At 39.8% G+C, this 72,089-nt stretch overlaps 1 non-coding gene across 1 annotated transcript; it reads left to right on the top strand.

Annotated features, from left to right (window-relative positions):
- The first annotated feature begins 35,255 nt into the window (after nucleotides 1-35,255).
- Nucleotides 35,256-35,326, top strand: TRNAC-GCA (transfer RNA cysteine (anticodon GCA)). Its single transcript has one exon. It is a non-coding gene; the product is annotated as a tRNA-Cys (tRNA).
- The last annotated feature ends 36,763 nt before the right edge of the window (nucleotides 35,327-72,089 follow it).

Here is a 72,089-nt window from a genome sequence, read left to right on the forward strand (position 1 = left end):
CATCCTTCTTGTGCACTAATACTACTGGTGCAGAGAAATAACTTTGACTCGGTTGAATTATACCAGCCTCTAGCATTTTTGCAACCATACGTTCAATTTCACTCTTTTGGGCATAGGGATATCTGTACGGCCTGATGTTTGGAGGAACACTTCCTGGAATCAAATGAATAGCATGATCATGATCACAAATAGGTGGGAGACCTTTGGGAGTCTCAATTACCTTGGAATGATTGTCCAAGATTTTTTGGAGATCTGGAGAAATAGATGATTGCAAGGTGGAAACATCTAGCGAACATAATTGTGCAATTACACCCCTTTGTTCCTTTTTCAGAAGCTTTGTCATACCGTTAGAGCTAATTATCTTTCCCGGTTTCCCTGCAATACCCCTTAATTCAACTTCCTTTCCTTCCACAGAAAATTTCATGAAAAGTTCTTGAAAATTAAAAGCTATTGTACCCAAGGATTGTAGCCATTGGACTCCTAGTACAACATTAGCACCTCCCATTGGAATGGAAAGCATTGGGCTAGTAAATACATATTCTCCCATCGATAGCTTGATATTATGGCACTTTCCAGAGCGATTTGTTGTTCCTCCATTTGCAACCACCACTTGACACTCTGGTGCTGGATATAAGAAGCAATTCAATTCTTTTTCTACCTTACAATGAATAAAATTGTGGGTACTTCCTGAATCAATCAACACTATTACTTTTTTCTTCTTGATTTGTCCTTCTATCTTGATGGTTTGAGGAGTTGTAATTCCCGCCAATGCATTACAAGATATGGTTGGATTCATTTCTTCTTTATCTAGGCTTTGTTCCTGGAGTATATCCTCTTCTTTTGACCTTTCTTGCTCCTTTTCTTCTTCCTCTTCGCAATCTATGTAGAATAATTTCTTCTCAGCACACTTATGACCTTTAGTGTATTTGCTATCAACTGTAACAAAGCCCTTTTGCTCTTTTTTCTTCCAATTGTTGTGGTGTCAACCTTATATGTTGTGGAAGACTAGGGGCAACAACACTTCCATCTTTATAGTTGTGAGTGGTATGCTTCTTGGTTGCCATAAATTTTCTTTCCATTTTTCTTGCTAACATGAATGCCTTCTCTAATGAATCAGGTTCCCAAAGGTGAACATCATGTTGGATATTATCCTTTAAAGTCCCTATGAACACATCAATCCTATGCTCCTCTGGAATATTTTTTACCCTTATGTTCAATTTTTGGAACTCCTCAATGTGCTCCATTATTGAACCCTTTTGTTTGATACTTATCAATTGGCTAAAAAAAGTGTTGCTTTTTATCCTCATAATGTGCTATCAATTCTTCTGTAAAAATTTCCCAAGTGATAATTTGTTTACGAGAGAAAAGCCATTGATACCATACAAACTGATTTGGTTCCAAATATAAAGTTGCAATACGTACCTTTTGTGTGTTTTGCACATTATTGAGATCGAAAAATTGCTCCATCTGTAATATCCATGTTGCGGGATCCTTGCCATCAAACTTCCTCATATCGATTTTTGGAATATGGTGGGTCTTAGATCCCACATTAGATTCTAAGAAATCATGATTAACATTTCTTTTGTTCGCATCATGAGTTTCCTTTACTACCTTTCCACCATTAGTAAGTATTTCTTGTAGAAAATTTGTCAAATCTGTCTTCAAATCTGCCATGTCTGTCTTCAAATCTGCCATGTCTCTCTCGAAATTTGTCTTCAAATCTATCTTCAAATCATCCATATTAGCTTCCACACCCTTTATCTTAGATTCCATGCCATTTATCTTAGCTTCTGTTAGCTTTTGTGAGAGTGACATTTGTTGCACTTGTTCTTGTAATTTTGATATATCATGTAGCATTTCTTCCTCTTCCTCATGAGTCATGCTAGGGCTTTCAGGTTGCTTACTAGATGTTTGAATTTTCTTTCCTCGAGGCATCAGTTACTGATAATAATGCTCTACTATGCCCTTTGAATTTCTTCAAAATAAATTTTCAAACCAAGCTTAAGCAAAAATTTAAAAATATCTACACACCCTTTTTCACTTGTAGGAGCTTGATATTGCCTCTGATGTATCTCTGTACTTTATAATCATCCAGTTCTAAAATTTTGACCTACAATAGCCCTCTATGTCCTCTTTCCAATGCCACCAGTATGACCCAAATTGGATTCTCCAAGGAAGAGTTATGCGAAATCTCCCACAATGACTTGATTATAGACTAGTTCAGTAGAGTGAACTTGTACAAGGTGCCACGAGTCACTGTTTCGACCTTTGGCTCTGAAAAATATCTACAAGAAACTACATTCTGTCCTCTTTCTGTAACTTCTTATGAAATTTCAATCTGATGGTCAGAGAGAAAGTTATGACGATTTTCCCCAGGTCACCTGTTGGGAATGTAATTCAGGAGTCTGCGAAAAGACCAACTTCCTCAGCTCATATCTCCATAAATATAGCGCTAAAAGCTCTGAAATTCGGACCCAAGTTTCGACGCAATGTCTTCTCAAATGGGTGTTTTTTTAGCTTCTGAAACATCACAGAAAAAAAATTTATAGCGAAAATGCCACGATGACCTATTTGGAGCAGCGAAACCCTAGAATCCAAAGCTCTGATACCAAATGTTATGAAACCAGCTCAAGAAAATATAGAAAAGATATATCAATGCCTTAGAATTCAGCCTCTTCGATGGGACAACCTCATTTACATTACATAAATGAACAATTCTTGGATGATTTAAATGACAAAACCTCCTTTTTGTATATAGGAGTCTAAGGAGTCACAATATAACCCATCCGACCTAACAATAATAATATAAAGCCACAAAAATAACAATAGAGGGATTCTATGGGGCACAGTAATAACAATATGGGGATAATAGGGGCACAACAATATTAATAAGGGATGCAACTACAATAGTAATGGGGTAATCACTAGTATTATAGGGACCCAACAGAATATAACACACACACAACGCCAGGGTTCAAAATATTTTGGATTTGGCCATAAGCCCATAAAATATCCAACCAATTATTTTTATAAGAGGGATAAGGCTCTCTTTTTGGATATGACGAAGAGAGCTCGACATTGAGAATCTCAGCTAATTTCCTCACATTTTTTTGTTTGTTTTTATTTTTATTCTTTTTATTTTTTTTTCGGGGGCAGGCAGGGGGTGAGAAGAAGGCCCCTACGGTTTCTGCACCTAAAACATTGCCTTGAATGAAGCCACGTCCTCCATAATGATTAGAGGAAAAACAATCTGCAAGTTCAGATGTGTGATGCCTCCTACTGTATGTCTGTCAAATGCAAGATGAAGCTTATTAGAGTCACAACTAGAGTTGCCATGTTCTCTTTTTGCAAAAACTAATCCTCAGTGGTCAAATCTCAAAATTGAGTCCAATATTGGAGTGCTAGAGGCTTATTCATATCATATTTGAGCTAGCAGATGAAACGGCTAGGGAAACCCTAAATTCCAAGAGCTAGGAGTTGCAGAGCTCATTTTCTAGTATCACACATATTCTAGATCACCCACTGGTCCATTAACCATCAATGATTTTTAATGTGTAATAATATCAATGATAATAATATTATTAAAATAATTATATTGTCATTATTCTTATTATTATTAATAGTATGTATGATACACATCTATTTTTTTTTAAGGCAACCATGGTTTGCTGTCACTACGTGGGTGCTACATCCATAGGTAGTAATTCACACAGATCCACCAAAGGCGGCCTAATATAATGGGCCTAACCCCAAGGGAATCAAGGATATTTGACCTCGTGACCTCCCAATATGCAAGGTACTTAGCAATGAGGGCTCGACTAATTGAGTTATCCCTTGGGACTTATGATACACATCTATTATTAATAATAAAAATGATATTAATCATATCCAAAATATGAATATCATTAATATTTATTATTAATAATAATATCAAAATGTAGATGATAAGAATTAGGATTAGAGTTAACATAAATTACTACCAAAGAATTAGGACCAGGGTTAGCATAGAATTACAAAGAACAAGGGTTAGGGTTAGCACATTAATTAATATCTAAGAAAACAAAGTAAAGATACAGAGGAGAGTCATACCTGAGGTATAATGAAACTAGTCCTTGGTATCAAAGGAAGCCACTTACCACTAATATCAATACCACCATTCTTATTCAGATTATAGGGATGTTTAATAATATCAAGAGCTTCCTCAATTCATCTTCTCTAATAATGATTTTCTCTAGTGATGATCCTAGCATCCTATAGGAAAATATGGTGTTTAGTCTTCCCAGAATGTTCAGCAAGGGCTGGAGTGCGTGATCTCTCATTTTTAATGTCAGCTCCATTATCTTTAAGTTTTCTTTGTAAGGAGCACCTAGTTTCTCCAATTTAACTTTTACCACAAGAAACATCTTTTTTGTTTACTTCTTAAAGTTGATGATGATCAATAATGCCTTTGACAGATTTCATTATTTACTGAATTTTCCTAACATTGTGAACCCGATAACAATATGTTTCTTACTTAGGATTTTTGCAATCCTATCAACAACTCCATGGATTTAAGGAAGGTAGGCATTATTTCTATGTGTATGAGGGTTGTTGGAGTTCATATTCTTATTTTCCATTTTTATGGCCTTCTTAATTTCCAAGTCCTTATATCATATATTTTAAAAAATTGTAGTTAGGCACTTCTTCTCTTCCATGAGGTTATCAACATTAGAGATTCTAAGGGCTCTAATAAAATGTTGGAAACCAAGTCACTACTGAGAGGGCAGGGGAGGGGGGTGAATTAGTAGGGATTCCTTTTTTAATTTTTTACCAATTTAAACATATTTAAACATTCATCAAAAATTATGAAGACAATAACATAAATAAGAATAAACACACATTAACATATCACATAAGCATCAACATAATCATGCATAAGAGACCACATTATTTTTGGTGGAAACCCTCAAGGGGAGAAAAACCACCATTCTACTTGATTTTTTCTTCTTGTACTATTCTTCATTCTCTTTTACATATTTTAGTTGGCCTTTACTAGATAGGAAGCCCCAAATCCATTTGAAACTATCTTCTACCCATTACCAACTAGGAATCCCCAACTCCTTATACATCTATTTGTTGCCCACTGCCAACTAGGAAGCCCCAACTCCCTGCACATCTGTTTTCTATCTACTACCAACTACGAATCCCCAACTCCTTATCTTGGCAATACACCACTTGCCAGAATCCCTAACCTCCTCAATCACTATAGGCCACCCTTTCATTCATTTCCATAATGGACCCAATACATCAAACTCAAATATCTCTTTGCAGCTCAAACACTCTCAACAACTTAGCTCAAAAAATACAAACAAAATTAACCCCAAAAAACTCTCTCATCACAACACATCATGCAAACATCAACAATCTCAGGACTTTGGTAGTATATAGCCATAGCCCATAACTTCAATACTTTGTCCACCAACCTTTGAATCTAATTTTGGCACATTAACACATCGATCAAGCCATTAATCCTTACCCATTAACATCATTATCTACTACAATTGTTTATTATTTCATCCATGCATACTGATCTGAAATGATCATACATTAAACTGAAGTAGAATTGATTAATGCCATTAGTGAACTGAATATTAACTTAAGGTGCATTCATTGTGAGAACTGATTGAAAAAGAATGACTTTACGACATAATTGAAACATAAGAAACATGCAAACAGAAATAATAAGCAGCAAGAAAACAACGATACCAGATAGTAAGATTGATTACGGAGTTCGTCCCTGATGGACTACGTCTCTTGGTCCACTTTCAAGATGGGCGTCCGCTTTATTAGGATTGACTCTAAGGAGGTCAATTACACATAAAATTAACCAGAATAATTGAGCATGCAAGAAATTTTTGTCAATGTCACAAGAAATCTCTATAAATTAGCTTTCTAACGCCTGTCACAGTTCCCAATTCTGACTCCGGATGCTCCCGTAACACTGAAAAAAAAACTGCTTATATCCTCTAGAATCTGCATACAAACTCTAAAACAACTCTCCCACTCTTCAACGATCCAAACTATCTTTATAACCCTCCAGATGCAATCTAACTCCTTTATGCTGAGTTTAGGAGTGAATCAGCTCAAAATAATGTTGGTTTAGGGTTTTAGTTAGTGTCACTTAATGGCATTAGGTCTCGCTGTAATTAAATAACAAAATTTGAACCAAAAATAACACACAAAACCCACTCTGCACCATATTTTAGCTCGAAACTGTTAGTGGCTAGCTAACCGAGTGGAGGTGCACTGACAATGCACGTGCACAGGCGAGTACCTAGTGGTTAAGGCTCCGACGGTTCTGCTGACTGCCTCACTGACTGCGCGGTCTACCACCGTGTGTTCATACGACCACAGTTAGGGCTTTGACGGTTCCGGTCCTGTGGTTAACTGTAAACTCCGATAACCTGCTATCTGTAGCTACTAGATATTCACAGGTACATGGTTTTATCCCCTGATGGTTACAATTGATATCTCCGCTATGGTCTAAACTGCGGTGACTACTTGATGTTCACACGCTGCGGTCCTGTTGTAGTTATGACCAGCGGTTAATTGTTTTATGTGTTGTTTATTACAAAGGTTTGTAATGTATTGATTTAACATGACCCGAATGGGTTTTTAAACTTTGGAAAATGCATTTTAATGCATGGTTTTAGGTCTAGGTTAGGGTTTAGGTGCTAGGTGTAGTTTTAAGTGTCAAGACTTATACTTTGACATCAAAAAATCCCATATACACATCTTTGTCACAAAGCATCATTTGTCAACATCACATGACGACAGTTGTTCACTCTTTGACAACCAAACCTCGGCGGAACTGACGACACCCACATGTTGACAACTAGGTACAAAACCATATCCTTTCAACACCATGAAAACCATATTAACCACTAACATCTTTGTTGAAGCTGAAGATACTAGACACTGAATGCTGACGACGAATACTAGCAAAGTTGATAAATCTCAAGACCTCATCAACCATGATCATTTGAAGACCATTTCGACTTTGAACCATTAAAGACTCCGTTCATTCTAGACTGACAAGATCCTCCTGGATCAATCGTCTCCACTTGAAAGCTTTTGGACCACAAAAGTTTGACTAGACAGATAGTAGGTGAGGGTAGAGCTCCCTCACTCTCCATCTTGCCTTGATGATGTACCAATACATTCGATCAACAACCTAAAAGTGATGAACCTGATAATGTTGATCATGGCGCATTTTGAATCTGTGAACTTTTCCATCCATCTGCAGTATGCACAACTTGCGGAGATGGTTAAACAACCTATCATGAACATGGCAATTGACTTATTTACACAAAATACCATGAATTAGTGGTTCAAAAACATCTTTGAAAACAGTCTTTGAAGAATATTGTTCAATACTATTGACATGTACTAACAATCTATGTTGCGGAATGACATAAACATTCAAAGACATTCTTGACCTCATATGAGCTACTTGGATTGATATACTTTCCTAATTCTTGATTACTAAGTGAACTTGCTGCAATAAACCAATCAAACTGTAGTGCGAAAAATACTGCAACTTAGTTTGATTTTGAAAGTATTGAAGTGGCTATTGATTTGTTTAAATCATTGTTTCCTCATTCATTAAATGATGTCTCCATTGATTGACACTTTCCCTTAATGCATAAGTTTCCCTTTTATGTACTGGATACTTTGACAATACTTTAGAAAAGGCTCTGATATGAAAAAAAACAGGTTTCCTCTCCACTTGCAAGGAGGCTTCAAAACTGTTTGAGACATGAAATGGTGATACAATAGAAGAGAAATGTAACACTGACTTTCCCCAATACCGACCTGCATCCCTGTAACTTGTAACTCCCAAACTTGGACTGAAATGATACATTGTGACATTAGGAAGAGTAGCTTTGGACATCAACTATAACTCATGTTGTATTCCCTGCTTATGAGTAAGATTTGTTGGTTCTTTAAATAGAACTGAAAAGGTTTCTACCTTCTTGACCAAACTATCCTTAAACTGAGACTCACAACCTGAATAGGTATCCTTTAGATCCTTATGTTTTTATTTTACTCTCATGAGTACAAAACTCTTATTTGAACTTATTAATTGCTTCATCTGATTAGCAACAACTAAATTTAAGTGAGTTTTAGTTTTATGTTCCCTGACAATAATTTTAACCCCATCTTTCTGTTGAAGCCCCGAAAATTGGGTCGACAACAAGGGGGATACCCATCCAGTCCGGACCTTGGTTGGCAGCTCCTTATCCGTTTGGTATAGCGGGTCCGACTAGGGATAATGGGACCAGTTTCCCAATCTAAGGGTGTGTGTGTGTGTGCAGAGTTGGATGTTTGCTGATCTAAGAATACTTAAAGCTAATCTAATTCAAACTTTTAAACTAACTCTATGCTATTGTAATCTAATGAGAAACAGCACATCTAATCTATGCTAACCCGGGGTGTATTTCTTCTATTATGCGATCTAAAAATATTTCAGACAATAACTGGTAATAAAGATCATTCAGCTATCATAAGAATGGAAATCAATTTAAGATGAACCACTTTGCATAAAAAGTTAGGCAAAAGAGTTGTGAACAGCATATCGCATAATAAGTTATTCATATATCAAACATAAATAAATGACTCCACTGTACAAAAGTGCCAAATGGTAACTCAGACATTCATGAAACAACATATAAACAACTAAAATTGTATATCACTTTAAGAATATAAGCAGAAATGGCCAAGAGATAAAAGTACCATTTATGACTGGTCCTGCTCATAAGCTTCAAGAAAAAATGATTTATCTCTACTTGTTCTAACATCTACTAAGAGTACAGAAGTGCAACATCAGTAGCAGATATCAAATGCAAACATTAATAAACCTCGATCCATCCATTCATCAAAACCTCCTCTGAGGGTGCAGAAGTGCATGTTCTGAGGACAAGTTTTTGACAAATTTCTGGACCCTTCTCTAAATGCATGAGAAGGGTTAAAATACTACTTCCTAATTCTAATAATAGTTTATTTACAAAATTTTAGGATGTGGTTTTCAAATGACCGTCCTTTTCCTAATCTAAGCTTTTAAGAAAAAACAACATTCTAAATAAGGCTATTTCTGAATCTGATCTTTAAAGCTGCAAGTGTTCATCATGGGCTTGAGGAGAGTCGGCTGGCTGACTTTTGCTTTGAGCTGGGCTGAGAAAACAGAATCTATGAGAGCTGGCACTACTTTCTCGGCCGTATTTATGATACATTTCACAGTCATCTGCTGACTATGTGGCTTCACTAAGTATGCCCAGTAACACTCCCAATCTAACCTGTTTAGTGCTTGGATTGCTTTTCCCTTTTCCCGCGCCTTCTGCTTCCATTCTGCTTCCAGTCATAGTTTATTTGGCAGATACCCCGGGGTGGTCTCTTCGATTAAATTTTCTCTGTGAAAATTTTCATTTACACAGTTGATAAGAATGCTTGCTTGCGTGGCCGCTGCCTCTGCTGCTTGTTCCGCCTCTCTGATCTGATCGTCCCACTTGTTGAAGAGCAGCTCTTTATGACTCTCGTTTATTCTGGGTGCGCTTGCTCTTTTTCCCTCGTCTTCATCCTGCCAAGCCAAGTACTCCATCACTCGTTTGTCAATCTGATCATAGTCAGCTCGCAAGTCTACCACTTGATTGGTGATTTTATCACTCAGCTCGCAATAATGACTCCACTGTGATATCATCCGTCCCAACTCTTCCTGTTGCTGCAGTAGTTGTTCATTTAAGCTAATAGACTTTGAAATAAATTCTGTAAGCTTAGGCTCATCTTTGTGCATTTCTTATAAAATTTGTAATTGTTTTCCTTTCTCGTCTAGACTTCTTTGATAGCCTATCTACATCTGCTGAAAGTCTTCCTGCAACTTCTCGAGCTGTTTGTGAACTTCAATATTAGCATTGGCTTGTTGCAATTGTCATTGTAGTAGGTGTATTTGATCTTCTTGTTCTTTCAACAGTTGCTAAACTTCCGATGCCTTGTCAATAGTTGCAGAAGCATATGCTCCTGCGATCTGAGACAATTTAGTGAGATTTTCAGTTGGGTTATTGTTGGGGTCTTTCCATAAGACGTCCAATTGTTCAGCATCTTGTGACAGCATATTTTCTAGTTTTCTTTTCTTTCTCTATCTTCTTACAACTGCTTTATGTTGGGGACTATAGAATACGTCCAGTGGGGGAATTTCTTCTACATTAAGTAGAAGCTCAGAAGGTGGAGCGATAGGAATGTGCTCCGTTTCTGTGACACTGCTGACTATGGTCGAAACGACTTCTTGTGCTACCTGTGTATTACTCATAGGCATTCTTGGGACTTGCCCTTCAAGATTGATCAGCTTGTTGAAGGTTTCCCATTCTTTTTCTAATTCTGTCATGACGGGTGGTGCTTTAATGATGAGAGGGGGGACATCTCATGGCGGGGAGGCGATAAACTGTTGTTACGACATTGCACTTGACTGAGCCGTGTCCTTAGCTGTTTCTTCGTTCTTTACTTGGTCGCTTCCAGACCCTTTAGAATGTTCAGGTACTCCTTGCAAAGTGTTAGATTTAGATCTGGAAGTGCTTGAGTTCCCACTGAGGCTATCGCTTGGAGTTGGTTCTCTGTCAGGCAGTCGCAGCTTTTCTAGAGGAACACTGGCTAGTCTTCTTTCCCTGTATAACATGAAACTTTGGAGGTCATCTGGAGACAACTTCGACTGAGCTTCCCGCAAAATTTCCTGCAGTGAGATTTTATTCTGAAATAAATCATCAAATAAATCTTTCTTTCCAACGAATACTTTTATTTTGACGTTCTTTGTGAAATCTTGGGCAACTTCATTTGGGTCAAATGGCCTTGCCGGGAATTTAAATAATTGCAGACATGTCACGTTCTCCACTTCGGTGAATGCGTGACCTACATCGAACAATGAAAAGGCCCCACAAGCTACAGGAAATTGAGGCCATATGGCATTCTTTTTGTCTTTTAGGTCTTTAGTTAGGCCGCCTTCTGAACAGGTTTGGTATGCAATTTCTCGCGCCAATAGTTTGTCAGGAATATACAAAGGCAGGACATGAGGAGGGACGGTGCTTCCAAATACTCTAATATAGGTGAACCATTCTTCCCTGAACCATCTTGTGATGGGGATGATATCTATCTATGCCTCAGGTGAGCACCTCGGGGGTTCTTCATCATACATCATTCTATACAAGGGTAAGATAAGCCTGTGACAAATCTGGTAGAAATGTGGGATGAACTGAGAATCCCATAATATCTTATGATAAACATGGATAGGTAATGGGTCCTGGGTAGTCCATTTCCAACCCATAATGGGAAATTTAGACAGATAACAAATAGAATCCATAACATATGCGGATAGATAAAAAGGAGGATAGATCCTTTGAGAAAAGGATCTCTTACACCGGTAATTGATAATAGCCGTGTATAGATTATCAGAAAAGATCTTGGCCCAATCCATAATATCGGCATTTGTGGCAGCATCTATTAATGGTAACCATTCAGACGAAAACTTATTGATATCTGGCATCCCAAATAATCTACAAAGCATGCCGCAGCAAAACAATACGGAGAGGTGAGGGAACCAGTGTTGTACATACTGTTTTTGTCTTTCTTGAGTGGTTCCTCTTTTCTGGACCAATCTTTGGTGGTCTCTGATAAGTTTGGGTTCTCCGCCACAAATTTCTTAACGAATTGTGCATTGTAAGTCGCCTGCGGTTCAGGAAGATGATACATAAGCTTTAAGTCTTGTGCAGCGAATGATCCGATGAGCCTATGTCCTTGAATCTTGAATTGTCTATTGTTCATCTCTGCATTGTGAAGTATCGACTTGATCATATTTGTATATGGTAGAATTTTGGGCCTTGCTGCTATCCAATGAAGAAATGAGCATGCTATCTCTTCTAAGGACGCTTCGGAAGAGCGCTGTGAGCCCGCGACAACAGTAACCTTCATTATTCTGGGATTCTCTTCTTCAAGTAGTCTGTACATGCTTTCCCACGTCGATATCCCTGCGTCTCTGTTGCATGCTGTGTCTGTATACAAAGGCGCCATTTCCTTTGCCTTCTCCTTTGCCTCAGAGCCCTGAGCTTTATTTTTCTTTCCCATTTCTTCCCGCGTTTGGCTTTGAATCGTCCTTCGTTCTTCGTTCCTGCAGCTCACAAGTGAAATGGAAATGACTGATCAAGAAAGGTGATGGGAGAGTTTTAAATGCAACAGATATATCAAATATGCCACCTTACGTGAAGTAATTCTTTATAGAAGCACGTGTCTACATTTCATTTAATAGCTGACAACTAATTCCTTTACTATCATTAAAAGTGCATGATCTTGAGTCAGATTATGGTAAGTGGCTTTTCTTGAATAGCGTGCCCGAAGGATTCGTGATGAAGTGATTTTACGATTTGCTTACGTGACATCGCAGATCGCGCCATCGCAAATTGCACCATTACAGATCGCGCAAACACACGAATATAACATCGCAAAGTTGGTCTGGCTTAATATCGCAACCATCATTTTATCGCGATATCGCAACATTGCAGATCGCAGAAGTTTTATGCTTGCCAAATCTTGTCAGCTCATTTTCTGTGATATGCGATCTTGCGATCGGTGTTATCGCAGATCGGTAAATCTTGAAGTTTTTCTCATTGGCATTACCTTAGTGCGATGCAATATATTGCTTAGCACGAGAATCTTGCGCCTACCGATATTATAGCGAAATGGAGGCAACTTCCTATCTTTTTTGCAACGCGGTTTTAAAGATTTTTCCCTTATCATAGACTTAGGTTTTAAAGTATTCAAAAGGTCTTCCTAAGTTTATGATGGTAACCTTATTCTGAAGAAAGGAAATTCATTCTTTTCCTGAATTTTAACTAAGGGTCCCCATTCATTTAGTATTTTGGATAACATTTAAATGAAAAAGGGGGGGGGGGGGGGTTGTTGCTGGCCACAACAATTGGCGATTCACTTGGGAGAACCAGTTATCTCTGCATTTTCTATTGAATTTTTCAAACTTCCGAAACAAAAAAAAAATTCTCAGAAAATTTAAACTTTATTATAAAAAGATAAAGTATATTATACTCCAAACGGTCAATGATATTTTGTTTCAACTTTTTTCTATTTTAATTGTTTGTTTCCTCAGCTTGTCCTTGCATTTACATCAGCCATTACTTGGTCTTGTAAAGATAAAATAAAGTCTTCCCCTGTGTAGCATCTTTTTAAATATGCTCCTTTGTCGCAGGTAGAGTCTCTGCTGCCAGCAGGCGTCCATATCCTCGACAGGGTTACCTATTACCCAGTAATGATCCTTTATCCTGCTTAAGGTGATCTACAACTTTTCAAAGAAAAACCCATATTGACACTTTTTCCCTTTTTTTTTATTCTCAAAGAACAATGTCTTGGTTTGGTAGCCAAATTATGACATAGTCATTCACTTGATTTACACTTTTGCTGAACAAGCTGGCTCGTGATGAGACCCCTTGTCTTTTGATTTCAATAATCTTGAGTCATTGCCCTGTTTTGATGGACAGTGTTTGGCAAAGTCAGCAAAGTTTATAATATCTGTGATCATGATAAGCCGGTGCGTGATGAGACCTCTTATTCTTTGAGATATAGTGTTTCTTGGATTGTCTCTCTGAATGCTGCGATTTTCTCTTATCAGGGAGGATATCATCGCTTTCCTTAAGAAAGCTCTGGACGACAATAATAGAGTTTTTTGGAAATGGCTGTTTCTACAGGGAATCCTTATTTTGTTATTGATACCTTTCATTGTACTGATATAAAACAATTTCTTCACTAAGATTGCTTTCATCAAATTTCTTGAAGTTGAAACTAGTATCATATCATGGTTAAAGTTTTTTTTTTTAAAACTGTATCTATTAATAATAAAGATCAAGTTTCCAAGAGATTTTCTATTTATAGAAGCAGAAGTTCAAAATCTTGATAGAGAAAAGGTGTCTTTAGTAAATGTCAAATGCTGTTAACCACAGCAAATTTTATTAGGAAACAAAAACATTTAAAGAAATGAGAGGTAGACATTCCCTAGGTGTCGCACGGAATGAGTCGATCTTGCGGACAAGATAGACCTTCCTAGAATCTAAAGAAGACCTAACGAAAAGCAAACCAACCAGACACTATCTTTCTCTAAATATGCTTCAATAAACAATAGAAAACAAGTGTTTTTAGGGCCTACCTTTGGTCCAACGCAAGCTTGTGGATGCCCTCGCTCTTTTGATCCAAATGAGCTCCTTTTTGCGAATCTACAAACACAAACAAGGCAAACAAATTAAATAGCACCTGAAAAACCAATTGCATAAAACATATTTAACATGAAAGTCAAGGAGTCCATGAAACAAATAACATAAAATACTTGTTGAGAAAAATGAGTTTGATTGTATTAATTCAAAAGAAGAAGAACTTTACAACCTTTGCCTTGACGCTGTACAAGCTCCTCCCAGGGTCCAACAAGATTTCTCCTCTACTTTGACAAGCTTCACTCACTCTCCAATGGAACCAAGAGGTATGTGATCTCTCCTCCAAAGCTCAACCAAAGAGTCTTAATTTCACCAGCATTTACCCTCAAAATGTTCAGCTTCTAACCTCCCTAGTCCTCACCCCAATGCCTGTATTTATAGTGCAATGGAGGGAAGTTACTAGGTCCTCCTTCAAAGGGATAGCTCCTTTAGTCAAGGGATTACCTCCTTCTCTTTTGGGATGCATGAACCACCTCAGAGCGAACAATCCACGTCAAAATTCCTTCTAGAAAACTCTAGAATTAACCCAAAGTGAGTTTTTTAAGATAAAACTTGCACCTTTTGACTTTCACAGGGGTCTGCACCTACACCATTAGAGACAGAGCGGGTAGGTACGCAACTTTTGTACACAGAAGGTGCGGGACCGCAGGTGACCGTGAGAGAAAGTGCGAAACCAGAGTTACATTGATTTTTAATGTCTTTCTCCCACTTCCAAAGCTTGATTTGAAGAGCTGAGGTCTTAGACTTGCTTAGGAGGACAATAAAAGTGATGATAGACCCATACTGACTGCAAATAATCATGGTGACGATATTTTAGTGTAACAGATTGCCCCCTAAAGTGCGAAGTCTGTAGTAGATGAGGATTTCATTTATCATATAGGAAGAGTGAAGTACTTTATCATTTCGAGGATCATCTTGTGGAGAGCCTGGTCGGAACCTATAAAAACATTCAATGCAAGATATATATATGAGATCATATCATTGCTGAGGTAGGCATTCCCATACTCAGATCAAAACTAACTAGAAAACTATCTACCGCTCTGATATAGGAATGATCTTGTAAAACATCACAAGTATGGACTCATGTGAACACAGTATGGACGCAACCATCTGTTTATAAATAGTCCACAATACAATGAATACAAAATTCCTTGCAGCCTAGATGGTAGAAACTAGATCCAGGGTCTTCATTTCTACTTCCCAAAAAAGTACGATTCTATCCATGCGAATAAATGTGTTGATGTCGAACATGGTAGAAACCACTTGATTACCAGTCAATGATGTAAACTGTTAACAAGTGTGAGAGAAACCAACAGTGATGTCAATGGCTCTCAAAGTACCCAGTACAATCCATGAGATGTGAGTAAATGTGTTGATGTCGAACATATCACGAAATCCTTTGATCGAAAGTCAATGATGTAAACTGTCATCAAAGGGAGAAACCTGCCATTGAGGCATGTAGATCTCAAGGTACTGACGATTTCTAGATCATCTTTCTAGATAATGAGCTGATGTCGATAGAAAGCGATCCGTCGTAGGCAAGCCCACAACACGAAATCATAGATCAAGTTGAAGAAATTTAGTTGCAAGGATTGACTCAGGGATGGTCAAGATGGATGACAGATATTTTTACATATGAATGGCTTATTGGCAGTGACCTCTTGAACACATAACGACACGACAGATGGCTTGGTGACAATTGACCCAAAGTTAATACCCAGAAACTGGTTGAAGACTTTCAATGTGGTTTGATCAACTGTTAGGCAAAGGATTTCCCAACCCAGGTGAATAAAAGTGTCGTGTTCAAGAGTGGTTATAAAGTATGACAAACAGGCTCATTTTCCTCTCTTTCCCCCACCATTTCTGGCAAGTACCTCTTTATTTTTGACAAGCTTGAGGAGGATAACATTTGCTTGATTATAAGCTCATCCTTCAGATGAGTCCAACATAGTTTAAATTCGAACCCTAAGAAGGAGTGGTTTGTTCATGTTTGTAATTGAACAAGTCCTTTATTGTGAAATTTTAACGACTCCAGTATAGGAGAAACTCGGCATTTTTCAATTTTAGAGAGTCTGAAAAAACTTAAGAAGACTCTAGGGTTGACCTTTTTCGTAAATTTGTGTCTCCCAATCCTGAAAAAGTATAAAATAATACTTGAGAGAACCGCTTGAGTTTTTACGACCAAGGAGTACTTTTCGCTATTAGTGTTACTGATCCGAAAAAGTAAAAAAGCGATCAATGACACGTCGTTTTATAACCAATATCGAATTTGAAACGACAAAAATCCGGCAATCTTTTCATGTTTTTACGGTCGGAAAAGAGCTGTAAGTGGACCGTCTTTTAATTCTGTTTTAACGAGTGTAAAAGAAACGCTCGGCAATCTTTTCATATTTTAGGAGTCAGAAAAGGGCTTAAAGATGACTCTACTTGTTTTTTTGTTTAAAATGATAAATTTTGCCTGAATAATCCTTTATTCTGCACAAAAACACAAACATTACTCATACCTGTTTGAAATGGATAAAAGCATTGCAAAATACCTTTTCAAAGTGAAACGTAAACAAATTTGCGATTTATTTACTCAAAAAACTTATAAAAAGGGCCTTTGTCAATTCATTTTTACCGTTCGAGTTTGGGTGAGAAAATAGTGCTTTTGCTTAGAAAACTTCCCGTGAAGATTGTGGAAAATCCAACCGTCGGAATCGAGTGCCGTCTTCTCTAGGTAATCCACATTATCCTACTCTTCATTTTCAACCATTTAGTTTTTTGATTTAGTCCTTCATTTCATTTTTTGGGAGGGTTTTTAGGCGCAAAACCTGCGCGCGGGGGTCCGCAGGTTTACCATTGCGGACTCGCGGACCCCAAATTTTTCTCCATTAGGAAAAAGCTCGGGGTCCGCACCTTCCATGTAGACAAAGTGTGGACCCACACACTGTGTCTAACGTGGAGGGTGCGTACCCCACCGCAAGGGTTTTGAACCCAAAATTTCTCAAAAATGGACCAATCAAAATGTTTTCTAGCAATTTAGTTAATCTTTATACTTGATGCAGAGAGTATATCATGCTAGATTGGCGTGAACGAGAGCATAAGGACGTGGATACTGCTGCATGGAATCATCAGCCTTCACTTGATGCTTTGAGGGCATGCGGACTGTACAAATTCTGGACCATTCCTGGCATGAGGGCTCAGGTACATTTCTTATAGTGGCTAGTTGACAGATGGAGCATACAGGACCAGTGTTTTTTCATCGGCGAGCACCGGCTCGAAATCGAGCCGGAGGACATTTATTTCTTGACTGGTTTGCCTAAGAGAGGCGAAGACTTGACTCTATACGGGACTAGGCCAGGTGGCCAGTCTGTCGATAGCCTCCGACTAGAGTACTGCAACAGCCAGGCTAAAGACAAAGGGATAGACATAAAGACCATATCCCGTCCTGAGCTCATGGTGATTGCGTTTACTGTCACCAGACTTTGTGGAGCTACCGCATTACATATTGCCACCGGATCCCAGATGCGTATGGTAGTTGATTGCTTTCGAGGCACCATCTTCAACTGGTGCAATGCTGTGCTGGCCAATGTGAAAGACCAACTGACCAGGGCCAAGAGCGGACGAATAAAGACCTTTGGTTATGGGGCTTTGGTCATGAGTTTTGGCATGGAGAGGGTTCCTATGCTGATCCCACAGCACCTTACTGTAGGAGCTGGTCTTCCTCGAGAGCCCAAACTGATGCGATGGGTCGCAGTCATGGCCCGTCACCCGGACGAGAGGACAGAAGTTGCTCGGTTCAAACCTGAGTATTTCCAATGGTTGGAAAGTCAAGTTTTTTCCATTTAGGACTTCCCTTATGCTGGGATGGATTTCCGTGGTGACCCAGACATGGCTCTTCAACCAGGAGAGTAGTGGGACGAGTCAGGTAAAATCCTTTTCAACTTTTCCTATAATTTTTTTTTATTTTTCCATCGTCTCAAAACTGATAGTAAAAATTTCAAATGCAGATGTGGGTCCATAGCGACCAGCCGCTCTCCGGCCTTTCGAGAGGAGGCAACCAGTTGCACCCGCGCCAGCCCCACAGGATGAATCAGCAGAGGTTTTGGCCGAGTTGGAGAGTCATCTTGAGCGCTTGACAGGGGATATTCCTGAGACCACTATAGATGACATTCCTCGTCGACTTCAGCGCTATGTGATTGGAGTCCCGGGACCTTTTAGGAGGTTCCTTTGCAAGGTGGCCTGGGCAGTGGTTTCTTATAGAGATCATCACCAGTGATAGGATGATCGCCTTTTGTGGGCACATGTGGCATTTTTGTTTTTTGTACTTATCATTTTTGCCGATCATAAGGTGTTTTTCAACCTATGATCGAAGACGATGTATTTTTTGACACACTCCTATATATATCACTATTACCGGCTTATCTTGTAAATCATATTATGGAATGGTTTTAAATTTACATGTATGATTATTGCAAATGTCTATTTAACATTCGAGAAGCAATTGCATCTGCTAATGTATTTAAAGACCTTGGAATACACTGATATTCAATATAATCAAACTCACGTTCCAAGAGACGCACTCTCAAAAATAATCTTAATAACACTGGATTTCTAATGGCATACACTCTATTAAGCTATAACACAACGAGTTCAGAATCTAACCTCACTATCAAACTCCGAATCCCAAATGAAATAGATTCAGACAATAACTCAATCACTGCACTGTACTCTGCAATGTTGTTTGTTGTTTGACCGAGGCTTACCCCATGCATAGAAACTAACTCGTCAGAGGGCGAATAGATAACCCAAGCTGCGGAAGAGATGTTCCGTGTATTACGACAAGCACCATCAGCAAACCCAATGTATGTTTGGAGAGGCATCGACATCTGCAATATCAAGAGTAAAACCAAGATAAGCAGGAAAAATGACGGAAAAACACTCTCTAAGCTAAGCACACTTTTATTTTTAAACTAAAACACACCAGCTAGAAAGAAAAACTATCCTAACTAAAAATCTCCATACCCCATTCTTTTAAGCATAGTACCTCTTCAAGTAAAGCCCATTTCTGGGTTTACCCAAAGAGTCCCCATCAAAGTTTACTAATTCATAGGCCCCTTTTGCTAGCTTTCGCTTAACAATATAGGGGCCATGCCACATAGGAACAAATTTCCCAGCGCCTAATTTATCATTAGCTTGATCATACAATAACACTAGGTCTCCTTCCGAAAAATTTTGAGGGGTCACATTCCGATCATACTGAGCTTTCATACGTTTTGCGTGAGTCTCGATCGCCAATGTAGCATCACGTCGATTCTCATCTAATTGAGCTAAGTATAACAAACTCTTTTCCTCTTCGAAAGTAGTTGGAAGTAACTCGATGGCCATTTGCAGTGACGGGATTTCGCACTCAATGCGTAACACATCTTCCAAACCATAGACTAGTTGGAAAGGAGTGAACCCTGTTGATGTTTTTACTGAAGTTTGGTATGCCCAAAGCGCTGAAAATAGCATGTTGTGCCAATTTGACCGATGAATCCCAATGATTCGTCGGATCATGATAACTAAAACTTTGTTGATGGATTCAACCAGACCATTTGCTTGTGGATAATAAGGAGTTGAACTATCGTGACGTAAACCAAGCTGGCCTGTAAGTTCGGTCATCATAACATTTCAAAAATGACGCCCATGATCAGTGATTATCACTTGTGGGACACCAAACCTAGCAATTATATGATTGAACACGAAAATTGCAGCTGTCTTGCCGTCTGCCTCGAATGTAGGCATCGCCTCGGCCCACTTAGTAAAATAATCTACCGCAAGGATGATATATGCATGCCCCCCGGCCGAGTGAGGGTTACATGTAATAAAATCGATACCCCATTTGGCAAAAGGACCAACAGAAATTATAGGGTGGAGAGGAGCAGGTGGAGCGCGCATCTTACGATAAAAAATCTAGTAGTTGTGGCATTTTCGGACCGCCGTAATGCAATCTTTAAACAAAGACGGCCAGAAATAGCCAGCACGCAATATCTTTTGGGCTGTGGCATACCTAGACATATGACCGCCACAAGCTCCAAAGTGACAGTCATTTAGAACCCTTTCAGCCTCTTCGTGAGTTAAGCAAAGTCGAAAAATAGGGTCCGCCCCACGGCGATAAAGAGTATCTCCAATAATTTTGAATTGTTGGGACTAGAATCGAATTTTCCGACGTTCCGACCTTGAAATTTTTGGCCGAAAGGATTGGGTCTCAAGATAGATGATGATATCCCCATACCACGGATCTAAAGTGCTGATTAGAAGCAAAGATTCGTCCGCAATGGGCTCCTCTACCACAGTTTCCGTGTCAGCACGCGGGAAGTCACACATTAATTCTGCAAAAACTAAAGATTTCTTAGACTTAGATTTCTCAAACTCCAAGTCGAACTCTTGCAGGATAGCAATCCATTTAGAGTACTTGCCCCCTAGCAATTGTTTGGTCAAAATGTAGATCATAGGGTTGCAATCCGAAATTACCGTAGTTTTACGTAGTAAAATGTAGTGACGAAAACGTTGGACAACTTGAATGGCTGCCAATGCCAATTTCTCCACATGTGAGTATTTTAGCTCAGTTGGATTTAACGTTCGACTAAGGTAATATATCACATGTTCCATTCCGAATTCATCTTCCTGAACTAAGACCATTCCAATGGTGGAATGGGAGGCGGCGAGATACAAGAAGTAATCCTGGTTGTAGTTGGGAGGATGCAACAACGGTGCATGGGTCAACGCGTGTTTGAGTGCATCAAAAGATTTCTTAGCTATCTCATCCCAAGAAAATTGAGTATTTTTTTTCAACAACCGTGTAAAACCCTTTGTAACCTTGGCATAGTTAGGAATAAATCGTCGTAAAAAATTTGCTTTCCCCTGTAAACTTTGGATTTGGCGAAGACTCGAAGGAGGAGGCAAATTGATAATAGCTTCGACCTTCGAGGGATCAACGCGAATGCGGCTTACGAAACTACAAATCCGAGCAATCAACCCGTTTCTATACAGAAGACACATTTGTGTGGGTTCAACCGAATACGATAATGCCTACACCTCATAAAGATTGCTCGTAAATGGACGAGGTGATCAGCTCGATGTAATTAATGAGCTGGAAAGTCATCGAGGTAGGGTTGCACAATGTGCTTGATGTCATGAAATGCATAAGACATCGCCCTCTGAAAAGTTGCTCCAGCATTCTTAAGCCCAAAAGGTAATTTGCAATAAGAAAATGTCCCCCATGGACAAATGAAAGCCGTTTTTGGTTGATCGGCAGGTAGAATATTGATTTGATTGTATCCGGAAAAACTGTCCATAAAGGAAAATATTTCGCTGCTGGCACAATCATCAATGATTTGATCGATATAGGGAGTTGGGTAGTTGTCCTTTGGATAGGCTCGATTAATATTCCTATAGTCGATGCATATTCTTATTGTCCCCTGTTTTTTGTTAACCAGAACAATATTCGATACCAAATCCATTAACGGGATCGGATAAATGAAACCTGCTTTCAACAGTTTCTCAACTTCTGCTTTAATTGCAGCAGCTTTTCGTGGGTGAATGTGACGCAAACGTTGTCGGACGGGTTTAGCGTCTGGGTAAGTCTTGATCTCATGAACAACAATTGCGGGATCAATTCCTGGCATTTCCTCATAGGACCAGGCAAACACGTCGCGAAATTCTTGAAATAGGGCCTTATATAATTGAATTTCGTCATCTGTACACGAGGCACCTATATGAATGTTCTCAACAATTCCGAGCTTAACCGAAATGTCAATGGGGATAGTTCGAGAGATGTTTCCCAAATTTAACTCCGAATCGGGATGTTTCATTGGATTCTGAGGTTCCTTGACATATTCAGTAGTAAAGATTGATGAGAAATCATTTTCAAAATGGTCATCCTTAGGTAAAAACGAAGATCTGTGATGGAGATATTCCCATGGTAAATTATCTACACATAGGATTTCACGAATTTGCTTTTCAGAGTGAACAAGTTCAGAAAACGTAGTTAAATCCGAGGTTGATGTGAAAAGTGATTCCTCACGGACCACATTCATTAAGTCATTTACGGTTGAACACGTGTTGGCAAAAGACTGCACAACTTCATAGGCATTTTCATATGGACTCAAAGGCATGGAATTACCAAATGAGTTTATTTCAGATTCAGAAGGAACGATCCAAGGATCGTCATAAGAAATGGTGTCTGATGTAATCATATGAATGGTTGCAAATGAAGATGACGCGTTGATTGGAGGAAAAGGAAAAGTTCCCAATAAACTGGAATCTTTAACTAATCCTACTCCAACATCCTTATATGGGATAGTCGATTTACCGACATGCTGAATACTCTCCAAAGAGGCTGGGTCGGATGAAAAGTAAGCCAGCTGGTCTATTGTTACGATCTTTCCATTATGTGGAAACTTTATTACTCTAAAGACCGATGAAACGACCGTTGTCATAGCGTAAGACTAACTTCGACCCAAGAGAAGGTTGTAGTCTAGAGGGGCGTCAACCACCTCCACATCTAGACTAACGGTTTTTCCTTCAACCCCTATAGGAAAATCCTATAGAATGCCAAAAGGATGAAACCCACGGCCATCAAAGGCCTTAAGAATTGTCGGGGATTGATTTAGTGAAGGAGAACCAAGCGATCTCCAACACTGTATCGACATAATACACGTTGAAGCTCCTTCATCAATTACAGTCCGATGAATAGGCCTGTTTTTTACTATCACTGGGATCTGGAAAGCCATTTGATGAGGAAAACGTGGTGTACTATTTTCTAGATCAAAGATTATTAGGTTTGGGTCCTGAACATCAACAACTCCTATAGCCAACAAAAGTAATTTACACTGTGCTGGGCATGATTGCAGCACTTCCAAAGCCGACATTGCTGAGGGTGAAACAGCTAAATCCTCAACAATGTTATAATTCTGAGCCGCTCTCGCATGTGAATTGAAAGCTGACTTTCGAAGTATACCCTTGGTGGGCGGTTTGATTACTAAGTCTGGATTAGGTTTCTCGATTTGTAGTGGATCGGAACCGGGAATTGAGGTTGATGTATTAGAATGAGAAGATTCTACTTCTTTACCATCAACAGGACTTTTACTGCCATAATCTTGCGATAGAGTCGCAATCCTTACATGGGACATCATCAATATGGGTTCTTCATTGGCACTCGAGGAAGAACCTATCATCTTGCTATCTTGACTTGGAAATGGATCCTTCAAAACAGCAGGAGTTTGGGAACCTTTGACGATCTTCGCAACCTTTGCTCGATGAGGGCAGTCTCTTGTAAAATGTTCTTCATCACAAATGAGACATGGATAACGAGGTTTGCGCTTTTCATCATTGGATTTCGCCTTTTCAGATTTCTCTTTTGAACTTTTGTCCGTTTTATTCTTCTTCTTCCCTTTCTTCTTCCCACCAGATTTTGATTTAGCTGTAGATGACTCTACAACGTGAATATCGGAGGAAACCTCTGCAGAAGAATCTCCTATCGGGGAATCAGGCAAGGTTATGATAGGAGAAGAATTCTTGGAAGACTTCTTCTTACTTTTAGTGTTAACCGTACCAATCATACCGTCAGCGGTATGAGATCCCGAAGGAGCTGCAGTGATTTGATTTGACTTGGGAAGATCAGGGATCTTTTCGTGTAACGTACCTGACTGAGTATAGACCAAGTCAAGGTACTGTGCTTGAGCAATCACTTGCTGCTCAGTAACAACTCCGGCTTTAGCAACATCTTCAGTGATTCTTGGCAACAAAGATTTTACAAACCAATCAGCCAAGATTTGATCCGGAATAAATACCTTCACTAAACGTCGTCGACGTCTCCACTCATGAATATGATCTGAAATGTACGTGGATGTCGATTGTTTTAGTGAAGTTAACAATTCCATGCCATTTTCATATTTGACTGGAAACTGAAAATGAGTTAAAAACGAGGTAGCTAACTGACTAAAATTATAAAAAGTGCCTCGTGGTAACTAAATGTACCACTTGGCCGCGAGACCAATTAGAGTGCGCTGGAAAAGTCTAAGACGGATTGAATCATCTGTGATGGAGTTAGACACACACCAGAGGTGGTAAGTCATCACATGGTTCGAGAGGTCCTCTCCAGATTTACCTTCGAACTTGGGAATGTCACTGGGCAACTTATTCGGCATTGGCAGCCAAAACGGAAGATAATTAATCGGATCGTTCGTTAGGCGCGACAAATCAGGTAAGTCCAAAGTTGCGATAAATGGTAGCTGCCGATTAGGATCCCTAAAACTCTGCGTCATGATACCATCGCCAGGACGAGGATATCCGGGAAAACTAGGAATAGGAATCGCATTCGGGATATTGTATCCTCCCGGAAAACCGGGATTAACCGGACCGTACTGGGGTTGTTGAGGTTGTTGATAAGTGTACCCAGGATACGGTTGATACTGATAAACTGGCTGCTGGACAGCAGGACCGAATTGGTACTATCCCTGGTACGGTTGATAGGTGAATTGATGTTGACTTGTGACAACCGTACTTAAAGTAGGTTGTCCTACAGGCATCTGAACCGTAGTTTGAATCGTAGATCCAGACGGTGGTAAATATGTCTGAGGAGTAGATACAGGAACAGTAGAAACCGGAGCTGTCGATACTCTAGAAGTAGGTGGGGTAGATTGAACAGATGTTGCGGCAGTTGCAGCAGTCGTTTGAGATGGAGTACGAGGCGCAGTAGGCCAGACTGAGAAACTACCAAAGGTACAGAAGTTTGGATGTTAGACTGGACTGGTTGCTGGAGTGAACCAGAAACTAAGGGTTGTCCAGTTTGAGATGACAACTGTACACTTGGCTGCAACACCTGTTGAGTTTGCGATGGATCCCACACTATGTTCATTCCGGGGTACTGACCCATAACAGGTTGAGAATATTGAGGACCATAACCGGGTTTAGGGTAGGATTGATAATTGAAAGGTACATTTCCCATTCCTTGAACATAAGATTGACCTTGGGGTGGTTGGAAACCTTGGTTCGAGTACTGACCTTGGGGTAGATACCCCTGAGGCATGTACTAATACTGGGGTTGACCTTGAGGTATAAATTGATACTGGGGTTGACCTTGGGGTACATATTGAGTCTGGGGTTGACCTTGAGGAACGTATTGTACCGTAGGTACGTACTGTCTTGAGGTTGCCCCCCAGATGCAAATTGTGTACCTTGAGGTTGCCCCCCTGGCGTTAATTGAGGCTGCCCCCCAGGTGGTAACTGGCCACCTTGAGGTTGAGAATTGGGAATATAACCTGACATCATAAGAATGTCTTCTACTCTCAACAGCTTTTCACCATTGCTTCCAGTGAATAACCCTTGTTCAGTAGGTTGAGGAGATGCTCCCGAAAAAGTACCAGAAAGTGATTGATACCCAGAGGGAACAGAAGGACCGTCGTACAAAAAAGATTCAGGCGATTGAGTAAACATGGACGACTGACCTGACATATTTACGGAAGTATAAAAACCTCTAGGATGATAAGGAGCACGAGGTGGTGAAAAAATTAACACTGGGTTTTCCAAATAATTAGTCAAAGAAAGATACCAAGTAGTACTTCTAGGTGGATTGTAAAAAATTGATTCACACTCCTTTAGATCAATAACAGGTTGATTTTCAGGGATAGGGATGCCTACTTCTTCTTCCGGAGCAAGTTCTTCAATAGCTATCAAACCAGAAGGAAGATTTTCGGTGATTACTCTTTCTACCCTAGGTGAATTAGGACCACTAGAAGTTGGAGAGACAAACCCTGATGTTGGAGTAACAGGTTCAGATATCTCAGGTTCTTCACCTATATCACTAGTAGATGAAAAGCTACCAGCAAGTTCGAAAACCGAAATAGATTCAAGATTATAACCTGTTACTAGAGTTTGGTAATTAGGATGTACAACCAACGAAGACTCTCCTTCTTCAGGTGACCCAACTTTATTGCCACTAGGAGTTACAAGGACTTTCAAGCCTTCAAGATGGCTCGGGACTTCTTCAGGAGGTTGGCGTTGAAGTCTACGGGACTTCCTCAATAAATCAGCCACGGTTACAAACTCAGGAGACTGGCCCCGAAGTTTACGGGACTGTCTTGGTAATTCAGCCACAGTTAAAAACTTTTAACTACTTCACACGCAAACAAAGTAAAATCTCAATGAAAAAACACGTAGAGCCTCTAAAGAACCAAACAAATTCGAATCACACGCCTAAAGAATCTAGAGATCAAACACACACAAATAGTAACTTTCCGGACCGAAAACACTAGTTGGTGATGAAATCCAACATCGCAGAATTCAGTACAGAAATGGCGGTTGGAACAGTTACCCCAACAACCTGCTTAATGAATAGACTGGATCAAGTTCCTCCACTTAACCGTCTTGAGTGAAGTGAACCCCCCAGAAAATCCAAGTGAGTCTAGCCCATGTCTGCTCCAGGTACAGTGGGATCTTCCCACCACTGTCACCTTAGGAAGAATCCTAAAGAATATGGCCACTAAGGTTACCAACTGAGACAAATACACCTAGGGGAACAGTCTATGATCCAATATGCACGCAAGGGCAGAGTAGCAAGCTCAATCCCCTTGAAGGCTCCTTGACATAATCCAAGGTTTACCAACAAGTGACCCCAAGCTCCTCGACAATGGTTAATTCGAGGTTTACCGTTTTTAATACGTGAATATCTGGCGTCGTTCCCAATGAGGAAGGATTGATTCCCACATTGGTTCAGACACGATCTCGTGCTTTTCCTTTAAGAGGAGCTTTCCCAGAGCATAAATGCAACAATTGGATTTCTTCCTACCACAAGATACAGCTACTTGTTTGTTTTTACTGTCTTGGAGAGTTAATTACTCTCCTACTCCAAGACACTAGCCTAAGCTAAGTTGGTGTATCAGAGCCCTAGAAATAAAATGTTACTAGGTGAATTTTACTTTAAGCATTAATTTTAGTGGTTGTTGTTTAAGTCAAGAGATGGCGGAGATGAAACTCGTGGTGTAAAGACTCGACTCGAAATCACTAAAAAGATGCACCTAAGATGATTTAAACAATCTTTTCTCTTCGATGAACTTCTAAACTAAGAAAGAGTTTGAGAATGCAAATACTTTGTAAACACAAATCTTTCTCAATTAAACAAATTAAAAGAAGAGCTTTGCCTTTCCAAAGCACTCAAAACGAGACAACTAGCTATTTCACACAATTTTCCCTTTTCTTTTCAAAGTGCTCAATCACTACAAAAAACAAACTTTTCCAAAAGAAATTTTGTTTTTTATATTTTGTAAATAAAACACTCAAAACTAATGAAAATGACTAACTTTTAGAGCTACAAACTATATAAAAATCTACTTGAAGTCAAAGCCTACTAAAAGTCTTTTTGAGGATGTTTTACTTAGCTAAATGTGAGCTAAGGACTAATTTATGCAGAATCACAATTAGTCAAAAAACAACCAATCTTTCCTTTTCTTTTTTTAAAAATGAAAATTCCAAACTTTCAACTACAAGCTTTTCGAAATTTTGAAATGAGAAATATCAAAGCAGATTCCTCAACAAGGGGAGATTTCATAAATGGTCAGACTCATAAGAAGACTGGTAGACACCAAGGTAATCTGAGGTCCTTACGGCTTCTAAGCTCAGAGCCACTACACAACCAAAAATGAAAAACAAACCCAACAAGCAAAATTCCTAGGAATTCCACCTAAAAACCTAATGCTAATGAAATTAAACCAAGGAAAGTTTTTGACAGGGAACAAGCAGGTCTGGGCAATGGCTAAAACCTATAAACAAATTCTAAACTAATAAAAAAGAGAAAAATTTAAATTTTTTCAAATTTTTGACAGGGTACACAGGCAACCTGTTTACACAGGTGCGTCCACGCTCTGTGCACAAAGCAAAAGTGCATACAAGTACGCACTGTGCTTAAATTAGAGGGTGCGTACCTCTCCCAAAACTATGTAAATTGAAAACTAACTCAAAATTAACTAAATTCACCCAATCCCACAATCATCAAGTCAAAAACAGAAACAGAAACTACAGTTTCTCAGGTCAAAGTATAGACAAGCAAAACAATCAAGCTCCCCAGCGGAGTTGCCATTTTGTCGCACGGAATGAGTCGATCTTGCGGACAAGATAGACCTTCCTAGAATCTAAAGAAGACCTAACGACAAGCAAACCAACTAGACACTATCTTTCTCTAAATATGCTTCAATAAACAATAGCAAACAAGTGTTTTTAGGGCCTACCTTTGGTCCAACGCAAGCTTGTGTATGCCCTCGCTCTTTTGATCCAAATGAGCTCCTTTTTGCGAATCTGCAAACACAAACAAGGCAAACAAATTAAATAGCACCTGAAAAACCAATTGCATAAAACATATTTAACATGAAAGTGAAGGAGTCCATGAAACAAATAACATAAGATACTTGTTGAGAAAAATGAGTTTGATTGTATTAATTCAAAAGAAGAAGAACTTTACAACCTTTGCCTTGACGCTGTACAAGCTCCTCCCAGGGTCCAACAAGATGTCTCCTCCACTTTGACAAGCTTCACTCACTCTCCAATGGAACCAAGAGGTATGTGATCTCTCCTCCCAAGCTCAACCAAAGAGTCTTAATTTCACCAGCATTTACCCTCAAAATGTTCAGCTTCTAACCTGCCTAGTCCTCACCCCAATGCATGTATTTATAGTGCAATGGAGGGAAGTTACTAGGTCCTCCTTCAAAGGGATAAAGCCCTCCTTCAAAGGGATAGCTCCTTTAGTCAAGGGATTACCTCCTTCTCTTTTGGGATGCATGAACCACCTCAGAGCAAACAATCCACGTCAAAATTCCTTCTAGAAAACTCTAGAATTAACCCAGAGTGAGTTTTTTAAGATAAAACTTGCGCCTTTTGACTTTCACAGGGGTCCGCACCTACACCGTTAGAGACAGAGTGGGTAGGTACGCAGCTTTTGTACACAGAAGGTGCGGGACCACAGGTGACCATGAGAGAAAGTGCGGAACCAGAGTTACATTGATTTTTAATGACTTTCTCCCACTTCCAAAGCTTGATTTGAAGAGTTGAGGTCTTAGACTTGCTTAGGAGGACAGTACAAGTGATGATAGACCCATACTGACTGCAAATAATCGTGGTGATGATATTTTAGTGTAACACTAGGATTATGTACATGATAGGGATAAGTTCTTCTCTTATTTTGCCTATCAGTATTTAAAAGCTAAATTATCCACTTAACATCCTAGCTAAACTACTCCTACTCCTATTCTAACTATAAACAGAAAAATGAACTAGGTAAAATGATATTTCCAGTGGAACCATATTTTCATTTTTATTCCTACACGTATGTGACTTTCAAACATCAGTGTTAAGAACAAAACTTTTCTTGGACTATTAACGTTGGATGTGGAATAAGAATGTATAACTTCAGTTGGAATTCTGTCTGAAATTTCTTTCTTATGAAAACTTTTTTCCAACTGGATACCTATTGGATCATAAAAATTAGGATGAATCTTCGTTATGTATTGGTGATCGTGCAATAGGAAAGATGACAAGCCAGTTTGCGAATAAGATTTTTTGGTTTTAATGGCCTGTAATCTACCATGCGTTAAGGTCAAGCTTTTAGCAATTTCTCGTAAAAGGAAAGTTTCCACATATAAATCGCTAAATAAATCAATGAAGAATAGATGGAAATTTCTGGAAAGAGATTTATCAATTAGCGCGAATTGCTGGCAAGTTTCCAAAAGTACTTTCTTTCGTTGATGATGCTTTGGATGCCAAAGGAGTTTTTTAAGGAAGTCTGATATCGATTGATCTTGGAATTGAAAAAGTTCTATACTTCCTTGACACAATCTAGTTTTCCAAAATGGTAGCACATCTTTCGAATGTTCTTTGATAAGGTGCTCAATATACCATAGTAATCTATCAAAAGTCTGAAAATTTAAAACACAATCCGATTTTGTATAAAATGAGTGCAAGTGAGAAAGAATGAAATGATTATCTATACAAATAATGTTATAGCACAACTGGGATTGGCTTAAAATATCTTCTTTTTCACAAGAACTGGCCAGAATTATGGGATCCGAGCAATTTCGAATTCCATCTTGTGAATCAGAAAACAAGTTATGGTTGGGAACAGGCATGGGGGTTTGCTCATGATATGAATCATAGATCGGAATATTGTCTTGGATAGTAAAATCATGTAAATGATCCGTCACTCTGGAATGAGGATTGACTGATATGATTCTTGAATTAGAATATCTCTCATTATCTGAGCTTTGTTGAGTTACTTGAGATAAATCAACAACATGATCGTCATCAAAGTAGCTATCATAAATGATTTTACAGGTTTCCCTAGATTTCTCTTTTTCATCGAATATTTTCAGACAAGGAAGGTCAAGTGGTTCTTGTTTGAAAATGATCAAAGGATGTTCTATAGCTGTCTTTTTATCTTGAAAACCTAATGATGACTCATTTGAATAACCCTCTGTACTTTTTGAGATATCTTTAATATTGAGAGGGGAAAAATTATCATCACTAAAAACATCAGGATAAAGAGAAAAATGCGATTCTGGAACAATGCATTTGAAAATATCATCGTGGAAAAATCTTTGTTCATCAGATTCATCATAGACATCGGGCTTTAGATCATACCTTTGTGTACTGATACTTTTCGAAAGAGAATTAGTTTGTTGTTCTAACCTTGGCATCTGCATTTGTTGACTTGCAACGATATTATCTGACCTTGTATCAAAGTCATCTCCTGGTTCCAAGGCAGGCTTTCCTCCAACATTCTCGCTTTTGTCTTCTTGCATTAGAGCATGCATGTCTCCTAGGCTTTGGGAACCTTCTTCATCATGGCTGATTTGTATATTCAAATTGGAATTTTCATTCATATTAGAAGAAAATGAGACAAAGCTTGGACTAATTTTTGCTGGATCAGACATAGGAGGTAGCGAGTGCTCAGCATAAACTGAAGATTCTTCATCCATGAGTTCACTTTCAAGATCATACTTTAGACAATTAAGATGAAATCACATGTTAAAATCCCTAACAGATTCATCTTGTTTCCGTAGATAATCAATTTCATCATATACCTGGTCATAGTCATAACAATCAAATTTACAAATGAAAGCCCTGACGAATTGGTCCCAGCTGTGAATCGAGGCAACTGGGAGGGTTCTACACCATTTTCTAGCTTCCTCCGTGAATGTAAGAGTAAAAATTCTACATAAAACGCCTTCATCAATTCTTTGAACGTTCGAACTTGAAACTCTTTGAATAAATTGAAGAGCGTTCTTAAAAGCAGAAGAATTATTCTTACCATTGAATTTTACCTCAGACAAGAGTCTTACCACTTCAGGTGGAGTGTTGGAATAGGCACGAACATGGATGCAACTCCAAATGGGAAGTTTGTGAGCAGCCATCCTAATTCAAATGTTATGATTTCAAACCATTCCAACATACAATATGCTTCAGGCCCTCCTTCTAGCGCCAAATCTGTTGAAGCCCCGAAAATCGGGTCAACAACAAGGGGGATACCCACCCGGTCCGGACCTTGGTTGGCAGCTCCTTATCCGTTTGGTATAGCGGGTCTAACTGGGGATAATGGGACCAGTTTCCCAATCTAAGGGTGTGTGTGTGTGTGTGTGTAGAGTTGGATGTTTGCTGATCTAAGAATACTTAAAGCTAATCTAATTCAAACTTTTAAACTAACTCTATGCTATTGTAATCTAATGAGAAACAACACATCTAATCTATGCTAACCCGGGGTGTATTTCTTCTATTATGCGATCTAAAAATATTTCAGACAATAACTGGTAATAAAGATCATTCAGTTATCATAAGAATGGAAATCAATTTAAGATGAACCACTTTGCATAAAAAGTTAGGCAAAAGAGTTGTGAACAGCATATCGCATAATAAGTTATTCATATATCAAACATAAATAAATGACTCCACCGTACAAAAGTGCCAAATGGTAACTCAGACATTCATGCAACAACATATAAACAACTAAAACTGTATATCACTTTAAGAATATAAGCAGAAATGGCCAAGAGATAAAAGTACCATTCTTGACTGGTCCTACTCATAAGCTTCAAGCAAAAATGATTTATCTCTACTTGTTCTAACATCTACTAAGAGTACAAAAGTGCAACATCAGTAGCAGATATCAAATGCAAACATTAATAAACCTCGATCCATCCATTCATCAAAACCTCCTCTGAGGGTGCAGAAGTGCATGTTCTGAGGACAAGTTTTTGACAAATTTCTGGACCCTTCTCTAAATGCATGAGAAGGGTTAAAATACTACTTCCTAATTCTAATAATAGTTTATTTACAAAATTTTTAGGATGTGGTTTTCAAATGACCGTCCTTTTTCTAATCTAACCTTTTAAGAAAAAACAACATTCTAAATAAGGCTATTTCTGAATCTGATCTTTAAAGCTGCAAGTGTTCATCATGGGCTTGAGGAGAGTCGGCTGGCTGACTTCTGCTTTGAGCTGGGTTGAGAAAACAGAATCTATGAGAGCTGGCACTACTTTCTCGGCCGCATTTATGATACATTTCACAGTCATCTGCTGACTATGCGGCTTCACTAAGTATGCCTAGTAACACTCCCAATCTAACCTGTTTAGTGCTTGGATCGCTTCTCCCTTTTCCCACGCCTTCTGCTTCCATTCTGCTTCCAGTAGTAGTTTATTTGGTAGATACCCCGGGGTGGTCTCTTCAATTAAATTTTCTCTGTGCAAATTTTCATTTACACAGTCGATAAGAATGCTTGCTTGCGTGGCCGCTGTCTCCGCTGCTTGTTCCGCCTCTCTGATCTGATCGTCCCACTTGTTGAAGAGCAGCTCTTTATGACTCTCATTTATTCTGGGTGCGCTTTCTCTTTTTCCCTCGTCTTCATCCTGCCAAGCCAAGTACTCCGTCACTTGTTTGTCAATCTGATCATAGTTAGCTCGCAAGTCTACCACTTGATTGGTGATTTTATCACTCAGCTCGCAATAATGACTCCACTGTGATATCTTCCATCCAAACTCTTCCTGTTGCTGTAGTAGTTGTTCATTTAAGCTAATAGACTCTGAAATAAATTCTGTAACCTTAGGCTCATCTTTGTGCATTTCTTGTAAAATTTGTAATTGTTTTCCTTTCTCGTCTAGACTTCTTTGATAGCCTATCTGCATCTGCTGAAAGTCTTCCTGCAACTTCTCGAGCTATTTGTGAACTTCAATATTAGCATCGACTTGTTGCAATTGTCGTTGTAGTAGCTGTATTTGATCTTCTTGTTCTTTCAACAGTTGTTGAACTTCCCATGCCTTGTCAATAGTTGCAGAAGCATATGCTCCTGCGATCTGAGACAATTTAGTGAGATTTTCAGTTGGGTTATTGTTGGGGTCTTTCCATAAGACGTCCAATTGTTCAGCATCTTGTGACAGTGTATTTTCTAGTTTTCTTTTCTTTCTCTGTCTTCTTACAACTGCTTTATGTTGGGGACTATAGAATACGTATAGTGGGGGAATTTCTTCTACATTAAGTAGAAGCTCAGAAGGTGGAGCGATAGGAATGTGCTCCGTTTCTGTGACACTGCTGACTATGGTTGAAACCACTTCTTGTGCTACCTGTGTATTTCTCACAGGCGTTCTTGGGACTTGCCCTTTAGGATTGATCAGCTCGTTGAAGGTTTCCCATTCTTTGTCTAATTCTGTCGTGACGGGTGGTGCTTTAATGACAAGAGGGGGGCATCTCTTGGTGGGGAGGCGATAACCTGCTGTTGCGACATTGAACTTGACTGAGCCGTGTCCTTAGCTGTTTCTTCGTTCTTTACTTGGTCGCTTCCAGACCCTTTAGAATGTTCAGGTACTCCTTGCACAGTGTTAGATTTAGATCTGGAAGTGCTTGAGTTCCCACTGAGGCTATCGCTTGGAGTTGGTTCTTTGTCAGGCAGTCGCAGCTTTTCTAGAGGAACACTGGCTAGTCTTCTTTCCCTGTATAACATGTGTTAGAAAATTATATATTACGGAGCAATGGAACACATAAAATATTGCAGAAATATAAACACAGAAAACGCATAAAACAAGAGAGACACAGATATACGTGGGTCACCCAGTTTGGGCTACGTCCACCTCGAACAGCCAGTCCTTCCTTTTTATTATCCAGCAAAATGAAGAGACACAACCTACAGCAAATCCGCTGTAATATCCTCTGTTTTCTCTCACAGTCTCACCTCTCTATTTCTCGCTCACAGAATACACATATATCACACAGCCTCAAATACAATACCCTCACACAAAGAGAGGGGTTGCCTTCTAGGGCAAAAAACCCTAAACTAAACATAAGTTCTACCGTCAGATCATCCGCCTAATGAACGGCCCAGATTGACTAGAAATTACTATACTTTTACAAGGCACTTTTACAGCTGTTTTTAGCTTCGGGGGCGCTGCCCCCGAAACCCCCCGCCAGGGGGGGGCTCCCAAAGGTCGCAGCCGCCCCCACTGGACCCCCCCTGCAGCGAATATTTTACGAGCGGCGTTGCCACCCCCATTTCGAACTGGGGTCCTATGTGGCGATACCTTTGAATATAGAAGATAATCAGGCTCCACACCCAACAACATGAATCTTTGGAGGTCATCTGGAGACAATTTCGACTGAGCTTCCAGCAAAATTTCTTGGAGTGAGCTTTTATTCTGAAATAAATCATCAAATAAATCTTTCTTTCCAACAAATACTTTTATTTTGACGTTCGTTGTGAAATCTTGGGCAACTTCATTTGGGTCAAATGGCCTTGCTGGGAATTTAAATAATTGTAGACACGTCACGTTCTCCACTTTGGTGAATGCGTGACCTACATCGAACAATGAAAAGGCCCCACAAGCTACATGAAATGAGGCCATATGGCCTTCTTTTAAGAAAAGAATGACTTGAAAGGACAAAAGATTCGATCTGTCCATGGGATTCCCATATCTCGGCGACATAGCCAAGCGGTAAGGTAGAGGACTGCAAATCCTCCATCCCCAGTTCGAATCCGGGTGTCGCCTTGTTGAGGTAAGTAAATGGAAGGAAAAGTCTGTATTTCCATTACAGAACCTCTGGAGACATATTGGTACATATTACCAATATAGATAGTGAGTTACGTACATTTGATCCCGATTCCGTCGTGAATGTACGACCCTCGAGTTAGTTATAGTAACTTTGTCTTTTAGGTCTTTAGTTAGGCCGCCTTCTGAACAGGTTTGATATGCAATTTCTCGAGCCAATAGTTTGTCAGGAATATACAAAGGCAGGACATGAGGAGGGACGGTGCTTCCAAATACTCTAATATAGGTGAACCATTCTTCCCCGAACCATCTTGCGATGGGGATGATATATATCTGTGCCTCGGGTGAGCACCTCGGGGGTTCTTCATCATACATCATTCTATACAAGGGTAAGATAAGCCCGTGACAAATCTGGTAGAAATGTGGGATGAACTGAGAATCCCATAATATCTTATGATAAACATGGATAGGTAATGGGTCCTGGGTAGTCCATTTCCAACCCATAATGGGAAATTTAGACACATAAAAAATAGAATCCATAACATATGCAGATAGATAAAAAGGAGGATAGATCCTTTGAGAAAAGGATCTCTTAGACCGGTAATTGATAATAGCCATGTATAGATTATCAGAAAAGATCTTGGCCCAATCCATAATATCGGCATTTGTGGCAGCATCTATTAAAGGTAACCATTCAGATGAAAACTTATTGATATCTGGCATCCCAAATAATCTACAAAGCATGGCCGCAGCAAAACAATACGGAGAGGTGAGGGAACCAGTGCTGTACATATCGTTTTTGTCTTTCTTGAGTGGTTCCTCTTTTCTGGACCAATCTTTGGTGGTCCCTGATAAGTTTGGGTTCTCCGCCACAAATTTCTTAACGAATTGTGCATTGTAAGTCGCCTGCGGTTCCGGAAGATGATACATAAGCTTTAAGTCTTGTGCAGCGAATGATCCGATGAGTCCATGTCCTTGAATCTTGAATTGTCTGTTGTTCATCTCTGCATTGTCAAGTATCCACTTGATCATATCTGTATATGGTAGAATTTTGGGCCTTGCTGCTATCCGATGAAGAAATGAGCATGCTAGCTCTTCTAAGGACACTTCGGAAGAGCGTTGTGAGCCCGCGACAGTAGTAACCTTCATTATTCTGGGATTCTCTTCTTCAAGTAGTCTGTACATGCTTTCCCACGTCGATATCCCTGCGTCTCTGTTACATGTTGTGTCTATATACAAAGGCGCCATTTCCTTCGCCTTCTCCTTCGCCTCAAAGCCCTGAGCTTTATTTTTCTTTCCCATTTCTTCCTACGTTTGGCTTTGAATCGTCCTTCGTTCTTCGTTCCTGCAGCTCACAAGTGAAATGGAAATGACTGATCAAGAAAGGTGATGGGAGAGTTTTAAATGCAACAGATATATCAAATATGCCACCTTACGTGAAGTAATTCTTTATAGAAGCACGCGTCTACATTTCATTTAATAGCTGACAACTAATTCCTTTACTATCATTAAAAGCGCATGATCTTGAGTTAGATTATGGTAAGTGGCTTTTCTTGAATAGCGTGCCCGAAGGATTCGTGATGAAGTGATTTTATGATTTGCTTACATAACATCGCAGATCGCGCCATCGCAAATTGCACCATCGCAAATCGCGCAAACACATGAATATAACATCGCAGCGTTGGTCTGGCTTAATATCGCAACCATCATTTTATCGCGATATCGCAACATCGCAGATCGCAGAAGTTTTATGCTTGCCAAATCTTGTCAACTCATTTTCTGCGATATGCGATCTTGCAATCGGTGTTATCGCAAATCGGTAAATCTTGAAGTTTTTCTCATTGGTATTACCTTATTGCGATGCGATATATTGCTTAGCACGAGAATCTTGCACCTGCTGATATTATAGCGAAATGGAGGCAACTTCCTATCTTTTTTGCAACGCGGTTTTAAAGATTTTTCCCTTATCATAAACTTAGGTTTTAAAGTATTCAAAAGGTCTTCCTAAGTTTATGATGGTAACCTTATTCTGAAGAAAGGAAATTCCTGCTTTTCCTGAATTTTAACTAAGGGTCCCCATTCATTTAGTATTTTGGATAACACTTAAATGAAAAAAGGGGGGGGGTTGTTGCTGGCCACAACACTTTCTTAAGGTGATATTTATGCTCTCTTCTATAAAAGACTGCATTACGATCATAAATATAAGGACTTCCTAAGACAACTTCACATATGTCTACTGGAACCACATCTAATTCCACTTCATCAATGTAATTAGCTGTAATGGAAAATTTTAACCGACACTGCTTCATGACTTTTATCTAAGTTGATTTATTTAGCCAACCTAATGGGTATGGTCTTATATGATTCCATGTCTCCAAACCCAAGTTCTTAACTAAATATTCAAATGTCAAATTTGTGTGTGATCCACTATCAAACATTGTATCTATCTTTGTGTGTTTAGAAATTATCCTTATGTGAAATAGTTCAACTCTTTTATCCTCATTTGAAGGATTTATGTTTGATGAAGATGCAGTAGTATTAGAACTTGAACCAGTGTCAGACGTTTTACCCGTCGAAACTATGGAAGTTGTCCTCCTTTCATCACTTGAATTGGATACTAGATCTTGTTGGATTGATGCATTTGCTTTATTTTCATCCTTCTCCTTAAATAAATTCTTTGGCTTAAGTTCTGGATGAAGTTTCCAACACCTAGATTCATCATGACTGAATCTCTGGCAATGAGAACATGTAGGTATTTCCTTCTGAGTTGTCATTGATTTCTTTACCTTTGAATTGTTCTTCCTCTTACTGTCATTGGAATCCTTGATTTCCAACTCCTTGGATGATTGCGATGAAAACTTAAATGGCCTTCCACCTGATTCAATATGTATGGCTTGAACACACACTTCATCAAAATCATCAGGATTAAACATCAATAATGTATGCTGCAAATATGAATGTAAATTGTCGATGTACTTTAATAAATTTTCACGTGTATCCAATGAAATACCAAGCGCCAATGATTTCTTTCTGAACTCCCGAGTAAATTCTTGAATACTCTTCCCTTTACCTTGCCTCAAGTGTTTCCAATCAATAACAACTTGATGCATATATCCTAAAGGATAGAATTGTTTCCTAAGAGCTTTTAAAAACTGAGACCCTAAAGAGATGACTTTACCTTTCCACTTTACATCTATTTGAGTTTTACAAGGTTTGTAATATTTTAATATGGTCCAAATTGGTTTAGACTTAGGGTTAATCCATTCATTAAAAAGGCATTAACGCTAAGTCTAAACCCATTCAGACCATATTAAAATATTACAAACCTTGTAACACTAAAAACAACACTACCTATATCCTCCATAATCTGCATACAAACTCTAAAACCACTCTCCCACTCTTCAATGTGCCAAACTATCTTTATAACCCTCCAGATGCACTCTAACTCCTTTATGCTAAGTTTAGGAGTGAATCAACTCAAAATATGGTTGGTTTAGGGTTTTAGTTAATGTCACTTAATGACATTAGGTCTAGCTGTAATTAAATAACAACATTCGAACCAAAAATAACACACAAAACCCACTTTGCACCATAGTTTAGCCCGAAACTGTTAGCGGCTAGCTAACCAGGCAGAGGTGTGCTGACAGCGCATGTGCACAGGTGAGTACCTCATAGTTAGAACTTCGACGGTTCCGCTGACTACGCAATCTACTGTCATGTGTTCATAATGACTAAATGCGAGGTACATTCCCTCCAAGCTTCATTTCATTCACCTAAGTAGACTATTGGTTACTAACAGGTGGATGGAATGAAGGTTTATTTACGAGATCAAGTGAAAGACTCAACTGGGAGTTTACAATATTAATTAAAGACTCAAATTGGAAGGGGATATGTGTTTCATTTTTTAATGAGCTTGACACAGGAAAATAACTATGCTCATGACACCTTGTTTCATTGTCTAATGAGCTTGACACAAGAAAAGGAACTTTTCTCAAGGGACCCTGTTTCATTTTTTAACGAGCATGACAAAAGAAAAAGAACTCTGCTCAGACACCTTGTTTCCTTTTTTAATGAGTTTGACATAGGAAAAGTAACTTTTCTCCAAATTTAGATCATGGCCACCAAGAGACCATGGCTTCCAAGAGGTTCTCATCAAATGGAAGAAAAACACAATGATTCACCATATCACCTACTAGATCTAGGTCAAAAGAAGTTAAGCAGACATTGAAAGGATCATCTTCATCAGTAGGTACGTGAATTGGATAGTTTGTCACATAATTAACATGTGGAGGGGAAGATACCACTTGCACATTCAGAATGCTTATGGAAGTAGGATGATGAGTAGTCAAATCAAGACTAAAAGATGAAAGCTTATCGATAGTCATAATCCTTCCATCATGAGGGAAGCACATCACTCAAAAGTGTGTGGACACAACAACATTCATAACATAAACATAGTCTCACCCCAGGAGAAAATTGAAGTCCAAAGGGCCCATGACAACCATAAAATCAATACATATAGTTTTTCCTCCCAAGGTAATAGGAAACTGAGGAAGGATCCCTAAGGGTTGATAGGTTCTTCTGTTAAAACATAACAGATTTGGAGCAACAGACACAAGTTGTGGGGAACCCAAAGGTTGCCAAGTAGTGGAGGATAGAATACTAACAAAATATCCCTCATCTATAACAGTGTGATGGATATTCTTATCATAAGCATTTACCACGATCTTAAAAGGAATGTAATAAGGGAGACGAGGTTTTGTCAATTGATTCCATTCAAGGCTAATGAACTATTTTCTTAGAGGGGGTTTTATGGGAATGGGAGAAATTCCTCCTTGTCTAGCAGAATCAAAAGAAACATAAAGAATCTGAGTGGTATGATCCTCACTCTCTACAAGAAAAGTACAATCAAATGAAGGTGGAATCAAGTCAACCATTTTCTCAACCAATGGTTGGTTGGGACAAACTCATGGCATTCACGTTCAAAGAGAGAGCGATATTTTTTGGATTCAGGTTATGATCAATCGATTCATCAACTAGTGGAGGATTGGGAGAAATCTTTCGATAACTAGCTAGAAGACAAGGCTGAGAAGTTGTAAGGTTTTCCAACAACTTTTAGGCTTCATCCATATAAGGAAAAATTTGAATAGGATGATTCCCTTCACATAACTGACAGGGAAACTTGACTTCACCCTTTTTGCCATGGACCTTATTATCACTAGTTGAATATTTGTCACCAGCATGGTTTCTAGAAGTTGATGACAAAGGTTGATGTGATGGTATGGACCACACTTCTAATACATTGGGAATACCAGGAAAATATCTAAGAAGGTGGTCACCCTTACATAATTTGCAAGGGAATTTAACTTTGTGGAGCTGATTGGAAGGATCCTCCATACTAGTTGGATTCATAGCAATGGTTGCTTGGTTCCCCCCTACTTATTTTTCTTCTTCTTAATCTTCCTTTTCTTATTCTTCTTATCCACCTGGTTACTAACCTAGAGGCTTTCATAAGATGAAGAGGAAGAAGACCAAACATGAGAAGAAGGAAAAGGGTAAACTTTAGGATCAACTTGAGTTAATGATGTTCAGGTGGAGGACTACTTGGTTGAGAAGCATTTTGGATGTTTGGAACCATAGGAGTCGAAAACAACAAAATTGGAAAACCAATGGTAAATCTAGGAAGTGACAATGTTTCCATATTTGTAGCACCAATATTTCCAAAAGAAGGAAAAGGAACAAGATTCCCATCATAGTGGTTTCCTTGATTGGTAGAATTGGGAACTGTTCCCATTAGTATCAACCTAAGATCCACTAAGTAGTTGTTCCACGAGGAGGAGGTTTTTCTGCAGTCAATTAATTGATTTTAGAAATTAACAACACAAAATAAAACAAAGGGGTAAACTAGGAAAAATGTTTACCAAGAAACCGTGAACTACAATATGCACCTTGGAGAAGCAAGGACTTAGCGTACGTGCAAACAATCTCCCTAAATTCTATGTTCGGTGTATCACAGTATACAAGGTGGCTAACTTGTTTACCTATGGATGGATAACAACCTATGGTGGACTTCCAAAATATACCCAATGGTATGTGGAAGTGAAGTCCATAGTAGTATTGTCTAATGCATATCCATTCGATGAGACCGTTCCCATATACTTTTCATGCGTGGAGCACCATATGATATACCCATAGGTATGTAGAGAACGATCCTATACACTTATGTACGTGGAATGAAATATCACCCCCGGATTACATAACGCTAACAAAAAATGACAAATCTTACGTTTAAAGATGTCAGAACACATCTCTAGCCTATACCTCTATGTGTGTTGTTAAGTTTCAAATGCTCATTAGGCTAATTGAAGTGAATTTTAGAGTTGATCTTGAATTAGATTTTAGTTTCAAGGCTCAAAACTCGATGTCACCTACGCCAATATTCGTGCATGCCCCTGCGGCTACTTCGTGTGACCTAGCTGGTTCTCGCCCTGCACGTAGCTACCTCTCAGCAGCCTCTTGTTGCTGAGACTACAGAGCAAATGGATCCTCTAAATAAGGGTGAACCACTGCCAGATCGACAACAGGGAAATGAAATGTAGCCAACGCATTTTCCTCCCTTATAGCTGCAACGGGACCTCCAAGAATTAGGCCAACAGTAAACAAGTTTGTCAAAAAACTTGATGACATCCCAGAAATCTCTCTTCCTCCTACCCTCCTGTGCAGAACATCGTTGTCTCTTGCTAAATGCGGCCAAGTTGGAAAATTCACTGGGCTATAGCCATCACCCAAATCAGTTCAGAAATGGGTTCAAAAAAACTGTAGCTCAACCATCAACGGGAAAATATCAATAAGGTTTTGCGGAAGAGGATACTACACCTTCCATTTTGAAACAAAAGAAGACAAAGATCTAATATTTAGGAATGGTCCATATTTCATGGATACCAGAAGATTATACTTAAATCAGTGGACTCCAAACTTCGATCCTAAAATGGATGTACCTAACGTCGTACCAGTGTGGGTCAGGTTACCTCACATACCTCTACACTGCTGGGGAGATGAGTCAGTAAAGGCTATAGGGAATGCAGTAGGGAAATATATAGACAGATGTGAACCAAAGGATAACATGCATGCATGTGCCAAAATATGCGTGGAAGTAGATCTAGGAAAAGGACTCCCGGAAGCAATAAATATCAAAGTAGATTAATGGACGCACATACAACAGCTAGATTATGAACAAATTCCATTCAAATGCAAGGTATGTCACGAATATGGTCATTTTGCAAATAAATTCTCTAAAAAAAAAGAAAATGAAAGTGCTGAGGAACCATAAAATAAATGGGAACAAATTAAAAGGAAGAAATATACCAACAAACAACCTCCTCCTCCCTCATCGTAGCCTTAGGTCTTAAATGAAACTTCTCCTTCATCTCCTTCCAATGTCATCCCTCCACCCCTCACAAATTCGAACCGCTTTGGGACCTTGGAAGATCCTCCTGACCCACCTTCACCTCGATTTCCTGCCCATTCCCTCAACCCCCTCATCTTGTCCTCCCTCCCCTTAAACCCTTGCTCTCCCCCTCCTCCTCCTTCAGTGGACCGTATCTTAACCAGAAACGAGTCTAAAGAGACTCTTCAAAACAATGAACACCAAGAAAAAGTAGGCAAAAAATATAACAAGGAATTAACAGATGAAGAAACAAACAAAGAGATGGCTCTAAGCACTTAGCAATCAATGGAGTCCTTCTTTGGGAAAATCTCAGGAAATAGCGAAAAAAATCAACAAAGTGGGAAAGGTACCACACACCATCAAATCAATAAATAATGATAGTGGTCTCTTGGAACTGTTGTGGTCTGGGTACAACTTATAAAGTAAATGCAGCAAGAGACATTTTAATGAAAGAAGTGCTAGACATCTTCATGATTTAGGAGACTAAAATAAACAATAAAGAAGCTGGAAAAATGATACAAAAATTTAAAAATTATGAAGGATTAGCGCTAGAGGCCACAGGAGCTTCAGGAGGAATTTGCACCCTTTTGAAAAAAGGGAAATGGGAAATGAAATCAAAAAATGGATAAGCACTGGATCAAAACTAATCTAAAGGAAACCAACACAAAGGAAAAATATAGTCTCATCAACATATACGCTCCAAACCATTACAAGGAAAAAGAGCAATGTTGGAATACAATGAAAGAAACTCTAACAGAAATTCAAAATGGGAAAATAATTTAGGGAGGTGACTTAAACTTGGTTAGAAATATAGAAGAGAAATTTGGAGGGACATATCATGCGGATCCATCAAGGGAAGTTTTGGAAGCAATAATGGAGCAGCACAATTTAATTGACATTCTACCAAGTAATGGGAAATACACTTGGAGCAATAAGAGAGCGGGAAAGAGCAATATAAAGGAGAGGCTAGACAGAATATTAGTTCAAGAAAACATAGCAGCTGAATTCATTTCTATCAAGTCCAAAATTATACATACAACGACATCAGACCATAAACCAATAACAATCATATTGGGAAAAATGGACAATCAAGGTCCTCTTCCTTTTATATACAACTGAATCTGGGACAGCAATGAAGATTTCAGAACTCAAATCATAAAGGCTTGGGCACAAAAAATTACAGGTTCACACCAATATGTTTGGGAAACAAAACTAAAAAATTTGAGAATAAAGCTAAAAATATGGGCAAGAGAGAATGAAATTAAAAAAAAATAAGGAAAATAGAGCTGCAAAAAGAAATGGACAACATGCAAGAAGAAAAGGAAAACAAAGAGGAGGAAAAGCAAGATTACTTGCAAGACAAGGAATTATTTTGGGAAATATATAGAGAAAATAGAAAAGAATAAGAAGAGCTTAGACTGAAATCTAGATGCCTCTGGCTGAATGATGGGGACAAAAATACTACCTTCTTTCACAACACAATGAAAATAAGAAGAGCTAGAAATCAAATAGATCAAATTCAGGTGGATGGGTGTTGGGTTGTGTTATATTCTTTCCACGACTAGACCACATAGTTAACCAGGGGTTAGAGGGGGGAGGTCACAGGGGGTTTGAGGGGCACCCATAACCCCACTTTATGGGGTCTGGGGTAGCACCCCAGAAAATTTTGGTTTTGGACCCTCTGTTAGGTTGGGCGGACCCACCTATGGTTTTGTGCATGATTTTCGCACACGTTTTTGGATGCAATGGCTTTCGGTCCATGGTTTTGGATGCGATCATTTTTCGGTCCATGGTTTTGGATGCGATGGTTTTTCGGTCCATGGTATTGGATGCTTCGGCATGTATAAATATGTATTGTAACATTGAAAGGAACATAATGAAAAATCAAGCTGGTAGTACCGGTTTTGGGATCCAAGGGAAAATATCTATGTATATGTGTTTTAAGTGTTATGCTCTCGCATTGTTTATTTTTTATGTTTTAGAATTCATATGCAGGTAATTACTGTATGGGGTTAAAACCTACATTTGGTATCAGAGTTGTTTTGGCTTCAAGGGGACACCTTTGTTGTTGAGGGGTTTTGCTCGGGCCTGTGGTGGACCCTGTTTAGTGGGAGATCTGTGAGATCGATTCTGGTGGTGAAAGAAGATGGTGAGCAGTGGAAAGATAGATATCGATAAATTTAATGGTCAGAGTTTTGAGTTGTGGAAACTCAAGATGGAGGATCTGTTGGTGGATAAAGATCAGTGGATCGTGGTAGATCCGGGTACTAAACCAACGGGAGTGTCCGATGAAGAATGGAAGAAGTTGGATCAGAAGGCAAAGAGCACAATACGATTGTGTGTCTCAGATTCAGTATTGCTGAATGTATCAGGGGAAGCTACGATGAAGGCTTTGTGGGACAAGTTAGGGACTTTGTACCAATCTAAGTCTCTGGTGAATAAATTGTTCCTATAGAAAAAGTTGTATAACCTGAGGATGAAAGATGGAGACTCAGTGACAGAGCATTTGAATGCATTTAATACTGTGGTAAGTTAGTTAGCATCTGTTGATATTAAAATTTTAGATGACGATAAATGCATCAATTTGTTGTGTTCTCTACTAGATTCGTGGGATAGTCTAGTTATTGCAATAGGTAGCAATGCAACTGCCTTGCAGTTTGATGAAATAGTCTTAGCCTTGCTGATGGAGGAGATGAGATGGAAAAATATGGAGAACCAGAATGGTGATGCCTTGTCTGTACGAGGACAGTCCCAAAACAGAAACAAAAATAAGTCATCGAGTGGGAGATCTAAATCTCCAAGAAAACCTGTAAAGGTGGTGCGTTGGAAATGCGGAAAGGAAGGCCACTTTAAAAGGGACTGTAAATCTAAAGCTCTTAACAAAGGAAATGGATCTGATGAGGCTCCTTCTGTAGAGGCGAAAATCACCTCAGATGAAGGTGGGGTTGTGCACTTGGCTTCTTCAAGTACACATGTAGATCTTGAGGCATGGTTGATTGACTCAGGTGCATCCTTTCACTTCACTCCCCATAGAGAGTGGTTCTGCGAGTATGAGAAATATGATGGTGGTGATGTCTTCTTGGGGGATGACAGGAAGGCTAGAATAATTGGTCGTAGAAAAGTAAAGTTGAAGTTGCAAGGTGGAAGGGTTAGAACACTTCCAGGTGTTCTACATATTCCTGCATTAGCTAGAAATTTGATTTCTGTAAGCAAGCTAGATGATGCAGGTGTAAAAACAGTGTTCAAGAAGGATACCTGCAAAATGGTTCGGGGAGCACTGGTATTGATGCGAGAAGTTTGGATTGGAACTCTATACAAGCTGTAAGGTAGCGCTGTTATTGATGGGTGCAACAGTTCTATGGTTCCTGAAAGTGGAGCAGAAAATCTAGTGGTCTCTGGAGAAAAGACCACGTTGTGGCATCAAAGGCTTAGACATATTGGAGAGAAGGGCCTTTGAATACTTCATGGTAAAGGTATGGTAGAAGGTATGAGTAATAGCTCTCTGGATTTTGATTTCTGTGAAAATTGTGTATATGGGAAGTAGAATCGAGTGAGTTTCCCCTCTCGTAGTAAGAGGGCAAAACAGATATTAGAGCTTGTGCACAGTGATGTGTTTGGACCTGTGAAGGTTCCATCACTGGGTAAGTCTGTGTACTATGTATCATTTATAGATGACTTCTCAATGAATACATGGATATCTTTCCTTAAGAAGAAATCTGAAGTCTTTGACAGGTTTAAAAAATTTAAGTCTCTCGTGGAAAATCAAACAGAGAAGAAGATAAAGGTGCTGTGGACAGATAATGGTGGAGAGTTTTGCAGCAAGGAATTTGAAGAATTCTATAAGAAGTGTGGTATAGCACGACAGAAGACTACTCCATATACACCTCACCAAAATGGAGTTGCAGAAAGAATGAACAAGACGTTGATGGAAAGGGCAAGAAGCATGCTCAGTGGTGCCGGGTTAGGACGGGAATTTTGGGCAGAGGCGGTGGATACTGCATGTTACCTGGTCAATAGGTCACCTTCATCAGCGTTGGAGGACAAGACTCCACAATAGGTATGGACTGGTAAGAAACCCTCTCTTTCACATCTAAGGGTATTTGGATGTGATGCATATGTACATGTTCCAAAGGAGAAACAAACCAAGTTGGATAGTAAATCTAAAAAGTGCATCTTTATTGGGTATAAGGATGGTTTAAAGGGTTATAAGATTTGGAACCCAGTTACAAGGAAGGTTGTGTACAGCCGAGATGTGGTGTTCAGAGAGGTGAAAGATGTTATTAAACATGAAGTCCAACCAAAGGAACTTGAGAAGATAGAATTTGAGCTAAAGGAGGAAGAATCAGACTCTACAGCAGAGGAGGAATCAAAAGATGAAGAGCCACAAACTCCGGTTGTGAGAAGATCAGTTCAAGAAAGAAGGCAACTAGAAAGGTATAGTCCATCTTCTTTCTGTTCAAATTTTGCTTTGTCTGTTACTGATGATGATCCCAGAACTATGAAGGAAGCAGTGGATTCAGAGGATGGAAAACTCTGGAAAGAGTCCATGGTTGATGAAATAGCATCTTTGCACAAAAATGAGGCTTGGGATCTGGTGGAGTTGCCAGCTAGAAGGAAACCCATTGGCAAAAAATGGGTGTTCAAAAAGAAGACAAATGCAGAAGGAAAAGTGGAGAAATAGAAAGCTCGGTTGGTAGCAAAGGGTTATTCCCAGGTGCCGGGAATTGATTTTGGTGATATTCTTTCTCCTGTTGCCAAGGTAACTTCTATTAGATTACTTTTATCTGTTGCTGCTACTTTTGATTTTGAGGTAGAACAAATGGATGTGAAGACAACATTTCTTCATGGGGATCTAGAAGAGGAGATCTACATGAACCAACCTGAAGGCTTTGTCGTGAAGAGTAAGAAATAACTGGTATGCAAGTTAAAGAAATCCCTGTATGGGTTAAAACAGTCACCAAGGATGTGGTATCAGAATTTTGATACATTTATACGAGGACTTGGCTTCACCAGAAGAAAAGCATATCATTGTTTGTATTTTAAATTAATTGGTGACCGTGTTATTTATCTAGTCTTGTATGTGGATGATATGTTGCTGGTTGGAAATGACAAAAAAGTTATCCAGGATTTGAAGACCTAATTGTCCTCCAAATTTGACATGAAAGATCTTGGTGTCGCAAACTATATTTTGGGAATGGAAATTAAAAGAGATTGGGAAAAGAGGAAGCTTTGGTTAAACCAGAGGAAGTATGTCGAGACAATATTGCAGAGGTTTAATATGCAGGATAGTAAACCGATGAAGGTTCCTATTCCTGTAGGTGTGAGGTTATCTGCTGAACAGTGTCCCAAGACACAAGAAGAGGAAGAGGACATGTCCCGTGTTCCATATACAAGTGCAGTCAGTAGCTTGATGTATGCAATGGTCTGTACTAGACTAGACATTGCACATGCAGTGGGAGTATTGAGGAGGTTTATGTCAAAACCGGGAAAGGAGCATTGAACAACAGTGAAGCAAGTTTTCAGGTATTTGCGTGGCACTAGTGATTATGGTTGTGCTACCAAGGAAGACCAGGATTGGACAGAGTGTTGGATATCCGTGGCTTTGTTGATGTAGACTATGCTGGAGATTTGGATCAGAGAAGATCTACATGTGGGTATGTGTTTAACCTATTTGGAGGTGCAGTCAGTTGGATGAGTAAGAAACAATCTGTAGTGGCACTATTAGCTATAGAGGCAGAATACATGGCAGCCACTCACTGAAGCAAGGAACCAGTTCGATTGCAGAGATTGTGTTCAAGTATGGGATTAGTACAGGAAGCTATAAGGATAGACTGTGATAGCCAAAGTGCAATTTTCTTAGCAAAGAACCTTGCATATCATTCAAAGACAAAGCACATTGATGTTAAATATCACTTTGTGAGGGATATGATAGAAGACAAAAAGGTGTTGCTGGTAAAGGTGGACACTTTGAAGAATACTGCAGATGCATTGAAAAAATATGTGAGCTCTGAGAAGTTCTCTTGGTGTAGAGAAACAATGGGTGTTGCAGGGCTGGATAAATGACTAAGCTCTCTTGTGCCCCCCTATGGAAATAAAACAACAAGTGGGAGAATGTTGGGTTGTGTTATATTCTTTCCATGACTAGACCACGTAGTTAACTAGGGGTTAGAGGGGGAGAGGTCACAGGGGGTTTGAGGGGCACCTGTAATCCCACTTTATGGGGTCTGGGGCAGTGCCATCGAAAATTTTGGTTTTGGACCCTATGTTAGGTTGGGCAGACCCACCTATGGTTTTGTGCATGATTTTCACACATGTTTTTGGATGGATGGTTTTTGGTCCATGGTTTTGGACGCTATGGTTTTCGATCCATGGTTTTGGACGCGATGGTTTTTCGGTCCATGGTATTGGATGCTTCGGCATGTATAAATATGTATTGTAACATTGAAAGGAACATAATGAAAAATCAACCTGGTAGTCTCGATTTTGGGGTCCAGGGGAAAATCTTTGTGTATATGTGTTTTAAGTGTTATGCTCTCGCATTGTTTATTTTCTATGTTTTAGAATTTGTATGCAGGTAATTACTGTATGGGGTTAAAACCTACAATGGGCAAGAAATAAAGGGAGTAGAGGAACTGAAAAAAGCAGCTCATAACCACTTCAAAGATCTATTAACATCTAATGAACAACCAGAAGATCACGAGGACTTTCTACAACACACCCAAAAAAAATAAGAGATGTTCAAAACTTAGAAATAAACAAAGAAATATCTGAAGAAGAAGTGTTGGCATCAATATGGAGTCTCCACCCAGATAAGGCCACATGGACAGATGGTTTCACAATCACCTTTTATAGGCAGCACTGGAATGTCATAAAAAAAGACTTCTTGAGAATGATTAAAAAAAATTTCAAAAAAAAAATGGGAGGAAATACCAAGTCATCATATCTGGCACTAATTCCAAAGGACCCCAATCCAACTACCTTCAAAATATATAGACCAATATGTCTCTATAACTCCTACAAAATTATCACAAAAATAATATTCAATAGAATCAAGAAAGTTCTCCCTGAAATAATCTCTGAAAATTAGGGAGGCTTTGTCCCTAGTAGGCAAATCATTGACAATGTGATTGTTGTACAGGAAGTGATCCACACAAGCATACAAAGGAAAGAGAAAGGAATTATAATAAAGTTAGACATGGCTAATGCTTTTGACAGGGTCAGCCACACATACCTAACAACAGCTCTTAAAAAATTTGGGTTCTCTCAAGACATAAAAGAGATCATACAGGCCTGCATCTCAACCCCTTGGATAGCGCCTCTAATAAATGGAAGACCAAGCAATTTTTTCAGACTTCAAGAGGGTTGATACAAGGGTGTCCGCTTTCACCATTTCTATACATTATAATGGCTAAAATGCTAAGCATAGAATTATAAAGACAAAGAAGAGAAAAAAACATTATAGGTCTCCAAATTGCAAGAGGGGTCAAAAGTATCAATCACTCCCTCTTCGCTGATGAAACCCTCTTATTGCGAGGGGCATCAAGTATAATAGCAAGAAGATTTAAAAAAGTTTTGGAAAACTTTCTTCAAGTATATGGAGGTCTCTTAAACAACTTGAAATGCAGAATATATGGTTGGAACACAACATCAAGAACAATGCAGAGTATCTCGTAAATTCTTGAGATCCCAACCCAAGCAAGATGGACACACTTCTTCTATTTAGGACTCCCAATAGCTAAAGGGAATCTGAAGGCTGAATTATGGAGAAAACAAATTGAAAAAATGAAATACAAAATACAAAAATGGGGTATGATGTGGCTCAATATGGTAGGTAGGGTGATTTTGATAAAGGCACTACTCTTAGATCTCCCAATATATCAGTGTGTGATAATTTTGGCACCGGCAAGCGCACATAAGAAAATGGAATTAATCATAAGAATCTTTCTATGGTAGGGAGGGAAGAAAGAAAGCAAAATGTTTAGTTTGGTCAAGTGGGATCAAGTCACATTACCATACGAATAGGGAGGACTATCCATTCGTTTACCAGGCCTAATGAATGCTACACTAGGAATGAAAATATTTTGGAGAATGATAACAGGAAAGGAGAGTTGGTGGAAAAAAGCTCTCGCCACAAAATACTTGAATCAAGCTAGAACAAAGCTATTGACTGACAACATCCCTATAAGGCCATGCACACAAGTTTGGAAACTTGTGAAAAAATAATCCCCTTAATCAGAAATCATATATCTAAAACTCCTGGCAATGGCAAAACGATGTCAATATAGGATGAAAGAATCATGGGAAAAGAGCCCTTAAACCTTCAACTAGACCTCCAAGGCATACAAACATGGATGATAGAAAGAGGGTTGAACACTCTTCACTCAATATTAGCATGGGATCAACAAACTTGGCATGAGTGGTAAATCACAACAATCTCATTAAATTTGAAAGGACAATGGGAGAAATTAAAGCATATTCTCAAAGGGCAACACCCATAAGTATTGAGGAAGAGGATGATTTTGTTTGGGATCCAAGTGGAGGAGGATATATTGTTAAAATAGGGTACAAAGCACTTCAAGATCACTAAAATCATCAGGAATGGAACCTATGGAAATTGGCATGGAAGACTGAAAGCCTTCCTAAAACAAAAGCATTCATATGGACTCTTTTAAATGGAAAAATACTAACTACTGAAAAACTAAAAAATAAAGGAATTCATGGTCCCTCCAGGTGCTCCATGTGCCTGGAAGAATAAGAGTCCATACAACATCTCTTTCTGGACTGTAAGATAGCCAGAGAGTGATGGAACTAGATTTTAAGACCGCTGGAAATCAATTTAAATTTCAAAAACACCTTCTTAGAGTTTTATAAAGCATGGGAGAAGGCTTATCCCTATTCTACAAAGAACAAGGCTACAATTGATAGGCTCTGGAAATGCCTTCCAGCAGTTTTGTGTTGGCAAATTTGGCTAACTAGAAATAAAAACATCTTCAAAGATCAAAAGCCAAGAACAGGGAGAATCTTATAAAAACGTGGGGTTTAGTTTCATAAATTTTAAATACTAAAGGGATGTCAGCAATGGATCACAACAATTTATAACAAGAGGAGAGAGATTGGATTGGGAAAGCTATATTTAAAAACACTGGGAAAGCAGGACCAAAGAAAACTCCTACAACACGAAGTTGGAAAATAAGGATGAATGAAGAAGAATTCACAGAGTGGAAAAAAACAAAAATAGATTCATTATGTCCTTCAATGGGGCATCGAAAAACAACCCGGGGAAAGTAGGGGCAAGAGGATTTATAAGTGATCCATGGGAAAGAGATAATCACTTATGAATGGGGCCTAGGAGAAATAACAAATAACAAAGCTGAATCTTACAGTTTACTATTACGCTCAAGGATTAAAAAAAAATCAATACAAGATCGTATAATAATAGGAGATTCATCAATTGTTATAGAAGAAATGACCAAAAATAAGAGCCCCAACAACTCAGCTATGAACAAAATCTACAAGAGGATAAGAATGAATCTAAAAGGCTCAGGAATGGTTAGTTTTAAGCATGTTCTGAGAGAACATAACAAAAAGGCTGATAATTTTGCTAACAAAGCAACTGAAAGAGAGGCAGGAAGTATTAAGGAAAATGAAGATATATACCTCAGCTTCATCCCATAGATCAAAACAATCTCCATCAGGAAAGAGTTAATCATTGAAAAAAAGAATGAGAAAAATCAAACCAACTGTGAAAGTACATTAGAAAATCATGAGGCAGATACTCTAGTAGTTGTACTCCAATGGCAATCATAGGTGTATATACAAAAATTCCAAAACAAATCTACCTCTTTCTTAATCCCACAGGCCAAGGAGGATCGGGATCCTCTCTGCATGAATAGCGCAGTTATCCGTCATATCACTATCAATCTCCAAAGAAAATTTGTGTTCATAAATGGTAAGCTTATACTTATCCCCAATAACTGCAATAGCATCAAGCATGTTCCTAACTCCTTGTTCCTTAACAGGCACCGTGTTCTCCAATTCACCCTGTGCCTTTCTCCCCTGATTCGCTAAAGTTTTCTTCTCTGTGTTTCCATCTCCCCGTGTAAATCTCTTATTGGGTCATCTACTCACTGAAATTTACATAATCTCCCTCAGATCCATCATCCATCACACTGTGATCTCTTTATTCCAACTCATGCAGCCATCACTAAGCTTCCGGCAGATATCTCCTTCAATCGGTCTCAGAGCCTTTCTTCTTTCTCAGATTGGGCATCGCTATGCCTCCCTTACATTTGGATGGTGATAGTCTGCATCAGTTCAGAGCATTTTTCAAAGGAAGGACAATCTTCAAAGAAACAATACAGTAGAGCAAAACAACACCAACAAAAGGCACAATCAAGACAACAACAAGGGCAATTATAGCACTTACAAGAGGAACAATAGCCTTATAAAATATATAGCAAAACGGTGGAACAAAATGGACTTCAACCCAATCGAAAAAGCTACAAAAAATGATGGATGCCCCACATGTAGGGAAAATAAATTCATGATAAGCATATTCAATGATGCCCTTTAGGAACTCAGGACAAAAATGAGGAGGGAGTTCATTTATCAACAAAGAGATATTGAAGCTCAGAAAGCTGAAATTTTTGCACTCAAGAATAAATGTGAGCACCTAGAGGAAGTCGTCGCCTACATCAAGTCAACCACATAGAGCCAAGAAGGAGAAAACTCAGTTCAACAAGGAAAGAAGCACCACTCTCAACAGGAGCGGTCAGTCAATCAATACTGAAAAATTGAAAAATAAGTTAAATGTATTGCAAGTTTGTATTACTCTCAGGACAGTGTGTAAGGAAATATGTCAGGATAGACAAAGGAATGAATAGAACATTGGATCTCAAGCAAAGAAACAGGGACTACGCTCCCATTTTCACCTTTCCACTTGAATCCAAACTTCATCGATTGTAATAGGATTATGCTCCTCTTTTTTTTTTTTTGGCAATATAATCAATACCCGATCGTGTTAAAAAAAAAATAACTCAATGTCACCTGAACATGCCTATGATGTAACTAATATGACAAAAATAACTCTTTTCATTTTCGATGAAAGCTATCTTGTGTAGGGAAGAGGTGCAAACAAAGATGGAACAATCAAGTATGAAACAAACAAGAGCTTACTAACTAGATCTTTCAATTTCACTATTCCAATCCAAATCAAAGCATTAAAAGATGCCAAACCATGAAAATAATCTATGCACAATTCCCCTGATAACTATGAAAATGTAATATATGCTCAATTTACTTTCCTACTGTGAAAATTAGAATTCGAACCATACAAATGTGATCGATGTGGGCTTATTATTCAAAACAAACACAAGAGTATTCAATTGAAATCAAACGTAATCTGAGATTGCATGAATAAAGAGCTCAAACTGAAATTGGGTGAAAATTTGAAAAATTAAAAGAGATGACACTCAAAGGCGATTAACACTCATACACAATTTAGCCCTCCCCATGAAAATTGAGGGGGAAATTATTTTGCAAAAATGAAAGTAAAAACACACAATTTCACACTAGGGAATTCCAATTTGACACACAAAACCCTAGATGCAATGCATGATGCATAAGATTTTTCTTTTGGATTCCACTTAACTTTTAGATGAAAACTAAGATATATGTCTAATCACTAATAATAATAAAAAAATTTCAAAATGATTACTAGAACACCAATTCTTTCAAGCACTTAATGATTAGGTGCTCAAAAAATAGGTCAAATTCAAATTTGTCGGATCAGTGTGGAACTTGAACAACCACGTAGTGCTCATCATCCTAAATCCAGCACAACTCATTCTGTGTGAAACAAACACTGCATGCTCCCAACATCATGTTCTGTTCACTTTCCCAAAAAAGCTATTTTTTGTAAAAAAATTCACATCTCAATCAACACTCCGTACTGCTAACATGTCATTGATTGTGCAGGTTTATGTGGTAGGTTGACTAGTTAACATTCTCTTGCGAATCACGTTCTGCCAAGTGGCACATTCTTAGTGGATGAAATTTTGCATTTTTGATTGGTTGGATTGGTAGCCAAGCACAGGCTGACACGTGGCCTAGCCAAAGGCGGCCACATGGTAGCCTAGGGGCGTGGTGTAGGTAAATTCTCAATGCGGAAAAAGACAATTCCTCTAGACCGAGAGAGCAGGTCTAGCCATAAACAAACAATCTAGTGAAAACTTCCTTAGGCTAGAATCAAATAAGAGGGCCTACCTCTTAGAATGCTATTCCACTTGGTGATGATCATGCTCCCTTAATCCAGCTACCTTTCATTTCCTTCCTTTGAATACCCGAAACAAGCAAACAAACAACAACAAATGTGATAGCATATAAATTGCACTTAGCCTACTTAAAAGGTCAAGGAATCTTAAGCCATCAAATGTAAGATAACATTTAATGTAGGAAATAAATCAATAGTTGTATTCATATAAGTTCAGAAAGAGATTACAACCAAAGCCTTGACGTTGCAGGTCTCCTTCGATGTATCCAGGTTCCCACACCTCTGCTAGCATCTCTTGGATAGCCCCAACAATGGAAGTTTTAAGTCTTCTTTCCTTTAGTTCCAAACCAAACCAAACACACTATTCTCCCTCCACAAACATAAACTAGAAATCTACAAGCTATAGATATCTTGTTGGTTATTCAAGCCCCAAAAAGACTAGTTCAACTTGGAAAAGGAGGAGTTTATATAGCTTTGATGGAGGGGAGATGGTTCCTCTTATGATAGGAGAGGGCTTATCTCTTTGGTTTGTTCCATCTTAATAGGGTAAAGGAGCCCAAAATGACTTCCTCGGCTCCATCCAGGCCAACCATTTACCAAACTTCCATTACGAAGCTTCTAGACTTGGAAGCTTTGACTCCATATTTAAAAAACATTCCAAAAGAGGATTAGAGCGACTAAGAAAAGGCTCATTTGTGCTGATCAGCGCTAGCCCGAGTTTTAAACTCTACAAATCGGTGTGAGGAGGAAATGGGTCATTAGCGTCGGTCTTGTAAACTGGGGTAAAAGGAAGATTCTTGGGAAATGATGCAAAAGGGAAATGTTCTACTCATGAAGAGGGACATAATGGGAGTCTCTTCATGATAGGAAAGCATGTAGGTTTCACTGTAGAGGTCCTCTAAGATCGAGGAATGGGAAGTACAGGGACAATGATAAAATGTTGTGTAACAGATGCCCCCTAAAGCATGAAGGCTGAACTAGAGTGAGGGGTGAAATGCTTTACAAGTAGATGCGGGGAACTAGAGTCCATATTCTGAAAACCTGCAAGCAAGCATAGATACATATACATCACTGAAATTCTAACAAATGATACATGAATTGTGGTATGGACGCAGCCATCTAGAGAGAGATCATATAAATGGATCTAAGGCATGGGCGCATCCATCCAATAAAGAGGATCATATTGTTAGGGTCCCACCCTAACCCCCTTATTTATGTCATGGGATCACGTCATAGTCAAGAGTCAATAAATCCCATATTAATATTTGTAAGTGGTTAACCCGCAATTAATGATGGGACCACAGTTAGTTGCAAATGGGCAGTAGTATTAGATAGATGGTATTAATAAAACCCATGGTATTGGCCCGTGGTATTGCATGTATGAGTCATATATAAAGGATAGAGACTCCCTGCGAGGAGTATCATGTCTTATTTTGTAATCGAGCTCTGCTCTATTGGAGGTTGCCCCCTCGAAGAGGCATGTGAACATTGCTCTTTGAATAATAAAATCATTGCTATTCTGTGTTCTGGGTATCTTTTCTTCGCATATTCTGTGTTCTGGGTATCTTCTCTTCGCATATTCTGTGTTTGGGTATTACTTTGCAGGTTAAGAGCATAACAAGTGGTATCAGAGCACTTTCCAGGGCTTAGTGGGATCTCCAATTTTTAGCAAAAAAATTTTTTTGGCTAGAGACGTGTTCCGGCGTCTTTAAACCACGGGATCTGTCGTTAAGCGCATAAACCTGCGGATTTGGGGAGGCATGCACGCAGGAAATACAAGAGGTGGTCACGTCTGTTGGACTCCCTTGTAACCCCTGTGGGTACCCCTTCAAGTAGTAGCGCATTAGACAGAACCGCGCACGGACTGTCTTCCACGTACCCTCTGGGTATATAGGAAGCCCCGTAGGCTCCCTTGAAACCTTGCCATAGATAAACCTTCGGCCGTCTTGTGGCTACAGTACACCGAGAACAGCACTCGGAGAGATTACTCGCCCGTACGATAGGGTAGTCGGGTTGTACGGCTAAGGGTACGGTCGATCCTCCTTAGTTAGAGCCCTGAAACATTGGGCCGAGTACTACTGTCAGACCCTTATGTATATTGCGATTTGTAGCACCTGGCACTCCTCAAGACCATAGTTCCCTTTCTATCGGGGGATCATACATCATCTATTCTTGATCAGCGGGTGCAAAGAAGTGCAGCAGCAGCAGACATCAGTCCGACAGCTCCATCAGATCAGCAGCAGCAGTTGTTCCACCATTCAGATCTCTCAGATCCACCAGATCGGAAGGGTTCCTGTACCTGGATATACTTTTCACAGGACTTTTGGCGGCCTTGACATTTTGAGGATTTGGCGACTGCAGTATTGATCAGGAAGGAGTAAAACTCCGTTAGGAGTCTGAGATCTTCTGGGGTGCTTATTGGTGATCTAGCCCATCAGAATCAGGACGACGAGCTGAGCAAGGTGGTACCATTCAATTTCTTAGAAAAAAAAATTTAGGCAGTCCCAATTTTTCATCAGGTTGGTGTATGGTAGAAACTCACGCTCAAGTGATGGCCAATGAAAGGATGGACAAAATTGAAGACCATGTGAACTCCATCCAAACTGCGGTGAACGAAATCCAACATGAGATTAAAGGAATAAGTCTCCAGATACAGAATGCACTCTCGAAGGGCAAGGAGCCAGCCCACGAGGAGGTGTATAATGGCCATGAATACCATGAGGGTGAGTCTAGCCACTCTCCTCACGTCTGGCACACCCATCCACCACCCAGTCAGTGACCTCCCAAGTTGGATATGCATAAATTTGACGGTTCTCACACGTCCGCATGGCTAGCACAAATGGAGCAGTATTTCAAGTTGAATCATATACTAGATGAGGGGACTAAGCTTATGGTGGGCACCATGTACTTGGACAATGAACGATGGCAATGGGGGGAATGGCATCAGTGTTGCAATGGACATTTTCAGAATTGGACCCAATTTGCCAAAGCTCTTCGAAATCGCTTGGAACATGAAGACTCTTTTTTGGGGCGTCTCACTAAGCTCCGACAGACGGGTACAGTGGATGAATATATTACCGCTTTTGAAGCCTTAGCCTTCCGCACTAAGGGTCTCACAGATGAGTTCTACATGGAATGCTTTATCAGCAGTCTTAAAGAAGCCATCAAAGGTCAGGTTCTACTCCACCACCCTCCCACGTGGACAGAGGCTTGCCAGGTAGCTCGTAAGGTGGAACGTGCATTAACAGCCCGATCCAGCCGCCCCAACTTCCCTGCTAAAGGTCGTCCCCCACAGGCTCCCAACACGACTCAGACACTTAAGATTCAAAAGGTGTCACCTGCGGAAATGGCCGAAAGAAGGAAGCAAGGACTATGTTACTACTGTGATGAAAAATATTCCCCGGGTCATAAATGCAAGGAGCCCAAGTTTTTTCAAATAGATGCCACTGACTACAGCTCCACCGAGGAAGATCCACCACTTGAGGAACCGGAGGTGATCGAAGAGGATAACCAAAAGGAGATTGTATCTGAAAAACCAATTATTTCGCTAAATGCATTGGCAGGAATTTCTTCCCCTCAAACTCTCAAAATCAGGGGTTTTCTTAAACATCGCCCAGTAGTAGTCTTGATTGATAGTGGAAGTACCCATAATTTCATCCATCAAAAGATCGCTGAAGCAGCGCATTGTTTTGTCCGGGCAGTTTCTAACTTCCAAGTCCAAATTGCAGATGGGGGCACAATGAAATGTGAAGGCCGCTGTGAAAATGTCAAACTTCAAATGGGGGATTATCAGTTGAAAACCCACATGTTTGCAATACACATGGGGGCTTGCGACATTGTCCTAGGCGCGGAATGGCTCCGCACTCTTGGGCCAATCACAATGGATTTCCAGGAGTTATATATGAGTTTTAAGCAGAACAACTGCACACATACCCTCCATGGACTACAGGCGGGAGCCCCCTCTATCATCAGCTCGCATAGGATGGAAAAATTGTTAAAAAAGGGCCATCATGGAGTGGTAGCTCATTTTAATGCCATCCAGGTAGTCGAAACCATGTCTCTGCCAATTCATCCTGAGATGCAACAGATTTTAAATAAACATCGGACGGTCTTTGACAAGCCTCATGAGCTTCCACCCTCGCGAGGGGAACATGATCATAGCATCACATTGGTTCCAGGGGCCCAACCCCCAAATGTGCGGCCATACAGATATCCGTTCACCCAAAAGAATGAAATAGAAAAAATCATTAAGGAATTGTTGGAAGCAGGTGTCATTCGTCCCAGCATTAGTCCTTATTCATCCCCAGTGGTCATGGTCCTCAAGAAATATGGGGAGTGGCGGATGTGTCCCGACTTCAGGGCCCTCAATAAGTTGACAGTCAAAGATAAATTTCCCATCCCGGTGGTTGACGATTTGCTAGACGAACTCAATGGGGCTCAATTCTTCACTAACTTGGATCTTCGCTCAGGCTACCACCAAATTCGCATGAAGGAATTCGACATTCCCAAGACGGCTTTCAAAACTCATGAAGGCCATTATGAGTTCCTGGTCATGCCATTTGGTCTCTGTAATGGCCCCTCTACTTTTCAGAGCCTTATGAATCACCTCCTCAAACCACATCTCAGAAAATTTGTCCTTGTCTTCTTCGATGACATCCTCATCTATAGTGGCACTTGGGCGGCACATCTTCAGCATGTAGATCTACTCTTGCAACTTCTCCGCAACCATAAATTATTTGTCAAGATGTCTAAGTGTTCGTTTGGCATGGAAGAAGTTGAGCATTTGGGCCACATTGTGGGGCGTGAAGGTGTCAAGGTGGACCCCAAAAAGATCCAGGCAATGCAAGAATGGCCTCAACCTAAGACCTTGAAGAGCTTGAGAGGATTTTTGGGTCTCACACGCTATTATCGTAAATTTTTCCGCAACTATGGCCACATAGCGAAGCCCCTCACTCAACTCCTAAAGAAAAAATCCTTCTTCTGGAACGAGGAAGCACAACAGGCATTTACCGCTCTAAAAAACGCCATGTGTTCCACTCCTGTCTTAGCACTACCTGACTTCACCAAATCCTTTGTCATTGAATGTGATGCTTCGGGTACAGGTATTGGAGCGGTCTTAATGCAGGAAGGGCGACCATTGGCCTTCACCAGCCAACAACTCAGTGGGAGGAATCTGGGCCAATCTACCTACGAGAAGGAAATGATGGCCATCTTACATGCAGTCGAGACCTGGCGACCTTACTTATTGGGGCGACGTTTCCAAATCCGCACAGATCATCATAGTCTTAAATATTTTTTGGAGCAACGCCTATCCCCCCCACAACAAAATAAATGGTTATCCAAAATGCTGGGATATGATTATGAGATCATTTACAAGAAAGGGAAAGACAACAGTGTAGCAGATGCATTGTCGCGCCAATTTCAGGAGGAAAGTACTCTGCTCGCAATTTCCCTCCCCATTCCAGACTGGATTGAAGAGGCTCGCAAGGAATGGTTTTCACACCCCGGGCTCTCCCAACTCATTTCTCAATTGCAGGTAGATCCTAATTCCAACAAGGGCTACTCGTGGCAGAATGATATTCTTCGCTACAAGGACAGAGTCGTAATATCACCAACATCCACCCTCAAAAGTCGCATTTTGGCAGAATTGCACTCATCTCCCATTGCAGGACATTCGGGCTTTCAGAAGACGTATGCTCGCACCAGAAGATCATTTTTTTGGACTGGCATGAAAAAGGACATCCTTACTTTCGTAGCAGAATGTGATGTCTGTCAATGCCACAAAGGGGAAACCGTCAACACACCAGGCACATTACAACCATTGCCCATTCCGGCATCAATTTGGACGGAGGTTTCCATGGATTTCATTACAGGTCTTCCAAAGTCTGGGAACAAGTCAGTCATCATGGTGGTTGTGGACCGACTGTCAAAGTATGCTCATTTCTGCGCCCTACCCCAACCGTTTACACCAACTTTGGTTGCTCAATCTTTCATGGATCAGATCTTCAAATTGCATGGCATGCCCACTTCTATTGTGTCCGACCGCGACCCGATCTTCACCAGTAATTTTTGGCAGGAACTCTTCAGAATACAAGGCACTCAACTCAAACTCAGTACTTCATATCATCCGCAAACAGATGGTCAAACCGAAGCCGTCAACAAATGTCTAGAAACCTACCTTAGGTGTTTCACTTCAGAAAAGCAACACCTTTGGGTACAGTGGTTACCTCTGGCTGAATGGTGGTATAACACCAACTATCATGCCACCACCAAAATGACTCCCTATGAAGTAGTCTATGGTCAACTTCCACCTTCCCCTACTTCTTATCTCACGGGGTGCTCCAAAGTACAAGTCGTGGATCAACTCCTATAACACCGCGCAACCATGCTCGCCCATCTTCGCGAGAATATTCACAAGCTCAGAACCGCATGAAGCAACAGGCCGACCAACATCACTCAGAGTGCCAATTTCAAGAAGGGGATCAGGTCTTTTTGAGGCTGCAACCATATAAGCAAACATCACTCAAAGACAAGGGTTGTCAAAAGCTCTCTCCAAAATTCTACGGACCATAACAAGTACTTCAGCGCATTGGAGAAGTGGCTTACAAGTTGGCTTTGCCACCTACAGCAAAAATCCACCCAGTTTTCCATGTATCATGCCTCAAGAAAGTGATTGGGAACAATTGTCGAGTTCAAACCAGTCTACCTGAATTGGACGACAAAGGGTCAATCTGGCTTCAACCCGAACAGGTTCTAGACACAAGGGACAAGCACCTGCGCGGCTGCATGATTAAGGAAGTCCTCGTCAAATGGAAAGACACCTCTCCGGAAGATGCAACTTGGGAACCAGCCATTATTCTTCAGCAGTTTCCGTAGCTTCAGCCTTGAGGACAAGGCTAGTCTTAAGGGGGAGGGCATGTTAGGGCCCCACCCTAACCCCCTTATTTATGTCATGGGATCACATCATAGTCAAGAGTCAATAAAGCCCATATTAATATTTGTAAGTGGTTAACCCGCAATTAATGACGGGACCACAGTTAGTTGCAAATGGGCAGTAGTATTAGATAGATGGTATTAATAAAACCCACGGTATTGGCCCGTGGTATTGCATGTATGAGTCATATATAAAGGATAGAGACTCCTTGCGAGGAGTATCATGTCTTATTTTGTAATCGAACTCTGCTCTATTGGAGGTTGCCCCCTCGAAGAGGCATGTGAACATTGCTCTTTGAATAATAAAATCATTGCTATTCTGTGTTCTGGGTATCTTTTCTTCGCATATTCTGTGTTTGGGTATTACTTTGCAGGTTAAGAGCATAACACATATCAAAACCAAGGTATGGTCGCAGCCATGCAATAATGAGAAGGATCACATATAACAACTCATGGTATGGTCGCAGCCATCCATCTGAGAGAGATATTTATATTAGCATGATCATGTCACATCGCCTTGCAACCTAGAATTTTGTAATCTGAGTCTAGGGTCTTCCGCTCCAACACGACCCGGTCAAAGCACAAATTCTAACATGTGAATAGATGTGCTGAAGTCGAACATGTTATAAAGTCACTTTATTATCGCTCAATGATGTCGACTGTTAACAAGTGCAAGAGAAACCACCAATAATGACAATGGCTCTCAAGATACCAGAATCACAATCCACGGAATGTGAATAAAGGAACTAAAGTCAAACACTCGTGAAATCATTTGATAGAAGTCCAATGACGTGAACTTGTCATCAAGTGTGAAGAACTTGCCATTATGGCATGCAAGCTCTAAGGTATTGGAAGGGAGTCTCTTGACCAACTTCTCAGATAATGAGCTGAAGTCGACGAAAGTGACTATGTGGAAGGAGGGCTATGGTGTATCCCACATCATTGACATGAGACAAAGGGATGCAATGATAATGGATGATACAGAGAATAGGGAATGAGTGTAACTGCAGAAGGACAACTCTTGAACATATCGGCAACACGACTCTAGAGTTTGGCAGCTTTTAGATCCATAGGATCAGAGGTCATGATGATCTGGCAGAGGCCAAATGGGAGGAAAAAATGAATGGCCCAACCCAGGAAAGTCAACGACAAAGTGAGGATATCCCAACCCGAAACGAGGTAGAAAGTGTCATGTTCAAGAGTGAGTTGCCAACACAACTCATAGAATTTCCCATTTTCCCCCACCATTTCTGGTAGGTACCCCAATTATTTTTTAATCACAAGCTTGAAGGGGATAGCATGTGCTTGCACTGTAATTTCATCCTTCAGATGAATCTGACCTAGAAAGATTAATGAGCCCTAGGAAGGAGAAGCTCATGTTCGTCATGTTGACGAATCTGATGTCATTTAATGCTTCAACGAGTTAGACAAAGGTGTAAGTTGGTACCTTTTTCATGTTTAGAGGGTTTGAAAAAGACATGGAAAAGAAAACTCCACATGGTCCCTTTTCATGCATTTGTGTCTCTCGAGCTTGAAAAGGTAGAAAACAATCCTTGAGAGAACCTCTTGACCATTTCAGTCAAGGAGTACCTTTTTCGTAAATAGTTTATCCTAGCCCAAAAAGGGGGTAAACATATACTCGGTAAATGACATTTCACGGACTTTAACGAGTTCAAAACGACAAGATCTCAGTAATCGTTTCATGTTTAAATAGTTGGAAAATATATTTAAAGTGGACCCCCCATTTTTATTCTCTTTAACAAGTTAAAAAGGGAAAAATACTCAGAGATCTTTTCATTGGAGTTTTTACGAGTCGATAAAAGAGCTTAAACATGAATCCAGTACCATCATCAACGATCTATCACTTGTCACTGCACAAGAGGCAAACATATTATCTAATTTATAAGGTAAAATAGAAGAAAAATGCTTTTAAAACCCTAAAATATCATGAAAATGAATAAAAGGGGGAAAAGTAAATAATTTTTACCATTTTACCTTTTTACCTTGTGTGGAGAAATTTTCACCCATTTGTCCCCAATATTTTCACAAGCAGATTGCAACAAATCTGTGAGGCCATTCGACGATCCATGAATTGTAGCTAAGAGTTGAGATCCTTAGCTTCATTTTCATGCTTGTTTTTCCTGTTTTTAACAATTTTTTGGATTTTTGGAGGAGATCTTAGCAAAAAAAATTCACCATTGGTCGGTGTGATTTCCAGGCACGGGATCACGTCGATCGAGGGTCATAAACTTGATCAGGTGCGCCATCAGCACTACTATTTTTAAAAGAGTCACATTGGCATCGTGAATATAAAAAATTCAACATTTTGCTTAATTTCTTCGCTTTGAATCCGCATTTCTTAAGTCAAGGATGAATGTTGACTTGAATTTATAGTTTTTGCAGGCAAAACACAATGAAAAATGGTTGATTGGAAAGAATGTGAGCATGAGGCAATCGTTTCATAGGCATTGGAAGATCCAAATTGTTTAAATTCCCTAAGTAACTATGGGCTCCTCAAATTTTTCCTCACACCGGGTCTTCGGGGTCAAACTGAGCTGTTGTAATATTTGATCAATCTTTGGGACATTAACAGGTAATTTTTTGTGATCCGGGACTAGGAAATGGAATTAGAAACTTCTGACATCTATTTCATCACTGGACTTTCCCGAAGAGGGGAACTAGTCAATCTGTATGGGGCTAAGCCTATGAGGGCAAGTGTGAACATGTTTTGTGCAGAACACTGCCTAGAAGCATTGAAATCAAAAAGAGGCAAGGTTGATAGCATGAGTGTTAATGACCTTGTATTGAAAACACTTCTCTTGACCATAAATAGAGTTGATGGGGCTCAGGCATTACACAAGTCCAATAATTCCAAATTCCAATATGTTATAGACTTTACGACACTGACTATCTTCAATTAGGCGGAAGCTATGAAGGTAAACATGAATCACCAGTTATCCAAAGCCAAGGCGAGAAACCTGAGGTAGTTCAAATATGGTTCCATTCTAGTGACCTTCTTTTTGGAGTGGATCCCACTATTTCACTATCAGCTTGCAGGGGTGAACCTGCCATTGCCATGAGACCCACGGATGGTCCATTGGAGTGAACTGATGCCTAGAATCACCAGGGTCCAACATATGTCATACAAGCCCACCTTATTTTCATGGCTAAAGCGTCCGCTAATCGTAGTAGAGGATTGGCCCTATAGCAGTAGCAACTTACACGACGATCCTAATATGCCGCTCCCATAGGTAAAAGATTATGATGATGGAGGTAAGAAAAACAATTTTAATTTTTCATTTTTTATTGTTTTTGAAATATATGTGTTCATGACATTTCGATTTTGTAAATGCATATGTAGGACCACATCAACTAGACGGGATGTCCCTTATCACCAAGCGCATTTCTGGACAGTTTAATATCGCTTCTTATTAGGAAGGAGTTGATAATGAGGAGGAAATCGCACGAAACCTTGAGGGATTGACCAGAGGTATCCCAGAGTATGCCCGGGTGGGTGACATCCCACGCCAGTATCAACAGCACACAGTGGGGGTATAAAATCAGATCTGTCGACCACTGACTCGTGTAGTACGAGTAGTGACATGCTATATGCCAACTAGTCCATAGGTTAGCATTTTACAGTTTTGAGGCCTGCAATCCACGGATGTACTTTTGAACACATATATTATTTTTTGGGGTTCTGATGTATGTCACTCAAAAATTATTCACACACACACACACACACGCACACACATATGCTATATTTTCTTACTTACTATGGTACAAATGTTTTGTTTTTTCACATATTTCGCAAATGCATGTTCATCACATAATTAGCTAATGCATCTGTTAATGTATTCATATGCCTAGGAATATGATGATATGTGATGTAATCAAAGTTTCTTTCTAAGAGACAAATATGCAAATACATTCTCAATATCTGAGGGTTTCTGATGGAATATTTCCCGTTGAGTTGAAGAACAATGAGTTGTGAATCAAGGTTTGACAACCAATTCCCGAATGTCAAGAGCAATGGATCTTGATAATAGTTCGATAACTACGCTATCCTCTACAATCTTATTAGTTGTTCGACCTAAGAAAATACCTTGAAGATCAATCAACTCACCATGGAGGTCATAAATGGTCCATGTCGCGGAGGATAGATTCCGGGTACTACGAAAAGCCCCATCAGCAAAACTGATGTGAGGATTCACAGACATCTGCAAAGCAGGCGAAGACATATTAAGCAAGAAAGTTTCTTGAAAAAAAACACACCAAACCACACTAACAAAAATGAATAACACACTATTGTACAAAAGTAGCCATGAAAGATCACTCAGGCATAGTACTTCTTGATGGAGTCCATTGCTGGACTTGGGTAATCAGTCAACAAAGAGGAAAACTAGGGTTTTACCATTGACATGACGCGTAATCATCTACTCGGCCAAATAATAGAGAAGAAATCATGTAAGGTTCTGCCCCTATGCCCCCTGGGTGAGGGAGGGTTACGAGTTATAAGATGACAACCCCATTTCAATAATTGGAAATCGATAAAAACTTGGGGAGGGAGAAAAAAACCTGAACCTATGAGGAGGTAATGATGCCTCCAGTTGAAAGATCTTGACAATATCAGGATAAACTGAGATGTTAATAGGCAGCAGAGAAGAGAACTTTTCAAGATAGGTAGACATGACCGTCAGGACTGGCAGGAACAAGGAACGATGATGAGTGTCATTCCAAGGTACTTCCTCCAGAGACATAACTTCCATGACACTTCCATCCAAAATAAAAGTCTCAACTAAGGGATCAGGAGATTCTGAAGAACCAAGCCACGAGGATTGAGAATATGTGTCGAGAGATATAATCGAAACATAATGATTAGAGGATACTGAAGGCAAAGCCGAAACAAGCTCCACATAATTAATTTCGGTAGGGCTCAGCGGCATAACCTCGCCCTATGTATCAACGAGATCTGGTGAGAGAATGACCCCAGGATCAAACTTGACCAAGATCATGTTGATAGAGGCAACATGCGGAGGTGGGAGTGGAAAAATACCCATCAAGGCAAGATCTTTAAAAATTCCTTCCCCCACACTTTCATAAGGAGAATCGGTGTGCTTGACATAAGGAACATTGCCATCCGAGAAGGAAGAGGAAAAGAAGGACAGTTGGTCGACTGTGACAATATTCCCTTGATGGGGAAAATGGATCATGGTGAAAAGGGAGAAGGATGCAACATGCATGGCATGGGTCCAACTTCGTCCAAAAAGAAGATTATAGTTAAGATTAGATTTAACAATCTCTACTTCGATGTGTATTGTCTTACCCTCCAAAGTAATGGCAAGGTTAGGAAGGACACCGTATGGTCGAGAATCATGCCCATCAAAGGCTTCTAGAGTGTTAGGTGATTGGTTCAAAGTAGGAGAACCAATTTCCTTCCAACAAGTGACAAACATGATGTAGGTAGAAGCACCTTCATCAATGATGGTCCTATGAATGGTTTTCTCATTTATGATGACCTAAATGAGAAAGGAAATCTAATGAGGCAAATGCAGAACTTGGTTTTCCAGATCGAAACAAATGACATTAGAGTCAGTTGGATCACTACCTCCAATAGCTGATAGTAATGCTTTCTACTGAGACGGACAACCTTGAAGGACCTTGAGAGCAGACATAGCTGAAGACGCCTGAGCCAAATCCCCAACAATATTATAATGATGAGTGGCACGAGAATTTGGATTGTATGAGGACTTTTGCAGCACACCTTGAGAAGGTGGTCAAATGGCGGAATCAGTATTAGGTCACTCTATATAGAGAGGACCTGAACTTGATGGGATAGAGGAAGAAGGGGTATTTTCTTTCTCTTTCACTCCTGTCGGGGTAGGTGTTTGATAATGTTTTGATTTGGTAGACACATTGATAGGCGTATTCATCATGAACACTTGGGAACCTGAGGAAGTGAATGACTAAGGCTAGTCTACCATTTGGGTCTGCTGGGACAGAAAGGGATCTTTTAGGACATCGGGGGTCCCTTTGAGAAAACAACTAACTTCAGATCATCAGGGACAATCTTTAGTATAGCGATCCTCCTCGGAGATGAGGCATGGATACTTGGGCTTCTGTTGAGAAGCATCACTAGAAGACGACTTAGGAGGGACTTGTTTTAGGCCATCAACTTTACCCTTACCCTTGCCCTTCTTTCTTCCTTTAGAATATTTCTCCGCTATGGTAGACTGGACAACGTGAACCTCTGAGGTTTTACCAGGACCAAGTGAATTTTGAGAGGAATCATTGGGAGCAGTGTTTGAGATCGAATTCTTCTTGGAAGAAGATTTTGCAGGGGTCTAGGACACTTAACCAATTACTTCATCAATAGGAGGTGTAGCTAGAGACTTTGAGGTTGTCAGATCAAATGATGGTCTGGGCGCATCGGGTAACATATCATATAACGTGCCAGATTGTGAATATACAAGGTCTAGATATTGGGCACGTGTGATGGCTTGTTCTTGAGTGACACACCCACCCATAGCAATGTCCTTAGAAATTTTGCTGACGAATGATTTGGTGAACCATGTGGTCAACGACTGATCAGAAATCTCAAACTTGATCAGGTGAAGCTAACATCTCCATTCATGGATGTGATCAGAGATGTGGGTCATAGTGTCTTGTGTTGGGCACCAAATTGGCCTATCTTTTCCCTGCATTTCCACTCCTCTTTTCACCCTTTTTGCATTCATTCACATATATTTACTGTGTAACATTATGAGGTAATTCCCCTTTATCATCTCTTGGGATATTTAATTAATGAAGTAGAGTCATGAAGGTTTCTACCTACACAAACCACTAAAACTTGTGATGACCGCAGATTATGGAGCACAGGTTAATAAGATATAACCCTTTTGTTGATCCGTCGTTCGCTGTGAGTAACACAGCCCTGATCAGAGAGCTGGGTCTGCTCTTCTGATCAGGTGTTGCTTATTTCCTTGTGTTGTGTGTATTTTCTGTTTGTTGTGTTTATTTCTTGTTGCTGCTATAGATCTCTTAGATAACTGTAAATACCTTTTTACATTCTACAGGTGAGTTCTACTTCTGTCTCAGTAATGTTTTGATTGTCAATCACGAACCCTTGGTTGAGGGCAGATCATAACCTTGCCCCTGCATATACCTTGCGTGTTGCCTTGAAAAGAATACGCACTCGAATTGATACATTAATGTAGAAAAGGAGTGGATAAATTATTCATATCTCGACACCAACATTTTGTCGCCATTGTCGAGGAGGCTAATGAGGTGCAAGACACGATCTGTGTTAACCAGAGGGTCAATCTCTCGTCCTGGGGAGAGAACGCGCTTTCTCACTCTGCTCTAGGTCTCAAGAGTAGATATTTCGTTTATTTTGAGCTTTCATTTTTTTTTCATGTTAGTAGGGCCGATCTCTTACCCTCGGGAGGGAGGAGTCTTTTGATGCCCTACTCCAGGCTTTGAGTTTAGATTTTTCTAGCATTTTTGTTTTGATTTCGAGAAACCCAATTTCTCGCCTTGAGGAGGGAAGGGTCCTCTGACGCCCTACTTCAGGTCTTGAAGTATTAAGGTTCTCACATGTGTATGTTATTTCGTGATTAAGGTCTAAGTGATTCTGTGGAGGGAAGAGTCTTTTGATGCCTTGCTCCAGATCCTGAACCCTAGGTCCTTGTATTCTTTTCTTTTCTTTTTTTCTTTCGTCAACAACCCTCTCTTCAATGAAATCTCTCATCCTAGGGAGGGAATGGTCTTTTGACACCCTACTCCAAGCCTTGAGCATAGTGGTTTGATTTCTTCCACCACACCAACTTGTATGAACAGAGAGTCAAATAAAAGGGGCAGAGGGAGAGCCCCAAAGAAAGGAAGACAGGATTTGGGAAGGAACACCTACATCCAGCAAATCATTGCAAAAGCTGAGTCAGAGGAATCTTCTTGTGTAGCCATGAGGCCAGGAGCACGAACAAAATTGGAGGGACAATCTGTAGATCAACCAGTGCTATTCACAACACCCACTGTCGGTTCAATACAACAGACCCTCCCAACAGCCGGAGAGACAAGCAACAATACGTCTGTTAAAGGAATCCCGTTGCTTGCAACCGAAGAAGAGGAAGTTACAAGTAAAGCATCCGGGGAAACTCTCCATCCCAGTAGGGAAGAAGAAATTTCAAAGAGGAGATTTGAAGGGTCCAGCCACGGTGACAGGGGGGAAGATATTGTAGAAACATTTCTGTCACCAAAGGATAGAGGAAGTGTTATTAAGGCAACTCGAACCCCTGTGATAAAGGCCCTTCCTGCGGAGCTAGCTGAAATCCCTAGTGAGTATTGGAGGATATTCATGGCACCTACAAACTCCACTATTGACTTCCCAATTGGGGATTTGGGGACTGGTGCACCAACAAAGCCCATCCCCTTAATAGCTTTACCCAGTTTCCATGGGCTTACTTTAGAAGACCCTGACACATTTTTGTTTGAATTTGACATTGTGTGTTGAGGGTATGCATAACATATGCTCAGAAATTAAAAAAATTTCCTGCTACGCTAAAAGGGATAGCCCTGCAGTGGTTTATGGGTCTTGGGGGAAGGTCTATCACCATGTGGGAAGCAATGAGAACTGATTTCTTGGAGGAATACCAAGACTATTTTAAATCATTGGATATTAAAGAAGATATTTTTAAATTTATGCAGAAAGAGGAATAAAATATGGAAGATTGTGTGGAATACTTCAAATACACATTGCAGAGGTCAGGTCACTCTGACCTAGATAAATACATTTTGAAAATTATCCTCCTCCAGGCCTTTTGAAAAGACTCTTTTGAATTGTTGAATATAGTCGAAAAAGGGGATATATCAAAGGATGACTTTGATACCATCTGTGATTTGTGTATTCAGTGCTTAAGAGGGGTTGCAAGAAATAAACGCGGAATTTGATCAACGAAGGTATCTGGCAGAGGTGTTACAAAAGTAGAAATTGGGAACCTGCTGGACAGCCTGAGGACTGATATCCTGAGTATCTTGTCTGAACAGATGGACACACTGTAGGTAAAACATAAACAACTAGAATTAGAAAGAACTATGGCCGTATTTTTCCTCACATACAGAAAGAAACATCCACAGAGGGAATGTCCATTGAACTCTATAGAGGAGTGTGCAATATGTGAACTAAAGCACATGACAAGTTCATACCCATCTTTCCCAGGACTAAAAGCAGTTTTTCAAGGAACAGGAGAAGATATGGAGCAGCTGTACTTTATGGGACCTAAGAATCCATGGAAACCTTGGCCATCAATGGGAAATCAAGGTATGTTTCTAGACCCATATCAATATTTTAGCAATTTTAATATGGGTCCCCAGACTATGCCTTATCTGCCCGTATGGCCCCAATACTAGTTTCTATCTTGGCAGTAGTGGGCTCCTCAAGCTAGTTCAAGGTCCTCATGGGCTCTGAACTGGTGAGGACCTTCCCCTCTTGGTCAGATTTCTCAGTAAATGCCACAGCAACAACTTCAGTTGCCCTTTAATGTGACCCCTGGTAATCAGCCTATTCGTCCTCAACTCCCTATCCCACTCAATCCGAATCCTAATAATAAAGGGGTTCAACAAGCTGACACCCTCAACCTGCCTTCTTACAGCATCTCCACTGCAGAATTCTATGAGATGCATTTATGATCTGCGCGGCCCGTAGGCGCTCAGCCCTCACCAGTTATCATTGAGCAGATTGACAGTGAGGAGAAGGAACCAGAAATGGTTGGAGAGGAACCAAACTGAGTTAACAAAAAACATACACCTCCTCAATCCTTAGATACTCAAAAACCCCAAGCTGAATCGCCCTATCCAGAAAGGCTAGCTGTGAGTAAACCAACCCCTCAAACTGAGTTTGACTTGTTAGGGGAGCTACAAAATTTATTTGTCAAGATTCCCCTGCTGCAAGCCATGAAAGATGTACCTATATACGCGAAAACTCTTAGGGAATATTGTGCTAAGAAGCCAAAAAATAAATCAAGAGATCCACTCACCATTCATGTAATGGGCAAACTATTATTTTTCATGATGGGAAGGTCCATGCTTGTAAAGTATGGGGATCCCGGGAACCCAAT

Source organism: Pinus tabuliformis, chromosome 3_2, assembly GCF_031772625.1.
Source record: "Pinus tabuliformis cultivar Carrire ecotype Pingquan chromosome 3_2, CPIR1, whole genome shotgun sequence".
Classification (NCBI taxonomy): Eukaryota; Viridiplantae; Streptophyta; class Pinopsida; order Pinales; family Pinaceae; genus Pinus; species Pinus tabuliformis.